This window comes from Pinus tabuliformis, chromosome 5_2, assembly GCF_031772625.1.
Source record: "Pinus tabuliformis cultivar Carrire ecotype Pingquan chromosome 5_2, CPIR1, whole genome shotgun sequence".
Lineage (NCBI taxonomy): Eukaryota > Viridiplantae > Streptophyta > Pinopsida > Pinales > Pinaceae > Pinus > Pinus tabuliformis.
Genome location: NC_142306.1, coordinates 575453259 through 575525347, shown reverse-complemented (window position 1 = coordinate 575525347; position 72089 = coordinate 575453259). Strand labels below are relative to the sequence as shown.

General features: G+C 35.3%; 2 protein-coding genes across 2 annotated transcripts; both read right to left on the bottom strand.

Moving 5' to 3' along the window:
* Positions 1 to 17994: 17994 nt before the first annotated feature.
* LOC149160284 (cytokinin dehydrogenase 9-like) lies at positions 17995 to 21240 on the bottom strand. Its single transcript, XM_089433676.1, has 5 exons — positions 20362 to 21240; positions 19567 to 19694; positions 19175 to 19447; positions 18478 to 18740; positions 17995 to 18386 (listed from the first exon to the last, which is right to left on the bottom strand). The coding sequence occupies exons 1-5, from the start codon at positions 20987 to 20989 to the stop codon at positions 18065 to 18067; spliced, it is 1614 nt and encodes a 537-aa protein (XP_089289802.1). The 5' UTR covers positions 20990 to 21240; the 3' UTR covers positions 17995 to 18064.
* Positions 21241 to 23696: 2456 nt separating this feature from the next.
* LOC149160283 (uncharacterized) lies at positions 23697 to 26090 on the bottom strand. The gene has a single exon (XM_089434570.1). The coding sequence runs from the start codon at positions 26088 to 26090 to the stop codon at positions 23697 to 23699; it is 2394 nt and encodes a 797-aa protein (XP_089290696.1).
* Positions 26091 to 72089: the final 45999 nt, after the last annotated feature.

The following is a 72089-nucleotide window of genomic DNA, read 5'->3' as shown; positions in this document are numbered from 1 at the left end:
TAATATTGTATAGATTCATATGTTGACATTGTAGAGATCTTTCTCGTGGAATTTTTAAAAATCAATTTTCCATTTAAAACAGTCCTTGTCCCCCTCCCTTCTGTCTCTGCCACGCTCCCAACTCTTTTTTCACAAGTTAGACTACGTGCGGCACTGGCTAAACACTTAAACATTTTTCTTCTAAGTTATTTTCCGGACTATGCCTAACATTCACATCATTCACCATTTTACTTTATTAATGTGCGGAATAACATTAATACACTTAAACCATGCAAGAGACACAATTGTACAAGTATGCATATAAATCTTTGTAAATGTTGTTTTATAAAATTCCCGAGAGTCAACACTCAACTGAGTTCATAAAATTTTAAAATGGAGCAGCTGTCATGCAGTTCGACCGATCTACCCAACTCGACTGCTGCACCATGCACACTTGTCCAACCCAACACACTGCCATGTGCTTCAACTCGTCGCTGTTGTTTATTCCAACGAACTCCCGTTCAGCAATGTCGCGGGCACACTACCCACCCGGGTCGCCTACTCGGCTCGTGCAACTCATCGCGAGTGCATTGGCCACCTGGGTTTCCCTGCCCAACTCACTGCTATAACAACCATAGCTTGGTCGTGTCAACCGCCTGCCTGCCTACCTTAGCCTGCCCGCTCACCTGCTAGACTTCCCGCGGTTCATCCGCCTACCTGCCTTCTGCCTATAGCTCGTCTGCCCACCCGCCTACCTGCAGCTTGTCTACCTACCCGCCGACCTGTGGTGTGACTGCCCAACTCGCCCTCGCCATTGCATTGTTCCGCTCGACCTGTGGGTGCATTCCCTGCTCCTCGCTTGGGTAGTCTGCCCCTTGACTTAGGACTCCCTTGCTTGGATGTGTGGAATGACTTGATGATTCTCCAACACTTATCCACCATGTTCTTATACACTACATCGCCCATGGGTGGGGGCTTGCTTGTCACCAAGCCGACCCATCCATTCGACACTTAGCCAATTTTTATGCATCGGCCCAAGTGTAGGGTGCCCACATACATGGTCGCATGCCCATATAAACTCGCCAACTCCACACATCCATACTTAGTCAATTTTTCATCTCGACTCATGGGAGCGCCTTTGGCTCATTCGGTTGGCCCAGCTCGTCAGTTGGGCACACCCTCCAACTCATCAGTTTTATGGGACCGACTTGTCTCACCCACCGCATGCCCATGACGACTCGTGCCCAACTCATCAGTTAAATGCACCCACCCAACGCACCTGACTGGCTAATGTGCGATGATGACCTGGGGGCCTTACATCCTCCCCCACTGGAAGTCATTATCGTCCTCGGCAATCCGGCTATCCTCTATAGCTTCCCATCGTACTTCGCAATCTTCTTCTTCCACCTCCACAGTGAGTCCTCTGTCTCCTAGCTATCCTCCTCAGATGCATCCTTCCATCTAATGAGTAATTCTTGTCGCATGGTACTCCCAAGACTAGTCGTTTGAAGATCTAGGATCTTCTCCAAAACAAGGTTTGGTCTGTCAATAATCATGGCTAGCCCTCTTGGTGGCTCCATCCTATCTGGATGGTCTGCATCAAGTCGACACTTCTTCAATTGACTGATATGGAAAACAGGATGTTTCGGATGCATGCGGTTCGGAAGCTCCAACTTATATGCAACTTATCCCACTCAATTCTTCACTCGAAATGGCCCCTCATACTTCCTTGTCAAATATCTCATAGTCCCCTTCAGTGGCTGAAATTGATCTCTGGTAATCTTAATAAAAAGCATTTCTCCCACACTAAAGTGTGCATCCCTTCTATCCTTATCTGCCAATTTCTTCATCCTCCTTGCAGCCTCGTGCAAGCACAATTGTGCCAACTCTAAGGTCTCGTCCCATGCTGTCATAAAACTCTTCGCATGAGGAATCCTCATGAAACCCCTCATCAATATGGCGTTAGGAGCAACTGGAAACTGTCCATTCACCAACTCAAATGGACTATACCCTATTGCGGAACTCCTCTACATGTTGTAGCTGAACTAAGCTACATCCAAGAGTTCAAGCCAATTCTTCTGATTAGCCATCACATAATGTCTCAAGTAGTCCTCTAGCAATGCATTGATTCATTCAGTCTACCCATCTGTCTGTGGAGGGTAACTCGAACTCATCAACAAATCTTTCCCGACTAGCTTGAACAATGTGGTCCAAAATCTGCCTGTGAATCGTGGATATTGGTCCGACACAATGCTCAATGGAATTCCCAAATACTTCATTATGTTCTTGAAGAACAACTCCATAGTATTCTTGTCTCCACAAGGTATCCTCATTGGAATGAAGACGACATACTTGGAAAAATGGTCAACTACTACCATGATCCCATTATACCCCTGCACCTGTGGTAACTGAGTAATGAAGTCCATCGAGACACTCATCCAAGGTCTCTCTGGAATCAGTAAAGGCTGTAACAAACCTCCCTACCTCTGGGTGTCCAATTTGTTCTGCTAAAAAATAATACATGTGTGCACATACTCCTCTTGATCCCGGTCCAGGTGTGAAGAAGGACCCTTCCAAGACTTTTTACTTTCATGATGCATTAAAATTGCTTTTTAAAAGAACATTAACGAATACATCTGCATGTGGAAAAGAAAAGGAACATAACAATCATCAACACATGAAAACATAAGCATTGATAACGGAATTCGTCTAGGAGGGACTACATCTCCGGGCCCCGGTGTCAAAATGGTGTAGGCCACTTCATTAAGTGCTATCAATAATGGTGATGTACACAAGAGATGATGTCTCAATCATACAAGGAAGAATTCCCTCACGCAAGAGTGGCTCTAAGAGATGTTCCACAACTAGAACTCTCAATCAAAAGACTCCTATCAGTGTGACACAAAAACATGCGTGGTGACCATCCCGCCAACATGGCACAAAAGAGATCTCACTGCAAAACACATGCATGATGACAACAAGAGCATCCTAGCAACATACAACAAGGGATCTCAAAGCATAACCTAAAGAGTTATGACAACAAGTACATCACATAAAGATTCTGCATAACATGAAGCAAGGAATCATGACAACAGATACTAAACAAGATCCTGCATCAACATCAATCAAGGATCTGTGCAACGTAATGCATAAAGAAGAAGTACATGAACACATCATATACCTCACAACCAGGGGCCATCTGAAGAAGTGGATGTCACACTGCTAAATCTGGTTGGACCATTGATCTCAAGGCATCGATCGTATGAAAATGGCTGCTCACACATGAATGTGGAGATCTGCACTGGCACTTAGAACAATGACTAGAAGAAGAAATGAGAGAATAAGAAATCTGAAGACACCATCAGATTTGTGGCATCAAGTAGTGCTGAATCGACTGTGCAAAATCCGAATTCTGAGAAGTTGAGAATTCTGGGCTCAAGGAATCTTCTAGATTCCCTCGAGATTCCTCAAAGATTCTGTTCCATGGATGGACTGGAAATCTGCAACTCAGATGGCATCTCGCCATTGCAATCCCTACAAGAAACCATGAAAAAACAAGTATAAACTTGACTATATTCTGAAATGTCAAAATTTTACCTCCTTGGGAAAATTTCATAGCTCATGGTTCTGCTTCCTGTTTTTACTGAAATCATGGTTCCACGTGCATTCTGGAAATGACTGGAAAATGCAGACCTATGATGAAGAAATGAACAACACCATTGCATTCGTGGCGATGAGAGATGTAAAAACCATATAAAATTTGTCAAGTTCTAACAAAGTGTGAATTTTGAACTCTTGTAAAATTCATGGTTCCTGCATTAAAATATTAGTTAATTCATTGCCTCAAAATCCATGCCTGCATTATTCCTTGAAATTCATGCTTGCATTCTACCTCAAAATCCGTGTGTGCAGTCTCTCTATCTCGAACTTTGTGCGTGTAGTCTCTCTCTGTCTCGAACTATGTGCAGAGGTAAAACACTGAGTTTAAATAAAAACTCAATGGCGAATTTACCAATGTAAGTAGTTGGCGCATTGGTTAAAAGAAGCTTATGGTTAAGGAGAGGTCAGGGGATCAAATCCCTCCCCTCCATAGATATATAATTTTATAACCACAAACCCCGAAAACCCTACGCTGTTGCATTATCGGCACACCCTTAACTGTTGTTGGTGCAAAAATCGGCGATCGGAATATCAAATAGGTGACCAATACGGGCACTGGCTCGTTTATCAGCATGAATTTTAGGACTTTGCCAATATATATTTTGGCTATATTACAATCAGCGATCGGCACGGCATTTGTATTGGCGCTTTTATCGGGGTTTCGCCGATATACATATTAGCGATATTATATCGGCACAATAATCAGCATATATATATAAAGGGCCAGGGTGATGGGGTGTGGGCTGGGTCCACCGCCGATATACATTATAATATGGTTATGATATATGGTTGTGATGTATATGCGAGATATGTGGAGGAGGGTTCGGCGGGGGTTATTGCTGCCGATCCCGAAACTGTATTATTAATGTGATTTGCGATTTATATTGCGATAAGGTTGTTTAAAGGGTTTGGCAGGGTTTGTTGCCGCCGATCCCAAAACCATGTGTTTGATGGTTTTATATAGTTATTTTAATAACCATATATATTAACAAATTTCGTTATATGGTTATTTAATAACCATATAAAAATGATTTTGTCTCTTATGTAGGTTTAGGAGACAAATGAGAGAATACCAAGTGTCAATGGCTGATGGGCTGCCATGTGGGTCCCACTTACTTATTGGGATACCATGTGGTACACTGTGGGCCCCACTTTTTCCCTATCATATCAAACTTTGAAGAGCTCTATCTTTCACATACAAGCTTGGTTTGACGAACCGTTCGCACCTCCACAATTAGAACGATGAGATATACGCTCTGGTCCTAGTTTGAGCATAATCCAAACACTTTGATATTTTTTGAGCCCTCTTTGTCCTGTGTGTCTTTCTGGAGCCACCTAGATCAATCCTCCCCACTGAGGAGCTTTTGGTCCTCCAAAAGCATGAAAAGTAATATGCATCTCTATTTGTACCCTGTCTGCATCACAAGCATCCTGAAAAGGTCTCGCTTCCATCTCCTTCACCTTTGTTCTTTGGAGCCTTAAGCAACGAGACAACACCTGCTACCTCTACAACCTATAGTACATTATTTTGCAAATTACATGCTTTGAATGACATGACCAACTAAAGACCCAAACATCCCATACTTGCCACGAGTTTATAATGCATACTCGGTGGTCAAGTTTACAACAAGATGGATGCAATACTCCAGCTATGGAAATAAGGCCAACCTGTCATTGTTGCTTCAAAAAGTGATGGAAAACACCTCATCACTACAACACATGATTTACATACATAAGGCCAAACATTAATGTTTTGACAAGTGATGGAAACATAACATCACTTTTAGAGTTTTAACATGCAACTCAAAATACGACTCAAAACATGACCAGACATCATTGTTGCTGACCAAGTGATGGAAAACACATCATCACTTTTACACTTTAAAATGTAACAAATGATTTACAAAAGAATGACCATGAGATGACAATAAGTCAAAAAAACCATTTTTCACTTATCAATGTGAATGGGTCACCTCCTTCAGGTGGTTTTTCTTGTTGAACAACTGCTCTTCCTGGTTCACGCACTGATGCTTTGTCTTTAAGGCACTGCTCTGGATGGAGCTTCCAGCAAGTGGCTCTTTGATGGCCATTTCTGTCGCAATGACTGCAGTAGGCTTTCTTCCTCCATATCTACTTAACCTGTTTCTTTTCATGTTGTTGAGAGGGTCTTTCATGCCTCATGAGTGCTGCCATTCTTTTCCAGCACTTGGAAAAGGTATGGTTAGGTAAACCACAAAAATTACATGTTTTACGATGCCTTCTTCTTCATTCATTATTGATAACATGATCATAATCAAAATGAACATTCAAAGATTGAAAATGGTTATACCTTCCTTTGCTGTTTCTGATGTTAGTATGGCGATGAGAGCTTGCCTCAGCTCTCTCCCTACAATGGAAACTGCCATGGGATGATGGGGATGTTTTCCCATCATTCTCTTTCCTCGATGATGTCTCGGACGAATCTGACACCTTTGAGCACTCTCCTTTAGTGTATCTCGAGCCTGAAAATTGATGTTCATGAAGAACCTCCAAAGGTTGAGTGATGTCTTGGTTATTAGCACCAAGTCCTTCTTTTTCCTCATGCCTCATCCTTGTAAGGAGCCTCATGTTTGTCCCTATAATGGGGATCTCCAAATCTCCAACAGACATCATACTATGTGAGGGTGAAATCGAAATCAACATCTTTTACCTTCTTTTTCGATTTGGAAAGAATTGATGAGGGTTTCTCATCATCTGTCATTGGTGGTTCGATAACTATCTCAGTGCATTCCCCAACTTCGTTCCTAACATACCCAAGTCCTGTTCGACACGGTAATTCCTCTACTTTGATGGGGTTGACAATACCTTGGCCATTAACACCCAAGCCTTTTCCCTCATACCCCATTTTCTTCAATAGTTTGGAGCCAATTCCCATGGTATGATTTTCGAAAATAGTGAAATCATCATCAGGAAACATACATGAAGATGGAGAACTACTTTTTACCTCACATGGGTCTCGCTGTAGCTTTTCCAAGGCCTCGTCCTTTGCTTGCAGTTGTCGCAGCAAACTTTGTTTTTCCTCTTTCTCTTCATGTAGGAGCATCTTCAATTCATCATTCTCTGTTTGAAGATTATGTTTGTTTTGCTTCAGTTCTTCCATGGCCTTTTCTATGGCTTTCAACTAAAGTTGTAACCGCTCCTTTTCCTCTGTCTCTTTCTGTAGAGTTTCATACATGATTTCCACTTTCTTGGAAATGTTAAGCATGGTATCATAAATTTCTCTTTCATTCTCTCTCATTGTTCATGCTACAATTCACATCAACGCAAAGACCACTCTGATACCACTTGATCCCAGTTCGGGTGTGAAGAAGGACCCTTCCAAGACCTTTTACTTTCATGATGTGTTAAAATTACTTTTTAAAAGAACATTAATGAATACATATGCATGTGGAAAAGAAGAGGAACATAACAATCATCAACACATGAAAACATAAGCGTTGATAACGGAGTTCATCCAGGAGGGACTACGTCTCCGAGCCCCGGTGTCAAGATGGTGTAGGCTGCTACATTAAGTGTTGTCAATAATGGTGATGTACACAAGAGATGATGTCTCGATCATACAAGGAAGAATTCCCTCATGTAGGAGTGGCTCTAAGAGATGTTCCACAACTAGAACTCTCAATCAAAAGACTCCTATCAGTATGACACAAAAACATGCATGGTGAGCATCCCACCAACATGGCACAAAAGGGATCTCAATGCAAAACACATGCATGACGACAACAAGAGTATCCCAGCAACATACAACAAGGGATCTCAAAGCATAACCTAAAGAGTTATGATAGTAAGTACATCACATAAAAGATTCTGCATAACATGAAGCAAGGAATCATGACAACAGATACTAAACAAGATCCTGCATCAACATCAATCAAGGATCTATGCAACATAATGCAAAAAGAAGAAGTACATGAACACATCATATACCTCACAACCAAGGGCCATCTGAAGAAGTGGATGTCACACTGCTGAAGCTACTCGGACCATCGATCTCAAGGCATCAATCGTATGAAAATGGCTGCTCACACATGAATGTGGACATCTGCACTGGCACTTAGAAAAGTGACTAGAAGAAGAAATGAGAGAATAAGAAATCTAAAGACACCATCAGATTTGTGGCATCGAGTAGTGCTGAATCGACTATCCAAAATCTGAATTCTGAGAAGTTGAGAATTTTGGGCTCAAGGAATCTTCTAGATTCCCCTGGGATTCCTCAAAGATTCTGTTCCATGGATGGACTGGAAATATGCAACTCATATGGCGAATTTGATCTCTCCATTGCAATCCCTGCGGGAAACCATGAAAAAACAAGTATAAACTTGACTATATTATGAAATGTCAAAATTTTACCTCCTTGGGCAAATTTCATGGCTCATGGTTTCGCTCCCTGTTTTTGCTAAAATCATGGTTCCATGTGCATTCTAGAAATGACTAGAAAATTCAGACCTCTAATGAAGAAACGAACAACATCATTGTGTTCGTGGCGATGAGAGGTGTAAAAACCATATAAAATTTGTCAAGTTCTGACAAAGTGTGAATTTTTCCCTCCTGTAAAATTCATGGTTCCTACATTAAAATATTAATTAATTCACTGCCTTGAAATTCGTGCCTGTGTTTTGCCTCAAAATCTATGCTTGTAGTCTCTCTCTGTCTCGAACTCTATGCCTACAGTCTCTCTCTGTCTCGAACTCTGTGCAAAGGTAAAATACTGAGTTTAAATAAAAACTCATCAGCGGATTTACCAATGTAAGTAGTTGGCACATTGGTTAAAAGAGGCTTATGGTTAAGTAGAGGTCGGGCAATAATTTTATAACCACAAACCCCTAAAACCCCGCATTGTTGCATTATCGGCGCACCCTTAACATTTGTTGGTGCAAAAATCGGCGATCGACATATCAAACCAACGACTAATATGGGCGCTAGCTCATTTATCGGCGCGATTTTCGAGACTTCGCCGATATATATATCAACGATATTACAACCGGCCATCGGCGTGGCATTTGTATCGGCACTTTTATTGAGGTTTCGTTGATACATATCAGCGATATTATATCGGCACAATAATCAGCATATATATATAAAGGGCCGGAGCAATGGGGTGTGGGCCGGGTCCACCGCCGGTGGCACGCCCACCCCGATATACATTATAATATGGTTATAATATATGGTTGTGATGTATATTTGGGATATGTGGAGGAGGGTTCCGCTGGGTTTATTGCCGCCGATCCCAAAACCGTATTATTAATGCGATTTGGGATTCAGATTGCGATAAGGTTGTTTACAAGGTTCAGTGGGGTTTGTTGCCACCGATCCCAAAACCATGTGTTTGATGGTTTTATATAGTTATTTTAATAACCATATATATTAACAAATTTCATTATATGGTTATTTAATAACCATATAAAAATGATTTTGTCTCTTACGAAGGTTTAGGAGACAAATGAGAGAATGCCAAGTGTCAATGGTTGATGGGCTGCCATGTGGGTCCCACTTGCTTACTAGGATGCCACGTGGCACACTGTGGGCCCCACTTTTCCCTTGTCACATCAAACTTTGAAGAGCTCTATCTTTCACATACGAGCTCGGTTTGACGAACCGTTCACACCTCAATGATCTGGATGACGAGATCTACACTCTGGTCCTAGTTCGAGCATAATCTAAACACTTTTATTTTTTTGAGCCCTCTTTGTCGTGTGTGTCTTTCTGGAGCCACCTAGATCACCTCTACATCCTCCCTCATCTTCTCCCAAAATAAACCTCTCTCTAATAATGCCAAAGAACAACAAGGTGTCTCCTTAGTCCAGATGTCTTCGGAAGATAGAGTCGGTTCCCAAAGAATAAGAGTCCATCTCGTAGAAAAATCTTATGTGTCTTCCCCTCCTTTATCTACTTCACAATGTTTTGCGCCTGAGTATCAGTCTCAATGCTCTCCTTGAGCTTATTTTGCATCTCCTCAGTCATCTGTACTTGAATCTTACTTCATGCTACTTGGTCTTCTTCCTCCTCCAATACGGCTAACTGTCCCTTCCTACTAAGGGCGTCTGCAACTGCATTGAGTCTATGCAACCTGTACTCAATAGTCATGTTGAACTCTACCAAAAAGTCTTGCCAATGAGCTTGCTTTGCTGATAGCTTTGGTTGTGATGAAAAATAACTCACTACAACGTTGTCAGTCTTGACAAAAGAAGGCTTCCCAATCAAGTAATGCCTCCATATCTACAAACAGTGGTTGATTGTAGTCATCCCATTCTCATGAACCGGATACCTTTGTTCCCTGTCTTGCAACTTCTGACTCTCATATGCCACTAGATTCCCATCCTGCATAAGAACTCCTCCTATCGAAAAATCCAAAGCATCTATGTGTACCTCAAACGGTCTGTCGAAGTCAGGAAACTTCAGTCTCGCTACTGAAACAATCCTCTTCTTCAAATCTTCAAATGACATATGACATTTCTCCGTCCAATTCCATCGCTTATACTTCTTCAAACGTTCTGTCAGTGATGAGGTCATTTTGGAGTACCCCTCTACAAACTTCCACTGGTAGTTTGTCATCCCCAAAAATACCCTCATATCATGGACATTCTTCAGTTCAGCGCAATCCTCTATCGCCTTCACCCTGCTCAGCTCCATCCGTATGTGCCCTTGGCCCACAATGTGCCCAAGGAACGGAATCTCGGTCTAGGCAAACATACACTTCGACTTCTTCAAGTACAACTGACTCTTCTTCAGTGCCTCAAACACCAAAGCCAAGTGTTTCTTATGATCCTCCATGTTATCACTGTACAACACGATGTCTTCCAAGTATACTACTACAAATGAGTCCAAGTATGTATATAGTACATCATTCATTAAAGTGAAAAATGTGGCAGGAGCATTGCACAACCCAAATGGCATAACAAGGAATTCAAAACTTCCATACCTTGTCACAATCGTGGTATTCCTCTCATCTCCTTCCGCAATCTGCACCTGATAGTACCCTTGCCTCAAATCTAGCTTGGAAAACACTCGCGATTTCGAAAGCTTATCGAAGCAATCTACAGCTAATGGCAAAGGATACCTGTTCTTTATGATTTGCTTGTTGAGAGCACAATAATCATAGCACATCCGTAGCTCGTTCATGTCTTTCTTCCGCTGGAAAAATACTAGAGCTCCATATGGGGACCTTGAAGGCCTTATGAAACTTGCATCAGTCAACTCTTTCAACTGTCATTTCAATTCTTCCAACTCCGGTCCGGACAACCGATAAGGAGCTTTTGCCAGAGGTTACTTCCCTGGCTCTAGCTCAATGCTATGGTCCACTGCACATGTTGGTGGAAGCTTCTTTGGTAGCTCATGAGGCATCAAATCTGCATAGTTGGCCAACACATCAGAAATTTCAGCTGGAACAGGCATCCCCACTCCATCATCGCTACCGACTTCTCTGATTATTATCGCATATGCCTCTACACATGACTCCCGCATAGCCTTCTCTAAACTCAGTGTAGAAAGATGGTGCACATTGACTTCCTTCCTCTTCTTATGAGTAGGAAAAGTCCGAATTTGTGATCCTCCAATCAACATAATCTCATCGCAGAAGGGAACAATAACCACCCTATTGCCCTTCAAGAAATCCTGCCCTAATATCATGTCAAAGTCGTTCATCTCCATTACTGTGAAGTCCAACCGACCCTGCCAGTCTTCAATTCTAACTAGCACTTTCTGTGCCAATCCAGCCACTTTAGCCCTTGAGTTCACTGCCTTGACCTCCACATCCGATAGGATAATCTGCTGCCCAACTTCTTTTGCCAAATGTGTAGTCATGAAGTTCTGTGTGGCATCTATGTCCACCAATGCTTGGATGGTCTTGCCATGGACCACCAAGTCCAGGAACCCCAAACTCTGAATCCAAGATTTCTTGTCCAAAACTTCAGATTGCATACATACTTGGTCTCTGTAATTTGCTCGGATACCATTTGTCATGCCCCCAACTCTTTTTTCACAAGTTAGACTATGTTCGGCACCAGCTAAACACTTAAACATTTTTTCTTCTAAGTTATTTTTTGGGCTACACTTAACATTCACATTATTCACCATTTTACTTTATTAATGTGTGGAATAACATTAATACACTTAAACCATGCAAGAGACACAATTGTACAAGTATGTATATAAATCTTTGTAAATGATTTTTTATAAAATTCCTAGGAGTCAACACTCAATTGAGTTCATACAATTTTACAATGGAGTAGCTGTTGTGCAGCTCAACCGGTCTACCTGACTCGGCCATTGCACCATGCACGCTTGTTCAATTCAAGACATCATCGTGTGCTTCAACTCGTCACTACCCGTTTGTTCCACCGAACTCTCGTTCAACAATGTTGTGGATGCACTACCAACCTGAGTCAACTACCTGGCTCGTGTAGCTTGCCATGGGCGCACCACCCACTTGGGTGACCTTGCCCAGCTCACTGCTATACCAACCACAGCTCTGTCATGTCAACCGCCCACCCGCCTGCCTTAGCTCACCCGCCCGCCAGCCAAACTTTCCGCTATTCGTCCGCCCGCCTGCCTTCCGCCTGCAGCTCGTCTGCCCGCCCATCTGCCTACGGCTCATCCGCCTACCTGCTGACCTGCGGTGCGACTACCCAACTCGCCCTCATTGTTGCACTGTTCCGCCCGACCTGCGGGCACATTCCCTGCTCCTCACTTGGGTAGTCTGCCCCTTGACTGAGGACTCCCTCGCTTGGATATGTGGAATGACTTGATGATTCTCCAACACTTATCCGCGATGTTCTTATACGCTACATCACCCATGGGTGGGGGCTTGCTTGTCACCAAGTCGACCCATCCATTCGACACTTAGCCAATTTTTATGCATTGGTCCAAGTGTAGGGCGCCCACATACATGGTCACCCACCCATATAAACCCGCCAACTCCGCCCATCCATACTTAGTCGATTTTTCATCCCGACTCGTGGGAGCACCTTTAGCTCGTTCGGTTGGCCCAGCTTGTCGGTCGGGCGCACCCTCCAACTCGTCGGTTTTGTGCGACCATCTCATCTCACCCACTGCACGCCCATGAGGGCTCGTGCCCAACTCGCCGGTTAAACACGCCCGCTAGGCGCGCCCGACTCTACGATGTGCGATTATGACCCGGGGCCTTACAGTCCCCCTCCATTTAACATAGTCTCTATTTAATTCAGTGACCGTCATTTAACACCATCATCCTCCACCCTTCATTTAACAACAACAACATTCCTTCACACCATAATAGACAAATACTAATTTATATATTCAAAAACATATTTCCAATAACGAAAAAACACTCCTTTATATATATATATATGATTATCAATTTTAAAAAAAAAAGACATAAAATAATGAGACTCCCCTTTGACCGATTTTGAAAGGAATGTTTTAATTAATATTTAAATATCCCACCCTTCACTCCGTTTTGCATTCAAACAACTCAATGACAATCGAGTTCAGCTGGGCAGAGCGCACTAATAGTTAATGCCGAGCATGCATTTCTTCTATCATACGCGTCCTTGCACCCCCCAAATCATTGAACCTGGAACTACGGGCATCGATGGATACAATTTGCTAAGAGTTTGGTTGTCATCAGTGGTAACTTACATATACAGGAACACATATACAGTTATATGGGTTTGGTTGTCATCAACCTTTACTTACATACAGCTAACATATGTGGAGCTGTTATTGCTTTGATGATTATAATATAAATGTAAGTATTTTTATACTTATTATTTATAAAGGTGATTATCTTTATATCCCGTGAGGAGGATATTAATAAGTGTTTGGGAGTTTAGTCTTTATAAAATTTTATTTATAAATTTTATTAAAAGAAGCTAAGTGTGGGAGTTAATTTTAGATCTCATATCTTATATGGTGTGATGATATTAAACAGATTGTGCATATATATATATATATATATATATATAATTGATATGAATATGGTGACTTAAATCATATATATATATAATTAATTGATATTAAGATGGTGACTTAAATCTCTAATAGGGTATCTAATGAGTGGCATCAAAGACATCCAAAGAGGGCTCAACGTCACCTCAAGAATGGTGAGTACCGAAAGGTGATGCATGGCACAAAGGTGCCATGTATATTTTTTGGTAGTAAATCTAACCTACGGTACATTCGAAATGTACTTATGGGTGGTATGTTACATGGTCTAGGGTGGTGCAAAATCTAGAATGGGAGAATAGTGGGTGAGTGGGATCTCTGGTTTGCATGGAGTAGTTGACTACATGAATATACTGAGCAAGCTATGAAAATATCAAATGGGCTATTTGGAGTTCAGTTGGCAAGTTGGAGCATGGAAGGTAGTTGTCTAGCTGAACCCAACCCAGGATCTTTGCATTTGAAGAATAAGGCCCACAAAGGTTCGTGAAATTATGGTACTGTCTAATATGTGGGGTGGCTAGATGAGGAATGGAAAATTGAAGGGAGAGAATTCGGTTCCATATGAAAATTTGGTAAGTAGCTACGACTTTCCTATGTTTCAATCTTGCAGGGTTACTGCTGTTTTTGGTAATTTCAGCCTTACTAGAGGGCTCATGCTTAAGCTTGTATTGGGCTGAAATCTTTGGTGTTGTTTCTAGGTCGTGAAGTGTTATGCAGCCCTTTTGTTGTCGAGCCCCTCAAGTCTAGGTTGGGTGTATTTTTATGTTTTACTTTGTCACTGGGTGCCATCCTTGTGTCACTTCATGCTCTGTTCATGGTGCTTTAGGGGCCACCAAATTAAGCGGATGGAGTATTCTCGTGTTGGTTGGCCCTTGTAACATATTAGGGAGTCTCGACACTATATGTGGACTAGTACAGGGTTAAGAGGCACCTATACTTTGTCTTGGAGTTTTTAATTTACTATGGGGGCTACAAGACCTCTGCATATCTTTCTTGTGGGCCGGGTGAGGAATTGTGTATATGTGTTCTTAATAACCCAATATAGTTGGGTTGGTGTAGGGAAATCCTAGTGCCTTTGCGATTTTTTGTGTTTCATGTTTCTGTGCCCTTCCTTACCATTGGGCCTTCTTCTTTTCATGGGGAGAGCCTCATGAGTTGCCAGCATGGCAAGGCTTGGCAATGTGTAGGGCCACGTGGCCAACACAACATGTGCCTTCGGGGGGATCATGATGAAGGGGAGGAATTAGGCCTGGCTCTGGCACACTCCCCTGCTTATGTGGAGCCCTCTCCCCCACTTGAGCTTGTTGACAATCAGTTGAAGCAGAGGATGACTCTTTTAGAAAGGCTTAGCAAAGATCACCACAATGACATAAACACAATGATTGAATTCATGAATGATTTATAAATAGACCAAATGAAGTTGTTAGTCTATTTGGCAGCATTGTAGAGGAGACTGAGGTGAATCTTGGCCAAGTTAGAGCGCTTTAGAGGGTGACTTGCACATATGGAGAAACATGTTCAATGTGATTACAGACGGGCATACTCACTTGCAAGTCCCCCAGAAAATCCAACTATGGTGTAATATTCTAATCGTAAAAGATAGTAGGTTGCATTTTGATTTTAGATGTGTTTTGGATTATTTGGGCTTTTTGGCTCTAGGTAATGAAATGGTACAATCTTGTTACTGTATGCTTGGGTAATCACCCTCTAGCCAATAAATCTGGTAGGAGTGAGGCTGTAAGGTTTTTGAGATACTGGAGATGACAATTATTCCTTTTTGATATAATGAAATCCTTTGACTTACAAAAAATAAAGATGGTGTGTTAAATATTATAATCTAGTGGCAAGCATTGAATTGAATGGGGCTACTACAAGTACTGTCTCGTAGCCCCTCCTTACACTAGTATCTCCCTTGAGACACATTTAAGGAGACTTTGCTCTCAAGGTGGTAGGAAAAGGCCCCTTGGAAGGCTTATACCATATGCATTTGTCCACTCCATAGTATGGACATGGTTTCAAGCTAGTAGTTTTATCTCGACACTTTCCTTTGTTACTTCCTTGCTTCTGTCCACCATGAGGCAATATTATCGCCTTAGTTTCTGGGTGCGTAGCCTCCCATATCTATCAATGAGTTCTCCCCAGTGTTGTTATATTCTTCAGAATGGGAAGGCATAGTCCCTCATTCCACGCCAGTGCAGCTTGACTCGCAAATTGTAATGGATTCCCTCTTCCATGGTCACCTCATGCAACTCCCCTCTCAGCTCAGTTGGAGTTTGTGTGATGTTCCCATTCCTCGAACAACCATGACACCCAGAGGGCTCATTATATATGTAACAATAGACGTTGTGGAACTTGAGGGGTTCCAGAGCATGCATTTGAGCAAAATTCTCGGCCCATAGCTCTTATGCTAGACATACAAGAGGAAAATTTCTTGGTGGGAGAAAAAATCAGCCATGATTGGTACGTCACTCTTGATTCGAATGTCATAGAAACCATTGGTCCTTGGGTTCTAGGTACAAGTAATTCACCTAACACAGGTTAGATGAACTCCAAAATCTTATGCTTGATGTGGAAGGCCCATTGGCTAGATTAGAGATGAATTCCCCACCAATCTCTCTAGTTCCTCAACCATGGAAGGTTGAGGAACAACTAATCGACCTAGGCAATTCTTTATTGTCATGATGCTACTCTCCTCGTAATGTTCTCTCAACTTTGGTTCCTCTAGCTAATCCTATAGGTTATAGTTATGTTTTCCTTTACGTTTATGCTCAATTTGATCTTTTTGTTAGCATAGATTCTACACTTGAATAAAACTGCCATTTTTACTTGTTGCTAGTTTTCCTTTGTAAAATAACTAATAGTTCCGGTTTCTATTTTTCATGATCTCTCCTCTAAGGTTGCAAGCCCTTGAATCTCTGCAACTATTTTGAATTCCAAAATCATAGACGAGACACTGTGATTTTCCCAAACTGATGTAGATGTTTTATATTGCAATACAAAAATAAAGATACTACACTAAATAAATTTGATGATATGCATTTATTCTTATTTTATCATTCATTTATATAGAGCAAATTCTGAAACTGATTCGTATTTAGTTTCTAATATATACTTTCTTCGCTCCAGGACAATCTTCATAAAATCACTATCGGTCGGCTGGGAATCACTAAATGGCAATGCGGTCGACATTTGACCTAAGGGATTAGAAATACTTTTAACATATATTTACAACCCTTTCAGTGGCAAATCACAAAATCGCAATGTCGCCGAAATTTGACTTGGGTGACTTGACATACCTTTTATAACAGTTTGCCACCTTTTCAAGTTAAGGGGATACGGAAAATTCCACCGAATCCAAGAAATCAATGCTTCAAGGCTGTGGACTGTAAGTTGTTGAACAATCCCAATTGTGTGAAGGCTATATGCAAGTTTTAAGCAATCATATCATAGATATTTATTTAAGATATTGGTGCTTAATCAAAACGTTGTATTTAAATGTATATTATGTTATTGTTATTAATTAAATTTATTATAAATGTTTAGAAAATTTATTCTCCTTATCTACGATCTGTACATATAATATTATATATTGAAAATATATTGGAATTAAATATTATATTTATATCGAAAATGAAATACTCAACCTATTGAAAATAGAATACTTAATTATTAAACCAAATTAATTATTATTTAAAACTCCTTTCAGTCGGGGCAGATATACATCTCAAACTGTGAAACGTGCTAAATACAAAAGAACCCTTATTTGTATCCATCTTAAACTCTCTTTAAAAATTAAAATACACATGATAACCAACCTTCATTTTATAATGTATTCTTATAAAATAGTTTACCAAAACAAATTCAATTTTACTTCAATCTCATAAAATATTTTAGAAAAATCAATTGGATTTTATTTTAATTATCAGATAAAGCTATAAACAGTTTGGAAAATAAGACAAAATATATGAACAAAGGGCATTGATGTGAAACTATGTTGGCCCATACGGGTATGAGAATTTGTGTTCCTCAAGTCATTGACATGCACAAAGCTTATCCTTTTGCCATTCCCACATGCAAATTTTGGTGTGTACAATAGTCGATGCGTGTAGGATTATGATTAATTTCGAAGTTTCCTCGGTGGAGACAGCATTTTCGTTGACAATCGATCGCTTAGATGACACCGTTGTGATTCACGGTATTCATTTATTGAATAGACAAAGCTTTCGTTTAATAAGTCACGAGTTTTGTTCTTTTCAGAGTTCTAAGTTGACCCTTCACTCTTATTTTTAAAGCAATCATATATATAAAATAATTGTGCTCCTACATCAAATCAAATGTGCACTGCATAATATATTAATACAAATGGCCCTTCGTGTCTCTTTCCAGGGGTGGGTATTAACATAATGCTTGTCTGACATTATTGTAAGCTCTGATTTTGAATTCATTGAATAGAAACAGACAAGGATTATGCCAGAGAAAAGGCTCTGCACTTGGAAAATATTCTCTGCCCGGGGGCTAGGATGGCGTTTGGGTCATATGCAGTCTTTCTTTGAACAAATATGGTCCACTTTTCCCCAAAGTGCGTTTTCCAATCTTGCTCGGTCGTGTGATGGGGGAGATATTGTTTGGCACCGAGACCTGCTCGTTGACAGAAGTTCAGTATCTTTTGGTTTTGATCTATCAAATAGTCTAAGCGCTCAGTAGTCGCTGGTATGGCAGAGCGCAGGAAAGCTACCAAATAAAATACGTCCTCATTAGGAGTCACCGCTGACATTCTGCTATCCCACCTGAAAAATGTCAAAGTATTGAGAAATATAAATGGAATGAATTGTTATCGCCAAATAAATAAGAGAACAAAATGGAGGTAGGCGTGCTTACTTATTGCGGTTCACAGGGTAGATAAGAACCGGCCCATCTTTAGGGTTTCTAAGCATATCTTTGAAAACTGCTGCGTCGAACTCTGCAATTTTACTCTTGGGAATAATTAAGTTGAGCCATGGATGGGGTACCTCCCACAGGCCGCGAGAGCGCAGTTTTAGTTCCTCTGTGTGAACTCGATCTAGGAAGTCAATATAGGGAATATCCATTGTAAACAGCGAAGAAGGAACGAAGCTGAGAACGTCCAGAAGCGAGTTTATCTCCTGCATCAAACAAAATGATTGAAAATCTTTTTGGAAAAAAAATAGACTCTTACCCAGTATCAATATTCTCATAGGCAAGAAAACGAGCTGTGAGGATCACATAGCAATAGGCTACATCGGAGATGAATATAATGGGCAAAACCATATATTAGTAAATATGGATCCAGAAAAATAATGGTAAATTGACCAAGTTTATCTGATCTATTTAAACACTTAGGGTTCACTGAGTTTGAATTTTATAATATGACATAATTGTCTATGTAACATATTTATCTACTTTGATTCTTCAGAATAGAAATTAAATGTTGTTGAAAATAACAGTCAGATATTATTAATAGAGGTAGCTAATACGAAATTAGTAGAATAAACCACATAAAAGTAATATTCTCCACTGCGAATAAATAATTTGTTTGATAAACGTTGAAGTTCCCTACCTGCCCAACGTTAACCCTTTCGTTCTGGTTGTAATTCTTTGTCAGCTCCAAGCAGTAGAGAACTTGTCCCTTTGTATTGACTGAACTTAAGTTCCCTGGATTCTGTGGTGAGAACATGGAAGCCCTCCAGTTGTTTAGTAGGTTTTCATTTCTTAAGATTACAAACCCTTCAATGTAGTCAAAAGTATGGCCATTGTCTGGCTTTGAGATGAGATATTCTTGATCTCTGGTGAATACTTCAAAATCAGAGTAGAGAACTCGGATCCATCTTACCTGCAAAGAACAAAGCCAATGTCTATCTCCATAAAATACAAAAGAAAAAAGAACTCGTGATTTAAATTTATCATGTCTACTACTCTGGATGTTACAGAGAATCCTCTATAGGTGAATACCATCTGTGGTGCTTTTTCAAGAGTGATCCTGGCTGAGGTGATGATACCGAACTGGCCTAAGCCACCCAACGCCCCATAAAATAGGTCGGAGTTTTCATCTCTTGAGCAATTTAATATTTCTCCTTTCCCTGGAGTAATTTTGGTACGTTACACACAACACAAACGATGTTAAATAAAAACTTTCATAGATTCATTTCCATCTTACTCTCAATTTATGAAATTTAGTAAGTACTAAAATTAGAATACAACCATCCCTGTCGTAATCTCCCCACCTTAAAACCAATTTGCAAAGGTGTTAAAATAGAAAGCCTAGAATTGCAAATATGATTTTTAACTATGAAAGCTAGTAAATTATGAAATGGAGATTTAGTGCGTTCACCTTTATTTTATTTCATAACAGCAAGGCCAGGAAAATTAAAGGTTTAGTTCTGGTAGAACAGAAGGTGATCGGGTGTATTGTTAACTTATTTTGTGATTGTGAAGCAAAGGTTATTAGTTTGAAACTTAGTGGGAAAATATTCAGCTATGTTAAAGGCTGGTATAGCCAGACAGGCCATACCCAGGTCTAGTTCATACCAAATAGGCAAGATGATTTTAACTGCTTAAATATCCCTACAGAAAAGTTTTTCAAACCAAATGTTAAACATGCAGTCATCTCATAACTCCCCATGGTCTCATAACTCCCATAACTGAGCCAACAAAGAAACGTAAAATTGAAAATCTCACCCTTCTGCCCTCACTGCCTCAATGCTTTGACGAGCACTGAAATTTCAAAGGACTAGTAATATCACTAACCTGTAACTATTTGGAGCTGGTGTACGTTGCTAATCTGGGGTCCATAGCGGAAGGTTTGTCCACTGATTCCAGCATTAGAAAGAGTTCCCCCTACGCTGAGATACAAATAATCAGTCCATGATCTTGGAGCAAGTCCTTCCTTGAGAGTTGCTCGCAAGACATCTATCCACAGCTCCCCTGCAGTGGCTTCTACATATGGGTTCTCTGGTTCTTTGTGGACTTGGATGCCTTTCAGAGACCCCATTTCTATTACTATTCCACTGGGAGCCTGTGCTTGACCCTGCACTGAGTGAGCGTTCCCCTTAGCAGAAACAGTTAGTGAGTCTGACAGATAAACATATTTAACAACTCTCCTAATATCTCTTACTGATGCAGGATACACAACGGCCGCTGGAAGGTAGCTGTAACGGTTACCGAAATCTTTAGCAGCATTGTGGTTGTTGTGGAAAGTAATATGGCCATCCAAATCCAGCCTTCTGAGAGATGCCCATGGGAGACTTGATACGAAACTTGGCCAGAATTTGAAGTCCTGATTGAAATTAACAGCTGAAATCAACCTCGCAAGTCCAAAAAATAAAAGGACCGCCAATCTTCTGTTTTCCACTACCCAAATAGCCACCTTCTTCATTTTTTCTGTTGTACAAACATTCAACAGAGAAAATAAGGTGAATCCACTGAATACTGGAAATTTTTCAGGGATATGTCCTAACACAAATAGGTGATCAAAATAGCCTAACCTCTCAACGCTAGCGATAAAAAGTAATTCGCTAAATTCGTTTTAACGGATGGAATCGAACACGAAGGGCTGGTTATAAATAGGGATGAATCCAGTATCTAGACAAAGACCCATGTGTTGTATGACTCAGATTCCATATATAAAAAGAAAGCAGAGGAGTAACGAAATTGGGAAATGCTATGAGTGCTTGTTTAGGAGCTGTGAGAGTTGAATAGGATTGTTGACATAATCATGTGTGTGCGCGTTTAAAGTCTTCGATGGTGGCTATACTCGTTAAAAAATTTGCAAAAGCCATAAGAATCATGAGGTGGATTCATCTTGTGACAGCACAGAGAGCGAAGAGAGGATGATGGGCGGATCATCTAGGAGTCAACCAGTAGGCCATCACGCTGCTTTTGTCTTGCTCGAAACGGCGGGCCTCAGGATATACGTATATAGGTCGGTTTGTTCCCCACTATGAAGTTGTACGTCTGCATGGACAATCACACTTCCAACTCAGTTTTGGAATCTGCTACAGTGGCCTTCGTATCTTTAAATCAGGATGACATTTCGCGGAGAAACAGTCTGGTCCGGTTCGATGAACAAATCTTGCAGCCAAAATTTCGCAGGAGAATCCGAAAATCGAAGCTCGGATTAACATTCTATTTCGATCGACGGAGTACCTCAAAATGGAAGTGTAAATAGTATATTCTAAATTAACTGGTTGCTTCAGTGGTTAATTTAAAATTCGCCACAAGCCTTTTGAATGGTTTAAAATGTTTTTTAAATGCATAAGTGCATTCTGGTTGCAGATACATTTGAATTTTACAAATAATTATGTGTCTAGTTTAATAGATGAAATCGTTTTTATGGTTGCAATATAAATTTTATAAATTTGAGTTTTATTGTGATTTTTGTTATTTAACATGTATTTAATTTGAATATAAATGGATTTATTATTTTATTTTATTTTTTTATTTTTTGGGAAGATTCACATATTACGTATTATGAGTTAAATCGACATTCGCGGATAGCAGCCAGAGATGGTTGTCCTCACTGTTGGTTTGACACCTGAGTTTGATAGGTTTTGCCACCTTCGAAAAAAAAAAGAAAGAAGAAGAAGTACAATTACATATTATATATTTTTTAAAATTTCTAATAAAATTTAGATAAATTTGATTAGAAAAATTGTTTAAAAAAACTATTTAGTTTATTAGTTAGAGTAAAAAATAGTTATACATAATAATGTCTAATTTCAAGAAATTATTGTCATAATAAAATATGAATAAAGAATTTAACAAATATTTTTTGTTTTGTTGTTTTATCTTATCCGAACCCATTATCATCGTAAGATATGAATAAACAATTTAACAAATAGTTTTTTTTGTTTGGTATTTCAGAGGAATCAGCAATGTCACTACTAGTGCAATTTTTTTTTTCCAATTAAAAATTCATGATTCTAATTTTTAACATAATTAAACAAATAGTTTTTTTTGTTTGTATTTCAGAGGAATCAGCAATGTCACTACTAGTGCAATTTTTTTTCCAATTAAAAATTCATGATTCTAATTTTTAACATATGGTATTGTTCGAATCTGAATTCAAATTCAAACTTGGGTGACTATGAATTGAACTACCCTCGGCACAATAAATAGTTATTATAAAAAACTTAATTAATTTTAAAAATTATAATTTGAAATCAATAATAATGATGTATTTAATGCATTAAGTTTTCCAGATAAATTAAATAATAATAAGTTTGATGATTTAAAACCAGAAATTAAATAATCCATTGATCCAAGAAATAATGAGAGGAAGAAATTTTAGTTAGTAAAAAACGAAAGAGGAAAAAATTATATTATAGGTTTGGGCGAAAGAAATTAAATATATTAAAATAATTAGTTTAAATAGTGAAAATGTTTATTATTAAAAATTGATTTGAAATAAAAAATTTATTAAATAATTTAATGATTAAAATAATAATGAGATGAATTTTTTCTAATAAATCGAAAGAGGGAAAGGAAAGAGGTGGAATTTTTTTAATAAGTAAAAATGGAAAAAGGAAAGCTGTTAGGGGAGTAACCAAAGATTTAAGAGGAAACCAAAAAATATAGATAAATAAAATATTTTTTTTTTTTTAACTGAAATGGTTGTCCTTTATTGAGAATTCCAGGTTGGGCAAAGCCTAATCAACCAAATTACAATTCATGGGTTTACATGGGCACCTTTCCCAGTTAAGGGATGATTGCCATTTTCAAAGCGCCTGCGTTTATGCTGATCATTCCACTTTGCTGAGTGCAGCCTGTATTTGCCAATCTGTCTGCCTCCTTGTTTAAATCTCTGAGGATATGAAATGTTTGCACCGAGGAGAAGTCCTTCAAAATTCTGTTCACTCTTGAGAGCTGTTTATTTAATAGGGGATCCTTCAACCATTCCTTACTTATTAATGCCTTTATCAGCAATTCTGAGTCCCCAAAAATGATGATTTCTCTTTGGCTTTCTTTTCTGGCTAATTGACAAACTTTTAAGAGACCAAGAGCTTCTGCCTGGTTATTGGTTTTCGTTCCTAGGCCCCAACTGAAATCTTCTTTTTCTCCATTTGGATAGTAAATTACCCCTCCTACTCCTGATTTGCCTGGATTGCCTTTTGAAGCGCCGTCAAAGAAGATAGTGCACTCGCCCTGGGATTTCCACCACTGCTGAAATTTATCCTCGGGTTCTCGGATCTGCCATCTTTCCTTGCGGGTTGGCCGAGTGATTGCTGAAGGTCTGATAATGAATGAGAAACCGTCCAGCTAGGCCTTTTCCTCTGTTCGAAGGGAATTGTCATCTTTGACTGAAGCGTAATTAGGAGTTTCTTTGCCTGTTCTGCCACTTTTTCTGTTGATATTTCATTTTGGTTGAAGATAGTTTCGTTTTGGGCAATCCAAAGCTTCCAGCATACATATTTTGGAGCAGCAATCCATATCTTGTACCATAGAGATTTGCCAGCAATGCTGTGTGGGTAACTGTCTTTCCAAGTGGTGAACATTTCTGCAATCGTACAGTGAGCTGGGGGTCTCACATTTAGTCCAATCATAAAATTAATCCAGACCTTCTTGGCATACTCACAATTAATAAACAAATGATCTGTGGTTTCCAGAGCATTTTTGCATAGAACACATCGATGGGGGCCTGCTATGTTTCTCTTGCTTAGGTTTTCTCCAGTCAAGATTTTGTTATGGAACAGAGTCCAAAAGAAAAAATTGATCTTAGGAATATTGAAACTGTCCCATACCTGCTTCCATACTTCTTTCGGATGAGGCGAGTTCTTTTTGCTTTGCATTTGTAGATATCCTTGCCTTGCTGTGTACACACCCGTCTTCCCCCATCCCCAGGTGTCTTCTTCGTCTCTATGGACTGGAGCGAAGTCTGTAATCGCCTTTTTAAGAACGTGAAGCTGAGTAGTGAGTTGCGCTGGAGCCTTGGGGAAATTCCAGCGTTGCCACTCTCCTCTGTTATCCCAGCCAGCTATGTCTTCGATCTTACGGATTCCTTTTGACTGTAGCCATAATCTTAACGCTGCGATTTCACTGTTTTCTTTGAGGGGAGGGTGTCCCATGACTCTGTCTTTCCATAACATAGTGTTTTTGTCGTTCCCAGGAATTTTGTACAGGTGAGCTTTGAAGAATTCGATACCTTTGCTGCATAACTTCCAGGCTTGCGTTCCTTTAGGGGCTTTCTCCGGAATGAAGGTTCTGATTGGCTGTTGTTTGAAATATTTGTGTTTTAATATCAGACTGACAGGGTGACTAGGCTCTTCAAGCATTTGCCACAGTAATTTGCATCCCAGTACTATGTTTGCAAGGAGAGGGTCTCGTATTTGGAGGCCTCCTTCCTCCATAGGTCTTTTCACTGTTTCCCAATTTATTAAATGAAATCTATTGTCATTTCCTCGCCCTCCATTCCACAGGAAATTTCGCATAAGACTGGAGATCTGGTCTGAGATTTGCTTTGGAGCTAACATTAAGGAGGCCTGGAACGTTGGTAGTGCTGAGAGTACAGCTCTAATGAGCGTGAGTTTGCCTCCTGTGGTGAGCCAATAACCCCCCCAACTTGCAATCTTTTTCTTAAATTTGGAGATCACCTCCTCCCACAGTTGATTCCTGTTGGATCCCATTGTTATTGGGAGACCCAGATATTTAAATTTGTCCCAATCTGCGTATCCATCGAAGCCTAGGTCGCTGGAAATTCTATTGATAGTCTGCTGATCTGTGTTCCACCCATAGACAACACTTTTCCTTTCGCTGATTAACGCTCCAGAGATGCTGCAGAACTTTTTGAGAATGTTTTTGAAGGAGTTCGCAATTCGTGATGATGCGCCCCCCAGCAACAGTGAGTCATCAGCAAACAGCGCATGGTTCATTGGATCGATTTCCTTCACAATCCTGATTCCAGGGAGGTTACCATTTTGTTTTTCCAAAGTTAATTTTCTGCTCAGAGAGTCTGCCATCAGTATGTAAAGAAATGGTGACAAAGGGCAGCCCTGCCTCAGTCCCCTGGTGGCTAAGAAGAAATCTGCTGGTCTACCGTTTATCATTGGGGCTATCCAGATCTTTTCTAGGCATGCTTTGATTAGATTTATAAACTCTTGATTGAAACCAAAGGCTGTAAGGACCCTGTACAAAAAAGAGCGATTAACTCTATCAAAAGCATTACACATGTCCAATTTTATAAGCATACCTTGTTCCCTGCGTGAGTGGCTTGAGTGCAAAGCTTCTTGGACTTGAATAACATTATCCAGAATGTGTCTTCCTTTCACAAATCCCCCCTGAGCTGGAGAAATGAGCTTTTGTAAGAGAGGCTTGATTTTGCTCGCCAGAAGTTTGGACACTATCTTGTAGGACGCATTGCATAGAGATATCGGCCTGTACCTGTCGAAAGATATTGGATTTGTCTCCTTAGGAATTAAGGCGAGAAAGGTTGAGTTAATTCCGCCCCCGATCCTTGCCTTTCTCATGAATCCGCGTATCATTCTGAGGAGGTTTGGTTTGATTAGTGCCTAGCAGATTCTATAGAAATGGATTGTAAAACCATCGGGTCCTCGCGCTTTGTCAGGCTCCATAGACCACACAATGTTGGATACTTCTTCTTCCGTTACCGAGCTCATGAGATTTTCATTATCCTCCATACTAATTATCTTTGGAATGTTAGCAAGGAACTCTTGTGTATCTTCCTCACTCCCCTCTTTTTCTACTGTAAGTAGAGTTTGGAAATGGTTTACAACAGCTTCCTTAATTTGGGCGAATCCTTTGCAAACTTGTCCATTAGATAAGGTGATTTCTGCTATGTGGTTTCGGCTGAGTCGAGCCCTGAACTGTTTATGGAAATGTGTGGTATTTCTGTCCCCAGCTTTAAGCCACAGACTACGATACTTTAGGCGCTAGTACTCTTCCTCATTTCTAAAAGAACAATATGTTTTCCTTTGTGCAATTTTTTCTTGATCTAAGTCCGTGGAATGGATGTCTTTCTCTTCCATATCAAATTGAATTTCTTCCAGCTGTGTGACAGCCTCTTTCCTCTGACTGATGGGAGTTTTCAAAGGTTTCTTTATCCACTCTTTAAGAGCCTTTTTTGTATTTTTTATTTTTTGCTCCCAGACATAGCTTGGGGAACCTGAGACTTCTGTACTCCATGCTGCTTGGACTGTTTCCATGAATCCTTCTCTTTCCGCCCAGAGAGGACTGAAGCGAAAGGGGAGGGCTCCTAAATCCTCTTCATCTTTTAGGTAGAGGAGGACAGGTTTGTGATCCGAGCTGAGCTTTGGAAGTATCTTATTAATGACTATTCTTTTTCCCATCATTATAGAGCTGCTGACAAGGAATCTATCCAACCTTGCTGCAATATGATTTTCTCCTGTTCTATTATTGGTCCATGTGTATTTTCCTTTAACCGGCTTGAAATCTACTAAATCCCTCTGTAATATTATGTTCTCCACTGTGGTAAGAAAAGGGTCTCTTGAGTAAGTCCCTCCTCTCTTCTCTTTAGGGTCAAGAATTATATTCAGGTCACCTCCTATTATTATGTTCCTGGGATTGTTGTGGTCTAGAAACTCTGATAGTGTCTTCCAGCACTCTCTCTTTTCCTCGTAATGCACAGGAACATACATATTAAACAAGGCTATGCTGAGATTGCTTGCTATATGCCGTAGTTCTGTAAATATCCAATGCTGGGTCTCGAATGATCTTTCTAGAGAGAAGGAGTTTTTTGCCCAGAATGTTCCTATTCCTCCTGCCGTGCCTCTTGCACTCACAACCTTTCCAGAGTCAAATTTCCATTTGGTGTTACAGGTGCTTAGAAGGATCTCCCCTTCTACTTTTGTTTCTTGGAGCATGAGGATGTCTGTGGGTTCCATTTTCAAAAGATCTTTTATGGCTTCTGCTTTTGTGGGATTCCCCAAACCCCTACAGTTCCAAGAGATCAACTGCATCATTTACCACTTATAGGGGTAGGCCCTCCTCCTTTGGAGGCCCTGGCCCTGGTATTTCTCCCAAATGTCATTTCTATGGTGGCTTGACTGCCGAGCGTTTTTTGTCTTTCTGACTCCTCTTCTCTAGATTCCCTGTTTGTTCTTCGTCCAGCCTTTTTTGCTGGCCTTTCAAATGTTTTTTCATCTGATGAGCCCATGTTCTCTAGGGTTTTCTTCTTTTGTTTGATAATATTTGCATAGGAAGGGGAGGAAATATTGCTTGGGGTAGGGATTGAGTTATTACCTGGATCTATGGTGTCGTTATTCTCCAGCTGAGGTGGATCTTCTTTTTCTGCCTCTGGAGGATCTGAAGGCGGCGTGAGAATTTCAAAGGGGTTTTTGTCCCCCTCATTGCTGTTTGTGTCTCTGCTTCCGGTGTTTTGATTGCTTGTACTTCCATTACCTACTTTATTCTCTCTCTCTTTGGCCTTATTTTTGTTGCTCTGTCTACTGTTTGTAGGTTTCTTTGCCTGTTTCCATTGCTCTCCCTTTTCCTTCTCTGTTGTCTCCTCATTTCTCTTTTTGCAGTATCTTGCGAAGTGCCCGTACTCATGACAGTGTCGGCACTTGAAAGGCAGCTGTTCATAGTCGAGCTCTTGGATATGTGTCTAGTCTGCCACCGATAGTTGTATTGCTTCCGGTAATCCTATTTCCAGGTCAACCTCCACGCAGATCCGAGTGCAGGAGAATTCATCCTTCCTTGGGGCCTGATCTATGTATCTCCTTAGAGCATTACCGATGGATTGAAGTGAGTTTTGGCTCCAGCAATGAAGGGGAAGATGCGGGAGGTGCACCCAGACAGGAACAGCCTTGGGCACATCTTGTGCTGGGTCGAAATCTGGGGTCCATTTGTTCAGGTAGAGGCCTTGAGGGCCCATGAAGTATGGCTCGTTTCTGAAGATCAAGCTTCTGTCCTCTGTATTTTCAAACAAGAAGACGAAGAACCCTTTGCCTACGAAGTGACTCTTTATTCCTTCGTTAACCAGTGGTAGCCAATTTCTTTTGACCCATTCTTCGACTGCTCTCGGGGATGGCCACAATCCAGTAAACTGGCCAATGAGGCCTCTTTCTGCAAGATTTAGCGCTGATCTACAGGTTTCCTCCACTGGCAAGGTCACCCTGCGGATACTGTCCAATTTTTGAACAAACTTTTGCTGCGGGCCTGAGGGATGGCGTTTCCCTGCAATAGCTACTAGAGCTTTGAAAGCTTCGAGCTCCAGAGGTAAGGGAGGAGGGGCCGCAGGGCCACCTCCAGGCTCCATGGGGGAGATCGCGAGAGGGGGAGTCGCTTCAGACGGCGCGGCTAGGGTTCAGTTTTAGGAAATGCTCTCAGTGCTACAAAAAACTAAGAAAATATTGAAGGTGTGAAAACAATAAATAAAATAATTTAAATAATGATAAAATTATTTAAAAAAAAAATTGATAAAAATAAAAAATGACAATTATACACTTGAATTTACGGTTTCAATGCTTTTATTAAATTAAAATAAAATTTATAGAAAACAAAAAAAACATTTAATAATTAAACAGCCCAATTAAAAATAATAATAAACAAAAATAACCATCTTAAATAAAATATTGGAGTGCATTGATAGATTTATAAATATTTGCGATGATGGACGTCGGGTGTAATGTATCACCCCAAAGGAAAAAAGAAAAAGAGAAAGGTTATGGGTTTAGCGTGAAGAAGAATTTTATAGCTTTTATCCAGGCTTAATTTAAACATTATTATTAAGATCCACCATTAATTATAGTAAAATACTCCTCTCATAATTTCTAATTTAAAAAAAAAAATCCATGATAATTTGAAACTCAATACTATCTTTGCAAGAATAATAGGCTTGATTGTGATTTATAAATTTGAAGAATATGAAGTCTTTACATTCTAAGACATAACAACAGAGAGGCTAAATAATGGATTCATATTAGAAAAAGGATACATAGATTCATTTTTTTACTCGGAAGTTAGTATCGACAAAATAAGTGTTTAATTCCTTGAGGAACTAGAATATCATCCAAACGACCAAAGCAAATGGTGTAATTGGTTATACATGGTTGGAATTTGATAGGAAAATTGTTTATCATGGGGTGATTTGCCCTTTAAATATAGGTTAAAAAATTACAAAATAGTGAAAAATCTATTTTAGAAATTAGAAATCCTAAAAAACCTCAAATTTAACGACCTGGTTTTTTTTTTGAAATTCCAACCCTATTGGTTAGATATGTGTAGCTACCTTTAAGACTTCATACTTCAACATGCCTGAAGAAGAGGAGAATGTGCTGGATGACCAGAAAGACTTATTAACAACAAAATCCGAAAAGAAGAGGAGAATGTGCTAGATGACCAGAAAGACTTATTAACAGCAAAATCCAAAAATACAGTGGCACATAATGAAATGTATCTTTTTTTTGTGAGGATGTCAGCGGAATTTTATACTTATACACTAATAGATAAATGTGAATGGTGTAAAGAAAAACATTGCTAATTTTGATTATTGTGATTAATTTCAAAAAAATGTTTTACTTTTATGGTTTATTATATTTTTTTAATGTATAAATAAATTATTATTACATTTTCTAATTAAATTTTTAATTTAACAAAAATTAATAATAATAAAATTATATTAACTTTTTGTTAATGGGGTTTGGTGAGATGGTGATGAGGTGTTCTTTTAAAATAGTTTTTGATATGAAATCACTAATTCAATTTCTCCCTTGTTTTTCTCATCTAAATGATATATTGAACATAATAAAGATATAGTCCTACCAAGCTTACAAATAAATATATACATAAATCTTTCAAGATTAATTATGTGATAATAAAGTATATAAATTTTTATTTCTTCTATCTCATTTGTAAATGTGTTATTTTTTATTTTATTTTTTATTAAAATATAATACATTTAATAATACTAAATTTGAATGGTGTTGTACAATGATGGAAACAAATAGATATTAACATTGTGAATTTGACCATTTGGAATATTTAGAAATTTCATTTAAATTACAAAATAAATAACATTATATACTAATATAATATTATAGATATATTTAATAAAATATTGAAATATTAATATTAATATTATTTATTTAGAAAAATGAAAAACTGTATATGTAAATATAATATTTCCTAAATCTGTAACATTGTTTTAATGATGATTGGGAAAAATGTAAATAATAATATTTTAGTAATATAATGATATAGTTTATTAATAGAAAAAATAAATTGAAATTTTGAAATTCAATGTGGCTAAAAAAAATGTAACGGTATTAAAAGATATTTATAAATGCATTAAAATTTATTTTTATTCTGAAATATAAAATCAATATTATTAAGATTTTTTAATTAAGCAATTTTAAAAAGAAGATTACATGTTATTTATCTTTTATTTTATGATGATTTTCCAAATATATATAATAAAAATATTAGTAATAATTTTATATATATATATATATATATATATATATATGAGCTTAGTTTTATATTCAATTAAAGTTGTGTATTTATGCTAAATATGATAAAAAATCTATATCATTTTCCACTAGAGTTAATGCAAAATTTGAGGGTGAGAGAAGGACCTTCAATGAATAGGGATGGAGACAGCGAAGTACCAAGGAGATCTACTTGTGAGATTCACTTAACTAAAATGTATAACGACTATGCATCGATGAGTAATTTTTTAAATGTCACAGAACCTATGAGTTTTAATGAAGCTAATGAAAATGAAGAGTGGATAAAAGAAATGAAGGAAGAATATGACTTTATAATTAAAAACAAAAGTTGGGAATTGACTCAATTTCCTAAAGATAAAGAGCCCATGGGATGTAAATGGTTGTACAAACTCAAATTTAAAGTATATCGTAGTATAAATAAATATAAAGCTAGATTGGTGGAAAAAAGGTACTCACAAAAAGAAGGTAATGACAATGGAAAAACATGCGCAGTTGTATATAAGTTGAACACTATTAGATTGTTAATTGCATTAACTACATAGTACCATTGGAATCTTCACCAATTAGATGTAAAGTTGGCTTTTCTTAATGGTGATTTATAGGAGAAGGTGTACTTGGCACAACCTGAAAGGTATGTGAAAAAGGGGTTGGAACATTTAGTTTGCAGATTAAAGAAAGCTTTGTATGGGATGAAGCAGGCACCCAAGTCATGGTATGAGAAGATAGGCTCCTTCTTTCTTCAATAGGGTTTTATGAGGAGTCAAAGTGATCCAAATTTTTATATCAAATTTGACGTAAAGGGGAATGTTGTAATGACTTTTTTGTATGTTGATTACTTAATCACTATAGAAAATTTAGTTAAATTAATTGATGGAATTAAGGTGGATATGTCACAAGGGTTTGAGATGAAATATCTTGGTGTGTTACAGTACTATTTAGGTCTCGAATTTTGGAGAAATGTTAGTTAGAATTTTGTTTTCTAAGGTAAGTATGTTAGAGAATTGCTTAAGAAGTTCAAAATGCATCAATGCAAAATTATTATTCTTCCAATGCAATAAAATGTGAAACTTCATTTTGATGATGACACAAAGGAGGTTGATGGTATAGTGTACAGAAAACTAGTGGGAAACTTGAATTATCTTACTACAACCAAACCTAATTTAGCATACTATGTTAATGTGTGAAGTCAGTTTAATGTAAGACCTCTGGAAATTCATTGGAAAGTAGTGAAAAGCATACTCAGGTATCTTAAAGGAACAATTAATTTTGATATTAAGTATACTAATTCATTTTATGTTGAGGTGATAGGTTACATAGATTCATATTGGGTTGGTAATCTAGATGATAAGAGATCTACTATAGGTTGTCATTTTAATATTGGATCTGGGATTGATTCATGGGGTAGCAAGAAGAAGCCTATTGCATCTTTTTCATCCACTGAGGCAGAGTATAAAGATTTATGTGCAACAACTTGTGAATCTTTTTGGTTTTGGAGAGTTCTTTAAGATGTTTGAGAAGAAAAAAAGAAGGGCAAAGTGATCAAATGTGATAATCAAACCTTACTCAAGTTGGAAAATAATCTAGTTTATCACGCAAAAATAAACCATATTGATGCTCAGATCCATTTTATTGGAGAGAAGATACAGTCCAAATAATTGTTTCTAGAATATTACTAAGTCTCTTCGGAAGATGAAATTTGAGTTGTTTAGGGAGATACTGGGTGTGGAAATTTATCCTTTCTCCATTAAGGAGGGAAAGTTGGACATACTAGAGAAAAAGGTTTTTAGTGGTTTAGATTTTGTTTTTATTTAGGAATTAGATCTTATTTTTTAGGGGTTTGTTTGATCTTCCTATTCCAATTTACCACTATAAGATATGTATTGATTGTTTGATTAATTAATGAATGTTTAGCAGTGCTTCTTGGTAGTCTCTAGGTGCAGCTCGTCTCACCTGTGAGTTATGTGGGTCATTCTCTAAGTTTTGTCTTCCATTTCTTAATTTTCACAGTATTGTGTTGCAGGCTTTAAAAATAGACCTTTATGTATACATGCTATTTTGGATTCTTATATTTAATCTATCTTCATGTAATATAATATGTATGTATATTTAGTGCAATATATTTTTTAGCATGTATTATTATTGATATATAATAATTATCATTATTATGTTAATTATATTAAACACTTAAATATTAGTATAAAGACTATATATTAATACTCATAACATTTGAGGTGATTAAATGTCATATTTTCTCTTAGTTTTTAGTACACTATAATGGATTATTCTAATATATACTAAATACTTCATTACATATAATCCACGGGCTTAATATTACATATCACCAATATCATGGGTTATAAATCACCATTCTTGAGATAATGACATTGAATCTTTCACTAGGTGAAGTTTAACATAACATTCCCCCTTTCCACTTACTTGGAGTTTTCCTTCACCAAATTTAGTCAAACAGGCTAAGTCAACCTTCCCTTCCAGGGAATTCTACTCCATCAAAGTCTATATCTGGGGTATTTGGGAATATATATGCTCACCCTATCACCTATGTCTATTAATTTTATAGGGTACTCACCAAATATTATAATTATATGTTCCCTTATTTACAATGAAAGAAAATTAACTCTATTTTGATAATCTCGTTATAATTTTACTTTTTAAATTTCATTGTTATTCTCCTAACACTTATACCACAATCCTTTCATCTTCACACACTCCAATATCCTATTCTAATTCTCTCCTCGCCTACTAAAATGCTTTGTTATATATAGTTCTAACTCCCACAATTGTTGTCATTCACAGAACTTAAAATTTCTTAAACATCACCATGTCTTTGTGGCATTAAAAAATATCATGCTTCTTGGTCCAAAAAACATATTAGGATTATTTATATCATTAATGTTTGTCCTTTCATGGTGCTCTACATGGTGCTCCAACCATCAATGTATGATGATGCATGTATAACATTAGATTTGGGAATTCCAGTTGTCGCTATTACTACAATAAATTGGCCTTAATGGCTTCCACATAGATCTAGAGGTGCCCCCAAGGAACACCAACCTCCAACTAAAAATACCTTACTGACTTCCATGGTAGTGAAAAATCAGCTCTTCAACTTGGTGTTTCTCTTTGAATCCTAAGGGAATATATCTCTACTCTACAACAATGTCATTAATAGCACCAATTGCCAATAAGGGTATTTCTTTACCACCAACACCACCATTCTCTTTCACTTTTCCTTCAGATTTTTTTTTTGTCCATCACTAAGAATTGAAGATTCAAGAGGAATAGCTTTGCGCTTGCTAAGTTGTATATTTTTTGATATTTGAATGGGGCTAATGTTTAGGTATGAACCCTAGTTTTCTCACACATCATGAGGAAAAAGACATTATGGATGCAAATATGTCTCTATGAATCCATACAGTCCTACATCAAATCCATTGGTATCTCTTTCTCCTCTAACACTAGAGGATCTAAGTTCACCTTCATTTTTAATGGGATCCATTATGGTTAAGCTCTTTCACTGGTTTGTCCTCAAAACTTCCACATGGTCCTATGAGGCATTAAGTTCTTTATATGCTTCAACATTTGAGAAAACCTTATCATGTATCCTCCCATAATATTTTATGAAACACAAATCACTCTTACAAGCATAAACATGGAATGCCAACAAATACCCTCATAATTATTCTTCCATCAAGATACATCTGTTAGATGTACATGTGATCTAAACATATGGAATCTCTCCATGACTCCTAACTTTGACTATCACTATCACACAATTCTATTGTTTGATATATGAGGTATACATATCTCTCTTTCACCTAGTTAAAGTTGATTTACCATGTATGGCTTTCCTTTACACTAAAAATTGTAGGAATTGATTAAAATCCCAACTAGTAACATCATCTTCAGTGAGTAGTTGGTCACGTTGATCCAAACCCAATTTAGACACACTAATAACCCTGGATCCTTAACCCATAGTGCCCAAAATTTGTCTGAAAATGTGCTTCCTTCAACCCATTGGGAGGAGCCAAAAGGGTATAACCCTTATCCAAAAATCATGCACATATATGCCTTTCCTCTCTATAATGGCTCGACTAATTTTACTTGCATACAACTCCTTCTGAAGGCTTGGCCTCTTCTAGTACTCCAACTCCTATACTCCTCTTAAGTTCCCAAATGATTCCGGTCATGCCCCCTTCTATCCACCATAGAACCTTGCCTTATAACCTTCACATCTCGTGATCGTCGATCATGAACAAGTCCTTAAAAGCCTGAGTATGGCCTTTTCCATATTATGTGATTCTCAATGTGTCTGAGCTACAACCTCCAACATTAGCCTTTGGTTGGCCCACTTAGCTTTGGGATCTGTTAATGCCATCCCATAATAATCTTTATACTATAGCATAATAAAAAGGGGAATTACAAAAGTCATTGGGGTAAACCCTCTAGGCAAGACCCATCTAGATTTTCCACTTAGTATCTCTATCCCACTTTCAAAATCTTATCACAATGCACAGATAAGTTCACAAGCCTCCAGATTATGAAACTTTTGAGCGAGTCCACTTTGCCTTGTGAGCTTGTTCTCTAAAGCCCCCCTATTTCATAAGTTCTCCCCTCTTATTCTTCGAGGATAATAACTCTTGCCTAGTGGGGTAAAGAGCTCGTGCTCTTTACTTATGAAATAAAGTCTTTGGTCCAAATTTTCACATTTTGTCTCCCGATGCTATCAATTATGTCTGATGTCATTGTCAATTGAAGGATGTCTTAAAAGAGAGAAAATGAATAAGTGTCTTTCCTTTACTGCGTACTACTCTATACTCCTTCGACTATGAAATGATGATATGTAATATTTATTCTACCTATTAGAGTCTTTTAATAGCATCATGAAAGTATTCCTCCTTTGCTAAATTCAACCTTTGTGCTCCTCTTGCTTTTACAAATATTTGATCATCCACTTAAGTGCAGGACTTGGTCTAGTATGCTATCAATCTTATTTCCTTTCGACCTCTTTATTTTGCATTCTCAAATGATCCTCCTACAATCGATCTCATATATATACATGTTATATATTAAATTTTCCTCTTGGACCTATCCACACAACTATGAAACTGTTATTTTAAATTGTGCATGTGTTACAACGTATATATTCTAGACATAAAGATAGCAGAAGGATTGGTTATTAAAAAAACTGTAACAACCCTAGGTTGAAATTTCATGTAATAAAAGTTAATATTCCAAGCTAAATGTTTGAAAAATATCCTAGTGGGCATCACTTGATGTGTTTTATGGCTAAGGGAAATTGCCAAAGGCAATGGATAAGGATTTGGAAAGGAAAATAGGTATTTTTGGCACATTATTTATGAAAATAATGGAAATTAGGAGAAAAGGAAGGTGAAAGGTCACAAGTTTCATGTGAGGAGGAAAATGAAGGAAGATAATGGAAATTGAAGAAAATAAAGGCCTCATTAATAAAAAGGCTTCTCGGGATCAATTTGTAACCTTTTGTCAGTTCAATTTTAGAATATTCTTCTGAGAGGAGAATAGCACCAAGAGGAGAAAGAAAGTAAGTAAGAAAGGAAAGGAAAGGAAAAGAAAAGAAGGACAAGGAAAGAAAATGAAGGCAAGGATTAAGTAGCTTCAATGAGAATACTTGCAGGTAACATATTGCATGTGCCATTTCCTAGTTGGTTTTGACATGCGTGGTATGAGCATGTTGGCAGATGGTTCTTTTGCTATCATTGGCTTGGATTTTTCTAATATTCAACAATGAATTTTACCCTAGCCTTGCAATTTTTGGATAGTTATCATATGATGGGATTGTTCTCAATTTGAGCTTTGGATTGTCAAATGGTGTTGGAATCTAAGGTGGGGTGGTCTCAGGAAAAAATTGAAAGGCCTAGGAATCCCTTGACCAGTAATGGCAGGATACATAGTAAAGCTTGAGGGTGGAGACATGATAATTCCTCAAGGATGGTGAACAAGTTTTGAGGCATCCATGATTAGTTCAATTTTGTGATCTCGACACCGGTTTAGGTGGGATCATGGTATGGAGAGGGCATAAGTGGTTTAACCTATGTATTCCCTTGGTTGTCTTTGGATTGGTTTATCCCATGAGATCCCATATTCATGCTTGGAATATGGCATGGGGGTGATTGGTTAAAAGAAATATATGGTTCAACCAATCTATGGTCAAGTGGAACGTGGAAGTCCTAAACCCAGTTGGTAATTTCCTATTCTTAATAAAATCTAAGTTCTCTTTCTTTTGGTAAGGAAATGTAATAGTTATTATGTGGATTTAATGGTTATTATATTATGGTCATTTACCTGGTTATATGCTTGTTATAATCATGGTTATATGATAGTTCTCATTCGTGGCTCTATTCATGTTTTTCCTTGTAACTAAATGAATAATGAATGTAAGACCTAATTGATGATATGATAGCTAATGTGAGAAGGTATATTCCCTTCTTGTTAAACCTCATTTAATTTTTGAGTCCCTTAAGTTCAGACTTGCATTCATGACCTATAGGTTGCATATCTATCAAGTGTTTGACAAAATTTCAGTCTTGGTTGGGGATGTTCAGGTCAGCTCTTGGTTCAAGTTTTGGTTTGTAAGCATTGTCTTCATGTCTTTTATGAGTTCTAAAAGTTTCATGGATTTATTGGAAGAGGCTTAGCCCTAACCCTAGAAAGTAGCCTTGATTTTTGCAGTCACTGGCACAACAATGCCACAAAAAGGCCATATTCGAATGGTGTAAGTTTATGGGAGTGAATTGGAACCCATAGTCACATGGATGCCTTCATAAGGGAGAGATTGCGGCTCAAGGTTAGGGAAAAAGTGAGTTGTCTGAGGGGTTACACACCTAGAGGTGTTTGTTTACTCGTGGAGGTCCTATGGCACCTGAGGAAATTCAGTAAGGTCTTCAGTTGTCGAATCCACTTCCTTAATATCATTTAAGAGGTTGAGTCATATCATAGTGACCCTAAGCTCATGTTTACCCCGGGCAAGCCGGTGAAAGTTGGTGAATATGGGTGGAGGCTTTATAGAAACTTTCACTTCCCCCTCACATGCAGATCCACTCAAGACACTTAGGTATAACACTTCCTTCCTTGATTAAAAGAACAAAATATATTTATAATAGGCCCTTTTGGCTGGATTTACAATACATGGCCCTTTTGGAATTGAAGCCATATTTTGGCTTCCACAAGCCTCTTGATTCTCTTCTCTCTCACTAGAAATAATCCAATTTTAGCTACATAATTTTTACATCAATATTATGAACTATATTGTGGTTCAGATACACAAAATACTCACCTAAAACCCTATTCTAGGATTCCTAGATCCATAAATGTTTCAACAATCTAACTTTCCTAATTTCTCTCTAACACTCAAAAATATTCTCGACATCTATCCATAGAAATAGATCTAATTAAAATTTCATTCCTAAATACATGTTTCTCCAAATTTCCTTATAAACATAGGAAAATACAAATAATTAAATAATTACATTCAGTTAGGGAAACAATTCCCTTGGTAAATGAAAACCTCTACGCCTAGTCAAAATACAATTTTGACTTGGAAGTTTAATGCTCCCACATCACCCATATTCCTAGGGTGGTGATCCATTAATATGGTGGTTTCATAGGGTTTTGGTCATTATTCCGAACCCTCCCCCCTCCCCTCCCCCACCCATCATCATATAAGTCAAGGGAATTAATCCTAGGACAAGGCCCACAATAGTATACAACAATGGCTTTGATACCGAATGTAGGAATAAAAGTGTGAGAGAAAATAATTATAACAATAACATAAGGACATGTGCATGTAAATCATATGTGATTTAACCAAGAAAACCCAAATCAAGAAAAACCCACGAAAAGAACTATCATTCCCTTAACCAAACCTTGTTAAGTTGATAAAGTGATCCTTCATTGCTCACCTCTAGGGACATTACGATGGAGTATCCTTAAGCCTTTGAAAGGATTTACTACATGTAATATATGGCTTCAATACCATGGGCCATCAATTACATGTGCTTGAAACCACCATTTTTGACCTAACAACTTTGAATCATTCACCAAGTTATGTTTTGCATAACTTCCCCCATTAAAAGTTGGGGTTTCCTTTGACCAAATTTGGTCAAACTTGCGAAGTGATCCCTTTGTCCCTATCTGAATGTCCTACCCTTTTGAATTATTTAACTAGAATATTTGAGAATCTCAAATTTTCCCTATATCACATACACATACCTCCACGCTTTATTATAATTTATCAAGGGTATACATGCTTAACAAGTTCTTATGATCATATGCCTCTTTACAAGAATTTAAAAAAATCAGCTTCATATTCATATATATATATATATTGTTTGCTTGGCTCTTATGCCACCATCCTCTTTCATTCACACACTTGAAGCTTGTGCATTGTAATGGTATCCTCATCTATTCAAACCCTTGTTCAAAAACAAATAGAACCATTGCATCTTCTATAAATTGCAGAAGATAATCTACTTTCAACATGAATGTGTATTTATGGCTTTTAATAGTGTTATGAACACTAATTAAAATCCATTTTTTGGATTCACCATATCCTTGATGTTGGTCCCAATATGATGCCCTACATAACATTCCAACCACCTATGGATGCTAACCCCTTTGTAGTATTGACTTTGGAAATTCTAGCTATCTCTTCGATTACAAAAATTTGGATTTATGTCCTCCATAGGGATCCTAGGGTGACTGCAGAGAACACAAAATTATATCGAAAACACCTTCCTACTTTCCACGGCCTTTATCAACCTCCTTATGCCCTAGATATTGCTCTTGGCATGCTGTAGGAATATATATACATGTTGGAGTAGAGGCTTTAATGGTGGAAAGTGCTAGTAAGGGCATTTATCTATCATCAATGCCACAATGTGCTCTAACTTCTCCTGTAGAAACAATTGTTTCTCCATTGTCAAGTGCCAAGTATTCAACAAAAGGAGCTTTGTTCTTATCAAGCTAGAGAAATTTTCATTACTTAATGGCCACAAATTTTAACACAAGAACCCTAGCATCTTCTGCAGACCAAGAGAAGAAGAAAATTTCTTGACCTGGATCTTCCCTTGTGGATCCATATAGTCCTAGAAATTAATTCATGTGCATCTCCTTCTCCAAGCCATCAAGGATCTATCTTAACCTTCATTTTTATTCGGGATCACTATGATTCCATTCTTACATATGGCACCTTGAGCCATCAAGTTTTCTATATTCTTCAAGCTCTAGGATGGACTTGCCGATGTATCTTCCGAGAAGCTTCAATGCAACAAATCTAAATTGGGCCCTAGTCACACAAACATAAACATTTAAAGCCACCAATTTCCCACATTATTCTTCTTCCATCAAGCTATATATGCAAGTTTTGCATGTGGTCTCAACATATGCAATTGCTCCATGATTCCTAGTTCTGCTATCATAGACCACTACCATAGAGTTGAAGTGTGGTTGGATTCGGTATACCAAGCTAACCTAGCTCTAATACCACATATATGTTTGTTGTTACACTAAAACTTTTACTCATCAGTAAACTCCCAAACTAGTAATGTCATATTGTTTTACATTTAGTCATGTTCCTAGAATGGTAGTTGATGAGATCCATTTGTAGAGGGTGTGGCAGTTAGTCCAACATCCCCTCTTTGAGGTAACTCAGAAGAATCAAACTTGGGCAAGGGCAGAATAGCAATCTATGAAAACCCAAAATACGACAAACCAACTAATAAATATATTATTCACTTGACAAAATTTAGCTAAGCATGCCAAGTGATACTTCGCTATTAAACGCGATGCACATTACAATGCAATATCCTCACATTTATAAAATGATTTGTGTAATCCATGGGCTTAATAAGGTAAGTCACTAATAATTTTTTTGACCCAAAGCACTGTTATGTAACTAACAACATAACAACTTTAAATTTTTCGCATAAGCAAGTATAACCTAACACTTCCCTCATATATTTGCTTTAGATTTTCCTTCACCCGATATAAAGAAGCTAGCCTAGTCCCTCAAAATGTATATAGAAGGTATTCAAGAATGTGAGATATGCCCCTTACCATCTCTGAGTGGTAGTTATTCCGAACCATAGAACTCACAAGCTACTAAATGTGGAATAAAAATGAAAATAAATTGATTAGTCTACAATAATATAACACACGCACACAAATTTATCCAAAAACAAATCTATAATTTATATTGGAAATAAATTTATCAATTTTTTTGACAAACGAGACCAAGCCTACGAAGTGGGTCAACTATTTACTTTAATTCATGTAATCAAATATTGCCAATACCATGTACTGTTTATAAACAAATTGTAACACTATAAAAAGTGTATATGATACACTCAACCGACAACAAAATATTTATAAAGGAATTTCCTTCAAGCGTAGATCTTCCTTCGCAGACCTCTGGCACTGCTCTTTCACTTCTGTTCCTCCAACATGTGTCTTGAACTTACGTGGAAGAACCCATATTTTTTATTGTCCATCTTCTTATAGCTTCCACTGGATTTGGAAACACCCAGCTGTATTGCTGAAGTTGTTTGATGTAGACATTAAAATAAAACACTATATTCTCTGATAACGTTTTCAAGATATATTCGATCGACACATCAACTCCATTTACAAAATAATAATGTCCCCAAAGAAACTAAGCGAAAAATCAACACCTCCATCTACAATAAATCTTTTATTAAGCTAGGAATGGCAATAATACCATGGCATGTAAGTCTTCGACAACACACCATGACATAAATCTTTAACAACAGCAAACAGCCCTGAAAAACCAATGAAAATGCATTTTAACGAAAAGGGTTCTATGACTATCATTATGATTCGGATCTCCTTCTTATCTGGTCTGTCCCTGAGCAGATCGTAACTAACATATCTGTGATCCAATCAGAAAATATTGAAAATTTTCAGAAACATAATATATGCCCACTGCTAAAAACCGTGCTGAGAATAATTATAACAGAAATAGATAAATTTATTACATCTCACAAATCAGAGGGCATATTGTGCACAGCATCTCATTAAAAACAATTATTTCACACTTATGATGTCACTGCCAGGTCTTGTAGTTGTATCTCCAACACCAATTTGTATATTCTAATTGCTTTTAGCCTATCCAATAGTCCAACATCCACGCTACTAGACATGCACCGCATTTTATTGTCGTTTAAATTATTGTTCAGAGAAGCTTCATTCAGTGTCCAATCCTATCTTGTGTACGAACAAGTGAACTACTACAAGCTCTTTATGGACAAAATAACAGTTCTAAAATAATTTCCGAAAAGTTTTCTGACATGTATCCAACATAAAGCTTTGAATTATTTGTACGTCTATTTTAAAATCATTGCATCTAGTGACGTTAACGTACCGTCACCATTCTGAAGACATTGTATCTATATATTGTATAGAATTGCTCATTAATAAACTATTGATATTTTATGAAATCGTATTCTATCAAGTGAAACAAATCGCACTAATATTCTTTTGTCATAACGTCAGTTGCAATGAATCTATAATGTATCTGTATATAGATACAGAGTTGTTCATTTCATAAATTATTGATAGACTATTAAACTGTGTTGTAAGAACAGTGAGTAAATTGCAGAAAGGATCTTTTGCCCATACAGAAAGACATATAGATTCGGTGGCCAAATTTCCATTTTATTTTTCTAACTAAAGCCTGGAGTGTTTTTCTCAGACATTATTTTCCAAAAATTTGCATTTTGAGAAATGGAGTACATTAAGCGGGTCTGAGAGGAGGTCTTCGGAATTCTTCTTTACCATTCCAAAATGTTTATATTTTTAAAATGTTTTCATATTAGAAAAATAAATGTCGGTTTCTGTACATTAAAAACACTATTCCATGAATTGAGATGGTGCGATAGATAATGTCATTTATTAAGATTTGCTCGTTCTGATAACTGAATCGACTCCTCTTGAGGCCCTTTTTTTCATAAACATTTTAATAAATAAAAAAAAATTAATACTTTGCAAATAAAAAGTTAGATTTAATTAAGTTACAGATTTCCAAAATATTTCAAAATCATTTACATAATGATTAAAATAATTTTTTAATTAAAAAAATAAAATAATAGACTAATATGAAAATCAACCACGTTTAATAATTGTTAAATATATTTTTTTAGGGTTTATAATATTTATCTTAAGTTTATATACACTAGGTTTATAATATTAATTCCCTTGGATTTATAATATCAATCTTTTGGGTTTATTAATCTAACTGTTCATACTCTTAGGGTTTAATATTACTCCTTTGGGTTTATTAATGTAAGGGTTCATATTCCTAGGGTTTAATATTATTCCTTCACATTTATTATCTCTTGGGTTTTCAGTATTAATCCGTTGGGTTTATTAGTCCCTTAAGTTTATAATGTCAAACATAGTCAACCTTGGTCCAACCTGGTATTGTGACAAAGATTGTTTCAATATGAAAATCTATCATGGTCAACCATGGTCCTACTCCGCATTGTGAGAAAAATTATTTCGATATAAATATCAATCATGGTCAACCAAATTCCGACATTGCATTGTGGCATAGATTATCTCAATATGACAATCAACCATGGTCAACCATGTTTATTTTAGGGTTTATAATATTTATCTTAAATTTATATACCTTAATATTGTGGCATAGATTATCTCAATATGACAATCAACCATGGTCAACCATGTTTATTTTAGGGTTTATAATATTTATCTTAAATTTATATACCTTAATAGTGTGATAAAGATCGTATCAATATGAAAATAACCACGGTCAACCATATTTATTTTAGGGTTAACAATATTTATCTTAGACTTTAATACCTTGGGTTTATATTATTCCCTAGAGTTTAATATCATTCTATTTAGTTTATAATCCCTTGAGTTTTAGTATTAATCCTTTGTCTTATTATTCCAATAAACTAGAAATTACATCCATCATATTCTTCCACTATTAATATATTAATTAATACTATTAAATTTAATTAACAATACAAGATAATAATAATAATATCAATTAATAATAATAATCATAATAATCAATCACATTTATTAATGCATCCTTGTATATGATTGATATAAGTCTTTAGACTATACGAATGGCATTTCTATTATTTAACTTAAATGTTATCGTTAAAATTCTGAAATATTTCTCAAATTTAAATTATTTTAAAATTAATTATCCACCTGTCAGAGACAAGGATGATCGATCCAATTAAGCCCACACCGCAGACATTCGAACCTGCCCTTAGCTTGGTGATTTATTTCTCATGCGGAAATTTTGTATTAATAAAAGCGCTTTTCCACCAATTAAGCTACAACTAAGTGCTGAGGCTACAACTCAACCATACATGATTTGCAAATGAATACCTCATACAGAAAGGACGAGCCACCAAACGGACGTCCTAAGTGTTTTAAATGTTATTTCAATGAGCCATGGAAAGCACCAAAGGGCGCATATGGTAGTGGAAATTCCTATTTCCACTACAGAATTTTAATTAATGCCCCTTGACATATGCGGGGATAAGGAAATATAACGCGCCCCGTCATGTCTGAAGGAGAAAAAAAAACGGCTAGCGTTATATTTCCCTATCCCCGCACATGTCAGGGAGCATTAATTAAAATTCTGTGGTGGAAATAGGAATCGCCCATATGGTAATGTGTATGAATGAACAAGGACAGCAACATTTACGTGAGTGTAACTATCCTCGATATGTTCCCTGTGGGCCCTCTATACTCAACTCCATGAAACTAAACATATCGATCACCGTTTTCTTTATATTGTTTCTGCACTTTTCTCCCCGATGCTAAATGCTAGTGGCTTTCTATCACTGTTAGTTTTGTTCTCAACTTCTTTTCATTCACTTTCATATACAATATAAATATCACAGCCAGCATCAAGATCCACTGAGCAGTTGAACGTCATTTCGATTCCCGGCAGGATATATTTACTAATCAATAAGTGAAAGCATTTCAGTGGAAAATGGCTAATTCGCACCACTGGGAAAACATATGTCGACATACAAATCCCATCTTGTTACTGTCATTAAAAAATTAAAATAACCTACGAAATTTAGCAGTTCATTCTCTCACAAAGATACTTGAGGTTCATGCTGGATTACATCTCACTTTATATTAATTTACTTTCTGCATTGAACTTTACCTTCTCTGTGACTTTTTCTCATATTTTGCCTCGTATTCTTAACCGGAGATCGCACGAGGCAGTTAGTGTTTCCTCCTTGATGTTTCGCTTTAAACAACTTTCCAATTTACATGGAGATAGAATGTCATAATGTTTCTACCATAATAACCTAGTTCGGAGATATGTGTAATTTAGTACGAGGTAGATATACACTAATTTTGTATAAGTATAAATTATATCTTCATTATGTTTAATATATATATTTTTTTATAATTAAAAGAATTAAAAAAATGCCTTAACAAAGCACTCGTCATATCTATCCAAAATGTATGTATAAATTTTTTTTGGTTAAACATTAAATATAACTTTAAAAAAAAGAATGTGTTACCATTTCATAAAATCTAAATTTTAATAACCTCAAAAATTAATTTGTGGGCTTTCCCATAGATTGTGCTATCAATTCCTAAAATCTAAATTTTAATAACCTCAAAAATTAATTTGTGGGCCTTCCCATAGCTTCTCAGGATATAGTGGTAAAATATTGACATCGAATCCCATATCCAACATCACATCTCATAGCCTCCCAGGATTTAGTGGGCAAAAAATTGACATCGGATCCCAAATCCAACATCACATCTCTGATCTCATATCCATCAACTCAAAAATTAATCTGTTGAATCATCGGCCAAAAGTATACTAATTCTGATTGATGATATTTCTGCTATTTCTGAATGAAGATATTTCTTGAATTATGAGGCTAGGATGCGTTTAAAGAATCCAATTGTATTTTTTAACAATCCGACCTACATCGAAAAAGACGAAAATGATTAGGTTGATTCGTATACAGATAGATGCCGACTTATATATATATATATATATGTTTATTAAGAAACATAGCAATTATTAGTTTTATATAAATTACTGAGATCCAAGTGTATTTATAACCTGATATCGAGCACTAAAAGGGGGATACAGCAAGGTTGGATTTTATATATTAAGTACTGAGTTCAATCCCTTGGGCGCAGATTCCTTTGTGAAGGAAAAGAAAATTGATTATATCAATATTTTTATATATAAATATTATTTATTTAGTATTAAGTGGAAAGATTTTATTCATACAAGCACTTCATAGATTTCGGATAGCGATGGATTTATGATATAATCGCATTTAAGCCAAAAGGATAGTTGATATGATAACACATTGAATGATGCAGCTACTGCTTCAGGTGCATGACAGTACACAAATCAAATCACAAAATTCGTTACTGTGAACCAATAAATAATCAATGCATTAATCAGAACTCAGCCGGACTCCAAATTATAGAGCGAATCTAAAGGTTGAAACGAAGCCTAGAATTCGACGTTTCACTTAAGGTTTTTGGTTTTTTCCAACGTATTTTACCGTTAATAAAAAACCCTAAACCGTCACCACGATGGCTAAACAAAAGTTTAAATAATAAATTTTACAGGCAGATAGCTTTCGAGATAAGGATCTGCGATGCATTCCGTAGAAGGATCCATATGTATGCTTGGGATGCATTCGATATAAGGATCATCTAATCCCCAAAAATTACATTAAGCCATACTACAGATTCAAATATATATTCTAAAATGCAAAAATCGGTGACAAAACCACCCATAAACAATCCTTTAAACGGTCCACAAATAGTCCATATACATATCAATATAGATAAATGCAGTAAAATAAACTGTCATATATGTTCAGATAGAGTTATTTTGTTTTATGCTTCAGTTTTCTGAATTGTTTTGTCCAAATTTTACATGCAGATAATCGTTGGTGGTTGTAAATGGGTAAATTCTATCAAATAAACTACTAAACCAAAACAAAAAATCATTAGTCCCCACTCTTATTAGATGCCCACTTCACAATAATATTCCTAGGTCACAACTTCACACTAATATTTTTATAACTTAATGGATTACCTGTCCCATCCTTACATTAATAGCTGTGCTATGTATGAGAAGGACTGCATCGATCTCTGAAAGAGCGAGTTACATTAATAGATGTGCCATGTATGAGGACTGCATCGATCTCTGAAAGCGTGAGTGATGAAAAGGAAGATATGATAGTGTTCTAAAAATCAGGCCAATAATATTTTATAATATTTTGTAATTTGGAAATCTTAAAAATTAGAAACCTGCGACGAATTAGTAAGAAAAATAAACCTTTGTCATTTAACCACATGGAGGCTATCCTAAATATTAATAAATGGAACTAATAAAAATATAAATAAAACATAAAGTAATAAGAGCTATTGGGTAGTATGTCAGTATGTCACTCCTTATGTGTACATATGATTCATATGTAGACAATTTTTAGTTCAATTAGTTATGATGTGGACAATTTTTAGGTCAATGAGTTATGATGTGATATGTGAAGAAGAAAATGAATCTATAACTTAAGATCATATATACAAAGAAAGTTTAAGATCATATATACATAGAAAGTTTAGGTCTAATTTTTTTCTTTAAAAAAGAAAACCAAATTATTTTGGAACTAATACCAAATTATTTTATTTTAGTTTTTAATTTCAAAGTATTGAATCTAAATTTCTAAGTGTAATTTTATAAATTATTTTTACTTGAAGAAAAAAATTGTGTTTTGGTGATATCATTTTTTTGTGAGCTGATTCTATTTTTATTGGTATTTATTTACATTTAATGAGAAAACATGATTTTTTTAAATAAATACTTTTACCTATGTTTTTGCAAAAAGGACATTTTTGTTGTTGTTTTTTGGTTTAATTGTGTATTGATACTACAATTATTAGTTTGGTAGATAACCCATTTGTTAAAACAAATAAGTAAACAGCGAGAGCAAATTAACATTTGCTTCAATTTGCATGAAATCAACAAACAAGACCACATAGTACAAATGGGTATTTGATGGTTATTAGTTTTTAGAAGTTTTATTGTTGATGTCATAGTCTTACCAAAGGTTTATGTGCTGCACTATAAAAAGAATGTACATATGTTGTAATTTTTGGAATAACAAAACAAAGAGATGACTTAGTCTGAGGACATGGATTGGAGAACTAGGAATAAAGAATTCCTGTTAGTAACGATACAGTTTATTGTGCAATGAAGAAACCTGAACTTGACAATAAGATTTAAATTCTTAGTGTTGCATGAAGCAAAAGGGATGGTTGATGCAATTAAATGACATTAGAAAATATTCAGGTCTATGTTTTTTTGAAATAATACACGAAGAAAAAGGAAACAAAATTTATTGGCTAATTGCAAGAACAAGGATGCATTAATAAGGGAGGGACAAAAAACTTGCTCCAAAAAGAAAAAGAGGCATTTGGAAGAGATTATGTGAATAAAGTGCTAGTTTTAGTTTTACTGCAGACAAAAAACATAAATGATGTATGATTACAATTTCTGATTAATGGGTTATGTTGTATTGCCATTGTAATGGATATGGATAAATAGCAAGGGGACTATGTATTATTTTGAATATATCTATTATGCAACTGTGAACCGATATTTTTCTAATTTGTATATTGATTGTAGTTACGATGCATTAGCACATGTGTCCTATGGTTCTACAAAAAATATATAAGTTAATATAGTAAACAATAGTAATTACAAACTCCAATATCCATTTTTAATTTTCCTGCCCTTGTAACTCCCTTCTTTCATTTTCTGCAAACTACCAAATTCTTGTAATCTTCAACCTTGGAGTGATTCTCGCTCTCTGGCTCCCTGATGCACATGACCACTGGTTTTGCGATGGCGTATTTGAAGATCGGTGTGGAGATTGAGTTTGTTTCCTTTGGTTTGAAAGGAATGAAACAATGTTGGATTTTTTGAGAGATATTGTGGTTGGTGTGGCGAGTTTCAACACCTTACCTCGACACAACGGTTTCAAGTGTTAGTATGCAGTCTCTTATATCTGAACTATTTTTAAAACATTGTGAATGTTATTGTATTGCGTTATTATAGATTCTTACCTAGTGTATGGGTTAATGGATGTTACGCATAGTTAATACCTCTCTAACGCCCAAACTCAACAAACGTTGTCTCTGTCCTCCAAATCTTGTGTATTAAATCTCGTTTGAGGAGTTACCTCCTGGCCTGACAAATTCTAAAATTTTGTATGTTCAATTGAAATTTGGCAGGAAAGAGATGATTTTCTCCTCATCTTCAGAGTCTTCATAATTGATACTAAGTAGTAGTTCAGGTGCATGTACTTCGGCATAAGCTTCCCATTGTGAATATACATTTTGTAGTATAGAGAAATAAATGGGAGGAAACTGATTGATGTTGATCTAAGAGTTGGAAATTAATCTTTATGCCTCTTTCTTCTTCCTCTGATATTTAACCTCAAACTTCGTAATAAGCCTAATTTTTTCAAATGGCAATTGTAGAATTTTTTAGAAACTTTGCTGTGTCCAAATTGTAATGTTTTTTATTTTTACCTAGTTCTTAGCAAAAAGATCTTCTATAGGCAGTTCTAATTCTCCTCGAACTTCTTCCTTTAAGAATTTTCTACTTGATAGGTCAAATTCTTCTATAAAGTGTATTCCATTTTCCAAAATTGATAAACATTTCTCATATTCCATTTGTATACATGCTCTTATTTATGTTTTCTCTCTCTCCCTGCAACTTAGCAAAGCAGGCATCAATCTTTTGTCTCTCTTAGAAACTCTTGGAATTTTAGTAGACTGAAATTTGTTTTCCCAGTCAAATATAAAGAGAAACTTCTTTTTAATTGATTTGTCTTCTTTTATTGATGAATAAATTATTTCATTTAAATCTCTAATTTCTTGATAAGCCATTGATATTTTATCCATTTTTTTTATAGAACTTTTCTTGATTATTCCTTAAAATTAGACAAATTTTAAAGCTTGATCTTTGATAATATTGAGACTCCATGTTCCCTGTTGATTCTCATTCACTTGCTATTTAAGAGACTCAATTTCCTATTGCAATTTTGTGACAATAATGGTGGAACTTCTTTATGTTTCTTCTTTCGAGATGTAGATTTGATCTTCATGTAATTTTCTCAATTGTTGAATCTCTTGTTCATGTTTTGCATTTTATTGTTCCAATATTTCCGATAAATTATTATATAGGTTTTATTTTTCTACAGTAAATCCTTGAATATAATTAGCAGAATGCCGATACCAGTTTTCTTCACTGAACAATTTATTTTTCTTCAATCTTTCTTCCAATTTTTTTTTTTTTTTTGTGTAAACTGTCATCAGATGATGCTGCAAGCTCATTCAAATAATAATAATTGTAATTGAAAAAATATCCTAAAGCTTGGGAATGTTCCTCAGGTTTTTCTTTTACCTCTCCTTGAGCGTAGCAGCTTAATTTGGAGACATTTTTCAGATTATCATGTTTCTTTTCTTTGTTTTTCATACAAATGATTTTGTCTAACTATGAAAATAATAATATGTCAAGGATGGAATAGTATCTAAAATTCTCTCTAATTCAAAAACCAATCTATACAAGAATGATTCCCAATGAATCTTAGTAGAAATTAGTGTTATCGATTCCCAAGGAGACAAAGTATATATAGTATCCACTCTGCTATATGATTCCATTTTTTGTGCATTTTTCTTGGCACTGGTTTCAGTATATACCTGTTTTTCCTTGTCCTTAGGTACATCCATTTCTTTGACTTCTACACTTTCAGGTGTCTCTTGCTCTATTTCTTTAGGAGAATTAATGACAATAATCTCTTGTTCAATTGTTTCTTATTTTTCTGAAGTGTTTTCTCTTCTTGTAGTTTCCTATTCCTCTTTCAGATTTTTTACTCATGTGGATTCAACTTCTTCACCTGTGATAATAAAGAATTCTAATTTTTCAATTTCTATTGATTTTCCCTTATGAGAAATAATAGAAGCCTTTGAATTGAGTTCACTGAAATTAAATTGAAATAATTCTGTAGGCTTTAACTCTTCGAATTAAATGTTGAGATAGAGCCTTTTCCTTTAGAAACTTTGTGTACAGTTCCTCTCTAAAATCTTGCAATTGTCGTATTGAATCACTATGTAGTAGTCTTCCTCTTTGGAAAACTTGCTGAAAATCATCAATGAATATGAATAGCACATTGAAAGGTGGTTCCTGATGAATACAATTTCTAACATAACTGGCTGATATATAATGATTGGAAATGCAATATTTAGGATCATAGTCATAACGGGGCAAGGTAAATAAAAACATTTCCTCAAGACCTTCATCTTATTTGATTCTGTTCCCTTTTTTCTTGGATATTAATGTCACCAAAATTTATCAGGAAATTAGGGCAGATTTTCTTTTGCATCTTACTCAACTTTTTACCTTTCTTATATAAATCAACTTGATTAGCCACTTCTCTAAAATCAAGTCTTTCTGGAATATATTGGGGCAGAAGATGGGGACCAACTTCACTGCAAAAAAATCTGATGTAGGAAAATAATTCTGCAACAAACCAATGACCCATTGATTCTAGGCCTTCTTTTAGATTAGCCTCCCATAGAATAGGGGCATAATTTTGAATCAGTAAAGCTTGTTCAGATGGGTAATTCCATTGCATGAAGAGAAATGGGACCAAGGAAATAAAAACATCTAATAAATAGAAAAACATACAGAAAAAGCAATTGAACCCGGTCGGAGATGACACTCACAACTTCACTGAATCTGTGATATTTTGTGAGAACAGGTTAGCCCAGTTTAGGCATTTCCCCTCATTCAAAACTTTATGGATTATTGCAATCCATTTAATTTTACAATGCTAAGGATCTTGTTCCCCATATAATTTGCAAAGAGTTTTAATAAGAAATCTAAGAGTTTTCTTAAAAATAGCTATTGGATAGTCCTTTTTTCCTTTGATCTTGAAACCTTCTGCTTCCTCTAATCCCCAAAAATTACATTAAGCCATACTACAGATTCAAATATATATTCTAAAATGCAAAAATCGGTGATAAAAACACCCATAAACAATCCTTTAAACGGTCCACAAATAGTCAATATACATATCAATATAGATAAATGCAGTAAAATAAACTGTCATATATGTTCAGATAGAGTTATTTTGTTTTATGCTTCAGTTTTCTGAATTGTTTTGTCCAAATTTTACATGCAGATAATCGTTGGTGGTTGTAAATGGGTAAATTCTATCAAATAAACTACTAAACCAAAACAAAAAATCATTAGTCCCCACTCTTATTAGATGCCCACTTCACAATAATATTCCTAGGTCACAACTTCACACTAATATTTTTATAACTTAATGGATTACCTGTCCCATCCTTACATTAATAGCTGTGCTATGTATGAGAAGGATTGCATCGATCTCTGAAAGAGCAAGTTACATTAATAGATGTGCCATGTATGAGGACTGCATCGATCTCTGAAAGCGTGAGTGATGAAAAGGAAGATACGATAGTGTTCTAAAAATCAGGCCAATAATATTTTATAATATTTTGTAATTTGGAAATCTTAAAAATTAGAAACCTGCGACAAATTAGTAAGAAAAATAAACCTTTGTCATTTAACCACATGGAGGCTATCCTAAATATTAATAAATGAAACTAATAAAAATAAAAATAAAACATAAAGTAATAAGAGCTATTGGGTAGTATGTCAGTATGTCACATAATACTCCTTATGTGTACATATGATTCATATGTAGACAATTTTTAGTTCAATTAGTTAGGATGTGGACAATTTTTAGTTCAATGAGTTATGATGTGATATGTGAAGAAGAAAATGAACCTATAACTTAAGATTATATATACAAAGAAAGTTTAAGATCATATATACAAAGAAAGTTTAGGTATAATTTTTTTCTTTAAAAAAGAAAACCAAACTATTTTGGAACTAATACCAAATTATTTTATTTTAGTTTTTAATTTCAAAGTTTTGAATCTAAATTTCCAAGTGTAATTTTATAAATTATTTTTACTTGAAGAAAAAAACTGTGTTTTGGTGATATCATTTTTTGTGAGCTGATTCTATTTTTATTGGTATTTATTTACATTTAATGAGAAAACATGATTTTTTTAAATAAATACTTTTACCTGTGTTTTTGCAAAAAGGAAATTTTTGTTGTTGTTTTTTGGTTTAATTGTGTATTGATACTACAATTATTAGTTTGGTAGATAACCCATTTGTTAAAACAAATAAGTAAACAGCGAGAGCAAATTAACATTTGCTTCACTTTGCATGAAATCAACAAACAAGACCACATAGTACAAATGGGTATTTGATGGTTATTAGTTTTTAGAAGTTTTATTGTTGATGTCATAGTCTTACCAAAGGTTTATGTGCTGCACTATAAAAAGAATGTACATATGTTGTAATTTTTGGAATAACAAAACAAAGAGATGACTTAGTCTGAGGACATGGATTGGAGAACTAGGAATAAAGAATTCCTGTTAGTAACGATACAGTTTATTGTGCAATGAAGAAACCTGAACTTGACAATAAGATTTAAATTCTTAGTGTTGCATGAAGCAAAAGGGATGGTTGATGCAATTAAATGACATTAAAAAATATTCAGGTCTATGTTTTTTTGAAATAATACACGGAAAAAAAGGAAACAAAATTTATTGGCTAATTGCAAGAACAAGGATGCAGTAATAAGGGAGGGACAAAAAACTTGCTCCAAAAAGAAAAAGAGGCATTTGGAAGAGATTATGTGAATAAAGTGCTAGTTTTAGTTTTACTGCAGACGAAAAACATAAATGATGTATGATTACAATTTCTGATTAATGGGTTATGTTGTATTGCCATTGTAATGGATATGGATAAATAGCAAGGGGACTATGTATTATTTTGAATATATCTGTTATGCAACTGTGAACCGATATTTTTCTAATTTGTATATTGATTGTAGTTACGATGCATTAGCACATGTGTCCTATGGTTCTACAAAAAATATATAAGTTAATATAGTAAACAATAGTAATTACAAAGTGTCTTAAGTTCAGACTGAAGAAGAGTCCCATAACAATTTTACCTAGATGCTTAGTGATATCATAACAAATTCAGTAAGAGGAATTAAGGATCTCAATGATTTATTTAAATTGAAAAACAAGATCGATTAGAACAATTAAGTTCTAAGAGAGTTTGTGTTAATGTATAAATCTATATCATAGATGCTCTACTTAGACAAAGACATTCAATGTGTACATTAAGATATTTGTTTACAAAATCTTGTTCTAAAAGGAAAACAATATGCGAAACATGAAACAAATGTACTCATGTTGATTATCTCTTGTTCTAGTGACTTTACAGGATTTACCCTTTATTGCGCACAAGCTTCCATTCCTGCCACATGGAGCAGTGTTGAGGAGCTACTCAGAGAGCTCTTGAGCATTCTAGAATAATTGGTATGTGGCAGGTGAGGTGGAAGGTAGATGTAAGATGGCCCCAAGCTTCTTCCAGATAATAATTGTAGGAGTGCCTGTGCCACCATGTGAGGAATTCTCTATCCAAAGGAAAATAAACACCACAGGATAGAAATTCCTTAATATAACTATCACCCAATCTGAGAAAGGGTAACATTGTAGAACATTTTTGTATGACTTCAGAAAAGTGGCAAGATGCTCACTTATATCTACAGGCAAAATGAATTCCTAATTGCAACCCACAATTGAGAGGATTAGCTGGAAGTAGTTGACGCAATAGTACAACTAGTCTATTAAGACCATACATAAATGTCGGCTAAACAATATGTGTGGTGCAGAGCCAAAAGGCCATGGCACAACCATTCTTGAAAAATAAGAAAGGATGTTCAATGTCGAGCAAAGGGAAAAAATGCTCAATTTATAGAGATAATTGGATAAGGATTATCCTGTTGCAATTAGGACCGTGGGCAGGAAAACTTGTGACTGGGGCAACATGATTTTAAGATTGTACGATTTGACATCTACATCGATTATCTATAGGGTTCAAGTGATGTGGTGGGTAATAGAGACTTGGAAAAATAGGGTAACAATTGCATATCAACATAAGAAAAGTAGTGCCAAAAGCCATTTACTTCAAGCTTAGGAGGTATGCCTGTTTTTGTCTATAGTCACTTTGAGGTGGTAGTCACTTGGTTGGGAGGTTGGGTAGTAGGGAGGATACAATATTTTGTCAAACATTTTCTAGATTTGATGTTCGATATAATATTGGGCCGGTTGTAAAGTTGGGAGTTGGGAGAGTCGAGCATTTTTTGTTTTATTGCAATTTTTCTATCGTCAACCGACTATACTATAGTTAGGAAGTTTCATTGGGTCATAAAATTATAAGGTTACAAAGTCTCATAGTTCGATATTCAGGAATACTTTGGTCTAGAGGTTGGGTAGTTTCAAAGTAAAAAAAACTAAGGTCAGGAGTTCCTTTGGATTATTTATAAAAACCGTACTCACTCGGTATTATAAGTCGGGTGGATGGGAGATCAGGTTGTTTGATAGTCGAGTGGTTTCATTAGTTTGGTAGTTTCACAGTCATGAATTGCTGGAGTCGGGAGGTTGGTAGTTTGACAGTCATCAATGTTGAAGTCGGAGGTCAGGCTGATTATTTATTTAAAAAATTCGTAGCTTCTTTGCATTGGTAGGTGGGTAGTTGGAGATTTGTAAGGTGATACTTATTCTTTAAAATATTTTTATGGATCTGAATTGTGACTTATATTTACAAAAAAAATATACAACTCTTGTTTTTAATGCATTTTGTGACAAAAAATAGGAAAAATTGTAGAACAAACAAATAAAGGAGACTAGAATATTAGTAATTGGCTTTGAAAGCATGAAAAGTACAAGAAAATTGTTGTGATTGTCACGTTTTTTTTTTGCAAGTCAAATGTACAATCGCGAAGGCACACAGTCTGGCATTTTTTATTTATTTTATGATTCATTTATTCTATTCTAACTTGGAGTAGACAATAGTCGAGTGAACTCATTAGGTCCCATAGTTTAACAATATGGAAATGTGAAGGTCTCTAAGTCATCCAAAAGTCTGACAATGCCGAGGTGCGCAGGTTTCCTGATTATTTATAAAAAAAATTATTGTTAGTTCAAGTTCCTAGTCATGTGGTCGAAAGGTGAAGTACTCAGGAGTTTTTATTTTTTCTACAAACTTTCGTGAATGCGACATGTGACTTAATTTTTGAGGGAAAAGATATTCAATACTTTTGTTTATATGGATTTTGTGACACGCAAAGGGAAAAAAAACTTGTTGAAAACATGACAACGAGAATGAAAATTATTTTATGAATATTTAGATTATAAGTTTCATACCAAATAATATGCAAAAAAAATAAATATAGAAAACTAGATTTTCCTCTAACCAACAGACTATAAAAAGAGTTTACTGTGTGCACATTGAAAATTATTTTCTTGACTCTCAACTTAGTTATTGATATCATTAGTCTATATGGTATATGGCAGAATCAAGTCTTTTTAGAATTTTAGTAACTAGTTTTTAAAGGCTATATTCCCTGTCTATTTATGTTTACATTTATATTTAGTTACAATTGTATTCAAAGTAAAATGCTTCACACAATCGAATACAAGAACATAGTATAACAAGGAAATACAGATGCTAAATCTATTTTAGATCTCTATATATCATGCAATAACATATTTAGGGTCTTATATGAAAAAATAGAATGCTCCATTACAATTTCGTTTAAACAAATTTGGAAAAAAAATCGTATGTCTTGTCGAGACAACAAAGCTAAAGCTATTCGCAATCCTAGAAACATATTTGTTAAATATACAACAAATGTCAAGTGGACAAGCAATGCACATTGTTTTGTGTTTGTCTTTGTATTCAGCTTATAGAAGAAGAACAAACCTACTTTGTTAGAAAAGTAGTTATCAAAAGACCTACTTTGTTAGAATAACAATCTGATAACTCTAGGTTCTATAGTTGCAGTTGTATTTAGCGCTAAATAATTTACACAAAAGAATAAAATAACATAGTAATTGACAGAGAAGTTTTTGACAAAATGTGCAAGTATTTTGTCGATTCCTTTTGATACTTTTGTGTATAATAATTATTTTGGTGTGACTCTGGGCATACTCAGTGTGTTATCAAAGTTCAACATGGAATTCACTATCATGTTGTTCTTCATACTATAGGCATACCCATTTCCATGTACATATTGAGACAGATACATAACAAGAAACAACAATGCAACAAGAACTAGTGGAATTTATCTTCTAGAGGAAACCTGTATAACTCGGCTCAAAAGAATGGTAAGTTTAATGTGCCATATATACTGACAAAAATATTAACAATAAATACATGAGTCTTCTATATTATTAGCATTATGAATGTGAAAAGGAATCAAGACAAAATTATGATGAGAACAATTAATATGCTTGCATTAAATTTATAAAAGAAATTGTTCACACATGGAAGGAATCCTCTTGGAACAAGTCAAGATGTGCTCGATCAAAGTTCCATTTTTTTTCATATCGTATGGTTGGATAAAACTTGTAACAAGCTCCCACTCTTTATCTAAAACTAAAATTTAACTAAGTTCTACATTTCAATCCAGCCATTAATGACTATGAATATAATATTTTGCAAGATAAACAAAATGCTATATGTTAAAAAATTTTGCCACTTATTTTACATAACACAGTAGATATACTAGCTTCAATAACTAAAGCAACTAGGGCATGAAAATGTGCATATGTGTTCTCACTTTTATACTTTGACATATTGTTAGTTGAGAAAATATTACATGAACAAGGTTTGTATCTCTATGGAAAAAATATCAATGACTGTGGTGACTATTTAATTGAGTCTATTTGCACATCTGCACTATGTTTCGATATGTCTAATATGAAAAAAATAGTTGCACAAGTTTCTTATGATTTCTTCATTTGCAGTAAGAATACTGCTACCAATTGCTTAAAACAAGACCTGGATACTAGAAACATTGAACAAGAGAAATGTATCAATGATTCATAGGCTTATACTATAAAATAATCACTACCAGATATATATCGACATATAGAGGAAAAAGGTTTTGCAATTCAAAGAATTTCTGAACTATTTGATGTTAACATATATATCTGTGAAACAAAAGATATTTTTTTGAAATTATGTTCATCAAACACTTGCTCCAAAGTCGTGTACATTATGTATGTGCTAATATAAACTACAATTCTCATCTAACAAATGGCTTAACAAACCTTAATACCAATAATCAAAGAATTAAAATGAGCATAACAATATGAATAATATCATGAAACATAAATTCCTAAGTGGAATTGAATTCACAAGGTTGAATAGATAAGTTTTGTGTGAACATTTAAATAAAAGATCCAAAAATATTTATGGATTTTGATACTCTCCAACGAGTTTTTTTCATATTTTACCGAATATCTACAGATGCATAATCTAAAGTAAATTAAGAACAATCTTTATGTCATAGAGGAGACAAACTTTGCCTATATTTTAGTACTGTACTCCAATGATAAAGTAGGAATAATTCAATGTACAATTTTCTAATTTCTGATTATAAAAAGATGTAAATTGAAAAATTTTCATAAGGAATCTTAAACAGAATCATTAAACACTCATTGGGAATCAAACAACACTAGTCATAAAATAAAATAAAAAACATTTATTAAGTAATTAAAACCATTGACTGACATAAATGCCACAACTCATGACACATGAGCATTTAAAAATGACATTGAAAAAAACGGCATTCCAAAATTGATTAAAAACATTCAAGTCTGCAGTCTTCATTAATTTTGGACCCTTTGCACCAATGCATAAAGGTCTATAAATACTAAAATAAGATAAAATAATATAGGTTTTGGAACATGAAATTCAACATGTTTTCCAAAACTAAAGATTGAATTCTGTTGACACCTAATCATAGGGATTTGGTGAACAAATTGTAAATAATGTAAATAATTAATAAGAGAAAATGAAGAGTCATCAGGAGATGAAACTCAACAGTGACTCCCTCATGTATATAAATATGAATAGCCCAAATGAATAAAAACAATCTCATTTGAGGAGTTACCTCCTGGCCTAACATGGTATTAGAGCCAGCTCCATTTTTAGTTTTCCTGCCCTTGTAACTCCCTTCTTTCATTTTCTGCAATCTACCAAATTCTTGTCATCTTCAACCTTGGAGTGATTCTCGCTCTCTGGCTCCCTGATGCACATGACCACTAGTTTTGCGATGGCGTATTTGAAGATCGGTGTGGAGATTGAGTTTGTTTCCTTTGGTCTGAAAGGAATGAAACAATGTTGGATTTTTTGAGAGATATTGTGGTTGGTGTGGCGAGTTTCAACACCCTACCTCGACACAACGGTTTCAAGTGTTAGTATGCAGTCTCTTATATCTGAACTATTTTTAAAACATTTTGAATGTTATTGTATTGCGTTATTATAGATTCTTACCTGGTGTATGGGTTAATGGATGTTACACATAGTTAATACCTCTCTAACGCCCAAACTCAACAAACGTTGTCTCTGTCCTCCAAATCTTGTGTATTAAATCTCGTTTGAGGAGTTACCTCCTGGCCTGAAAAATTCTAAAATTTTGTATGTTCAATTGAAATTTGGCAGGAAAGAGATGATTTTCTCCTCATCTTCAGAGTCTTCATAATTGATACTAAGTAGTAGTTCAGGTGCATGTACTTCGGCATAAGCTTCCCATTGTGAATATACATTTTGTAGTATAGAGAAATAAATGGGAGGAAACTGATTGATGTTGATCTAAGAGTTGGAAATTAATCTTTATGCCTCTTTCTTCTTCCTCTAATATTTAACCTCAAACTTCGTAATAAGCCTATTTTTTTCAAATGGCAATTGTAGAATTTTTTGGAAACTTTGTTGTGTCCAAACTGTAATGTTTTTTATTTTTACCTGGTTCTTAGCAAAAAGATCTTCTATAGGCAGTTCTAATTCTTCTCGAACTTCTTCCTTTAAGAATTTTCTACTTGATAGGTCAAATTCTTCTATAAAGTGTATTCCCTTTTCCAAAATTGATAAACATTTCTCATATTCCATTTGTATACATGCTCTTATTTATGTTTTCTCTCTCTCCCTGCAACTTAGCAAAGCAGGCATCAATCTTTTGTCTCTCTTAGAAACTCTTGGAATTTTAGTAGAGTGAAATTTGTTTTCCTAGTCAAATATAAAGAGAAACTTCTTTTTAATTGATTTGTCTTCTTTTATTGATGAATAAATTATTTCATTTAAATCTCTAATTTCTTGATAAGCCATTGATATTTTATCCATTTTTTTTATAGAACTTTTCTTGATTATTCCTTAAAATTAGACAAATTTTAAAGCTTGATCTTTGATAATATTGAGACTCCGTGTTCCCTGTTGATTCTCATTCACTTGCTATTTAAGAGACTCAATTTCCTATTTCAATTTTGTGACAATAATGGTGGAACTTCTTTCTGTTTCTTCTTTCGAGATGTAGATTTGATCTTCATGTAATTTTCTCAATTGTTGAATCTCTTGTTCATGTTTTGCATTTTATTGTTCCAATATTTCCGATAAATTATTATATAGGTTTTATTTTTCTACAGTAAATCCTTGAATATAATTAGCAGAATGCCGATACCAGTTTTCTTCACTGAACAATTTATTTTTCTTCAATCTTTCTTCCAATTTTTTTATTTTTTTTTGTAAACTGTCGTCAGATGAAGCTACAAGCTCATTCAAATAATAATAATTGTAATTGAAAAAATATCCTAAAGCTTGGGAATGTTCCTCAGGTTTTTCTTTTACCTCTCCTTGAGCGTAGCAGCTTAATTTAGAGACGTTTTTCAGATTATCATGTTTCTTTTCTTTGTTTTTCATACAAATGATTTTGTCTGACTATGAAAATAATAATATGTCAAGGATGGAATAGTATCTAAAATTCTCTCTAATTCAAAAACCAATCTATACAAGAATGATTCCCAATGAATCTTAGTAGAAATTAGTGTTATCGATTCCCAAGGAGACAAAGTATATATAGTATCCACTCTGCTATATGATTCCATTTTTTGTGCATTTTTCTTGGCACTGGTTTCATAAAATACCTGTTTTTCCTTGTCCTTAGGTACATCCATTTCTTTGACTTCTACACTTTCAAGTGTCTCTTGCTCTATTTCTTTAGGAGAATTAATGACAATAATATCTTGTTCAATTGTTTCTTATTTTTCTGAAGTGTTTTCTCTTCTTGTAGTTTCCTATTCCTCTTTCAGATTTTTTACTGATGTGGATTCAACTTCCTCACCTGTGATAATAAAGAATTCTAATTTTTCAATTTCTATTGATTTTCCCTTATGAGAAATAATAGAAGCCTTTGAATTGAGTTCATTGAAATTAAATTGAAATAATTCTGTAGGCTTTAACTCTTCGAATTAAATGTTGAGATAGAGCCTTTTCCTTTAGAAACTTTGTGTACAATTCCTCTCTAAAATCTTGCAATTGTCATATTGAATCACTATGTAGTAGTTTTCCTCTTTGGAAAACTTGCTGAAAATCATCAATGAATATGAATAGCACATTGAAAGGTGGTTCCTGATGAATACAATTTCTAACATAACTGGCTGATATATAATGATTGGAAATGCAATATTTAGGATCATAGTCATAACGGGGCAAGGTAAATAAACAAATTTCCTCAAGACCTTCATCTTATTTGATTATGTTCCCTTTTTTCTTGGATATTAATGTCACCAAAATTTATCAGGAAATTAGGGCAGATTTTCTTTTGCATCTTACTCAACTTTTTACCTTTCTTGTATAAATCAACTTGATTAGCCACTTCCCTAAAATCAAGTCTTTCTGGAATATATTGGGGCAGAAGATGGGGACCAACTTCACTACAAAAAAATCTGATGTAGGAAAATAATTCTGCAACAAACCAATGACCCATTGATTCTAGGCCTTCTTTTAGATTAGCCTCCCATAGAATAGGGGCATAATTTTGAATCAGTAAAGCTTGGTCAGATGGGTAATTCCATTGCATGAAGAGAAATGGGACCAAGGAAATAAAAACATCTAATAAATAGAAAAACATACAGAAAAAGCAATTGAACCCGGTGGGAGATGACACTCACAACTTCACTGAATATGTGATATTTTGTGAGAACAGGTTAGCCCAGTTTAGGCATTTCCCCTCATTCAAAATGTTATGGATTATTGCAATCCATTTAATTTTACAATGCTTAGGATCTTGTTCCCCATATAATTTGCATAGAGTTTTAATAAGAAATCTAGGAGTTTTCTTAAAAATAGCTATTAGATAGTCCTTTTTTGCTTTGAGCTTGAAACCTTCTTCTTCCTCTATCAACGATTCTTCAATTACTATATCATAATTCTCATGAGCTTCCTTCAACGCAGTACTTTGAAATTTATGAAGAAATTCGTAATTAAGTGAGTTTTCTGGAACACTGAGATCATATATGGCTGATAAGACTTCATATTTCCAGGAGGCTATCACTAGTTCTTTATGGTGAGATATTATTCGGGCTTTAATATCAACATGAGAGATAATCCATGAAATTGTGCCATAATAGGGAAAAAAATTTGGTCCTTGTTTTTATTTTATGTAACTCTGTTACTATGATTCTTTCAAACAATTTGTTTTTTATTTCAATAGCTCTTGGACTTTTTAATCATTCCCTTTGCTCAAAGTATTCAAATATTTCCTACCAAGTCATTTTACCTACGTTTTGCTTCTTGTAGGTTGTATCTGACATGAGTAATGCACCGAAGTTCACTTGTTCTATTGGTCCAACATCCATGCTCCTTATTTTTTCTTTAACCTTGTAACAACCCCCAAGGGGATTTTTTTTTTTAATCCACTTAAATTACTCAATATTATTGCATTTAACCATAGATAAATATGGTCATAACCCTTATCATTTATTTTCTTGCTGATATTCTATCAATAGTAAGCCTTAATATGAATACATATCATTTTAATTGGTCACCAATAAATCACGCAAATTAAAATATAATTGACTTGGTTGATTGCTATGATGTATACATAAATACTTACCTTTAATTACTTGTGATTTAATATGGTAGGACGATTACATTTTCATTTGAAATTACTTCTTGGCATAGTGAAATTATACATGCACCCTTAGGAATTCTCTCGAACATTGACCACCATGAATTCCTTGGGTTGATGATCCATTGACGCCTGAAGTATGGCTTACATCCAACCATTGTTGCCTTAGGGTATTGATCGAATGGGTCTGGTTAAACTAGGAAATTTAGGTGAAACTACCCCATGCCCCCTGCAAGTTCACACTTCCCACTTGCGATCTTCCTGATTGCCTTATAAGCACTACAATGATGGATCAAGCCTTAGCTAGTTTTCTCACGGATTTGCTTAAGGTATTATACAAAATTTCCTCAAGTAACCTATTTTATCATTCCATTATTTGTCTTAATGTACCGTTAAAGGAAACAAAATAGCTAGTTCCTCACTACCGGTGGGAACCCATTATGGTGCACTCTCACTCAAAAATTGATGGCTTCATCTGATTACATTAGGCGCTCTCAAGTAAAGAAAAAAAATGTTTGTCTTTTAGTGATTTATCCTTCCTGTTTACATTGAATTTATTTGTGAGTTAAGATAAATTTACATTCATTCACAACACTGCACCAAGGACCTCCTCTTGACTTTATGGGAGTCCAAGTGGTTGAGGTTCTATAAACTATTAAACTCATTTTTTTTTACATTTTACCCTTACATATGACAATACTGGTTGGTTCTTTTTTCTAACTAAATTCATAGATAAATGAATGATATTTTACACTTACTTTCAAAACTTTACAATCCCTAAATGAATACGACAAGGTTTTTCCATTGTTGATTTTTCCTCTTATTCCCCAATTGCAGGGTTTTAGTTTTTCCTTGGCCACCAGTTCTCTTGGCAATGGAGAACTTCATTCACCCTGTTGATAATAACTAAAATGTTTTTCATAATCTACTATGAATTCTTCCATTTGGTTTTGGGAGAAGAAGGGGTGAGGCCACTTCCTCATTTTGTTCCTTTCTATGCTTGATTTCACTTCTTCATGCAAGGGCTTACCTATTCAATTTTCACCTTGTCACCCCTTGTAGGGCAAGGGTCAGGTCATGTCTTCCTTTATGGTTTCAATACATCTTTAATCAAATGTTTGTGGATTAAATTAAACACTCCCAGTGTTCTTAGGTAACAGAAACATCAAAATTTTATTTTTCTTCTTTCCACCGGTAAGTAATCCTTTGTCCTTCATGGATTTCTTATGGGATTGTTCCTTTCTATTTTTTTTTTAACAATAGAGTGAGGATTGTCTCATGGTACTGGGAGACTTCATGTAGGCAAGCTTCTATGGTTTATTTGTGTGCCATCTTATATATTTTCCTTGTCTTTGTCAATTTTAATTGATCCTTTTGTTTGTCACTGTTCCTACAGGTGAGGTTCTGGAAGTGAGGGTTTTTCTTCTAGTATCCACCTATAACTTTGTTAATGCTTCAAGAATGAGGTGATCCTAAACCTATGATGTTCCTTCTATAGTGTCTCCTAAAATTGCACGGACATCTTGCTTAATTCTCTACATCTACTCACAACCTGTCAAACTTACCCGTTTTATTCATTCTTGTAGATGCCATTGTACACACAACTCTTTAGGAGTTTTGATAATGACACTCCTCTATCTATAATTTAATTTAAGTCCCTCTAGCGTAGAGGTTGACTTAGTTTTCAGTCAGAATTATAGCACAAGTTTCTTTTCTTATAACCTATATGTGTAACACGATGGTTTTAATTTAAGCTACCCGACTGGATTGCCTTGCGTTCGTTTATATTGTCTATTCTACTTCAAAAATTGAAATTGTTGCCTAGGTTTTTAGTTACAACATTTATTTCTATTTTGGAATGGTAGTTCTTATTTTCTTCCATATTTATCTTGATGAAGGAGTTGTATACTTTCATTTCCAGTCACATTTACCATAGGGGTTATACCTTTGTAGGTACATTTAAATAAAATGACTATATAAGGACAACTCCTTTATACTATTTATAGTTTTCATGTCTTCTCTTGATAATTTAGTTGTGTTTTAACTATTGTTTTGCCATTTCCACAACACTATTAATATGTTGATATGTCGTTGCTATTGTGTTTCCCTATTGAATGTTATAATAGTTTCTTATTCAATAGTACAACTAATCTATCTTAGGATAACCCAACAATTTCCAGTTTACCCTACCTAACAATTATGGCTAGTAACTTATTACCTGTACTCTCACAAGAAAGTGGAACTCAATCCTTTGGGACATGCCATCTTCTATTCCAGAGTATTTAATAAATTCAAGTACATCCAAAAACAAGACTGTTCTAGAGGCAGACTCGTGCATGCTTTACTAGAATCAATTTGTTTAAGTTCTTAACTATTCATGCTACTTATAAAATCAACTTTTTCAAAGTACATACATTAGTGCATTATTTCCATCTTCAACACATTCAACCATTTAATCCAAAAAATTGATTCTTAGACAAAAATAATTTTGGTTCTTCCATAACAAGTTCTTACTATGTGTTATAGAATTTTCACAAGAAATTAATTACAATAACTTGTTTTATTCTAGAGGAAGTACTCATTCCTAGATACTTATCTATTTATACTTAGGATTCTAGGGAAAATTACAGAGGATAAAGTTCACTCCTCTCGACCAATGAGAATGATAGTATTTACCCATTCTCCCCTAGTGTCAAATTCATTGCCAGATTATTTGTTGACAATGAAACAAATAGGTCTTCCCCAAGGCATATAGACTACACCTGTCTAGCCTAGGGGATCAGAGACTTTCACAGACTCAAATAGTCTGACTCAAGATTCCACAAGATCCAACTAGATCAAATTTTTTTGACTGGAAGCGTCTTGGCTTCCCTCTATAACATATTGTTCAGGGGATTATCTTCCTTTTTCTCTCCTTACTTAGTTTCCTTAGGCTCCTCTCATCCTCTCTTCTCTTCTTTTGTTTTACCAACTGAGATGATTTATCTATAGGGGTGTGAGAAACTGTCCCCTAACTATTTGGTAAATGAAACTTTAACTTAGTGACTTTTCTCGTAAATTCCCTGGCTAGGCATAACCAATTTTTAAGTAAAATCAAAATAATTTAAATATTAAATTCTCCATCAGCCTTCCACACAGCCCAAAGTTTACTGACTTACTGCAGTAAGAGTAAAATAATTATTTTCTTTTTATTGAGGGGTGTTACATCTCCCCTCGAAGTGAAACACCATCATCGATGTTTGCTTCTACATCTTCAACACAAGTTGAGATCTGCTTCCCACCTGAAATTCCATTTGCTCAGGTTCCCTTTGTTGGATAAAGTGCCTTATCTTCACTTTATCTTTGTGATATCTTGCTTCATAGCATTCTTTTTTCTTATGTTGTTTTTTCTTTCTGATTACAGGTATAGAGGCTCAATTAGGAATCTTTTGGTCGGTCTGAAGTACATTCACAATTACTAAGGCTATTATTAGTCTTCTAAAGTCATTATGTAAGAAATATGCATATTCATGTAATTATCTCAATCCTATTGAAAGAACCATGAATCATTATTGGTGTACTCATCAAGGTTCGTTAGCAGACTGTACAACCTCATAAAATTCAACAACCTGCATTTCAAGGTTAATAGCATTATATAGTTATAAAACCTTTCCAAAACCATTCATTATTTTTATTTTGTGGTAAATTGCATTTAGAGAATTGTCATGCTGGGTAGCATTTTACGTTTTTTAGGTTAATTCAACTCATCACATATGCATTAACCATATATAAGTAGATGTTAATATTACTTTCCTTTCATGTCATTTTTAATGGAGATATATTTTTCCCTACCTTGTCTAAGTAATGTAGCGATGCCCAACATGGTTGTTTTGCTATTTCCTCTTTAAGGTGAACCAACGATCCAATTATAGTGTTGCTCCAACTTTTAGTATTTTTCTATCCTATACCATAAGGTGTAGATGCAACTTTATTTACATGTGTGGTCACAAGGTTTTTATTCCTTATATATATATATATATATATATATATATATATATATATATATATATATCATATACTACTCACTTCATTCGTCAACGAGTTATTAATTTTTTTATATTTGACCTATGACTATTTGTGGAATGTTTAATAAACCATAATTTTACTTCAATGAAAGAATTATCTGATTTCAGTATTCACTTGTTATCATTAATTTTTTCTATTAAAATCCCCATTAACTTGTACTAACTCAGTTACTAATGTGTTATGATTATTAGTCATGACCTTTGCATTGATTCTTGTGTTAAGAGAGTTAACTCGGTGAGGTGTTGACTGTATACACTGAAGTATGACCAAACTAACCTTCACAGTTTGACCCCAAGTAAGCACCTCTTTTTCTATAATTGCATCTATAAAATAGTTCTTTGTTGCCTAACTACTGCAACATGACACTATCCAATTCCACTAAAACTTGAAAGAGATAATCACACAGTTTTACCATTGTAAATATAAAAATTAGAGTAGCCTAGTCTACTTACCTTCCAAAATCCTTAGGGTATGATTCACCTATGGCATCCAAGGCTACACCATTGAAATTTGTGACAAAAATCTCCTTTGTGGTGAAAACCTTAAAGTTTCTCCACCCTGTATGGAAATTTCTGGATATCATTACTGGCAGACTATAATTTCAAGTTAATAGTTGGATCCACTTTCTGACTAAAGGGAGATCCATAATTTTTTTCTTTTTTTTTGTATTATTATTATATTAGAATTCACCCAACTGCGTTGGATCCAAAAGTAGATCAGTTGGTATTCGAGCTTAAAATATTTTAGTATGAGAGAGATACCAACTTTATTGAGCACTCCTACCACTACTATATGCCCAAAATGTAGAGCCCTGTGTAGACTACTCCATCTTGATTCCCTGTTCCTCATGTTTCAATCAGTACCAACAATAACAAATTGGTTTACTATTGGCACCTTATTTGTCATGCTGCAATGTGAAGGGAAATTAATCCAAAAGTGTTATTTGTGTCAATATTCCACCCTTTTATATAATGTGACTGATACAACATTTATGCCATGGATTGGTCCTTCCTAGTAGCATAGAAGGTGCACTGATAATCAACGGGTTGTGGTTTTCTTCAAACTCCCTCCTAGTTGTGAATGTCATCTCTTCACACAATATTAAAATGTCAATACATACAATCTATTGAATAAACTCCATGTTTAACATATTTCGAGAGGTACTCTATTGTGGAATATCCCCATGTATAAGATTAAATATTAGGAGTTACAAATCATGGCACTCCATGCAATTAAATTTCATTCAAGCATTATGTCATACACTTGGTGTGCATTTCCAAACATCCATAACTAGAATACATGGTAAGAAACCTCACAATACTCCCTATGGCATCGAATTCAGAATTTGAATTGTTAGGCCTATCATAGTTCTACATGCTAAGTTATTTATGCAAACTAGAGAGCCTAAGATGAAAATTGTTTTTGTCCTAAAACCATTTGGTTGTACTACTTGTGATTCGTGAACAAGTGCTAGATAGTCCCCAAATTAAATCAAATGAGGTAACTTGATGTATGAATTCAAATGAAGTTATAGATGTTTTTAATAGGGAAATATGATGCTCTAAGAGAAGGATGTTCCATAATCGCAACCTCCACAAATTCAAACACATGTTGATATGTTAAGCATTATTATAATAAATACAATCAATGATTCATTGACTTTTGAGTGAAGTGACTCAATCATTTAGTTCACATTTGTGGTTTTTATTTAAAACATTTTCCAAGTAGTATTAAACTGGAAAGGACAAGTTTAAGGAAATTTAGGGTTGTATCATATGGCCATGATATAATGATATATATACACACAATTTTTTTTTAATTAGGTGATTCTGCTAGTTGGTCCATAGTATCTAGATGGCAGAAAATCTTGCAAATGATATTTTTTTTTTCAACTGATCAGGTTTCTCTAGTACTTGACCTTTTCAATCATGAGGTGGTTATCATATAGATCAGTTAGTGAATCGTTCCATGTTTTTATATCATAAGTGTGGAACTTACACCATTGTGAGCCCTTCATGTCCATCGGGCTTAAGGAATTCAAGAACTATCTAGATTCCTTTTCTAATATTTTTATCATAACTTTGGCATTGGCTTTAGCCTTTCTCATTTATGCTCTTTAAATTTGACGTAAAACTGATATTTTCTTAGGAATTAGCAAGATTGTTCACCAAACTTCTTCCATCTTTATTCGGCATCTTATTTTGTTACCGTCAACTCAAAATCCTCAACTATGTTGCTGACTCCATTATTTATGAGGCTATCTTTTCCTTCAAAACTATTATGAATGTTTATGACAATTTTCCTCCATGTCACTAATTCTTAATTCAAATTTTGCTGGAAAATATCATGATAGTCCTCAATTACTTGATTCTTCTTTTGTAATATATTTGTTTTGGTTTTTGATCATTTAAGAAAAAGAGAATCAATGGATTATATTCCGTGCTTCTAGGCTCATGTGTAATGTATTGTAGAAGATTCGCTTTTTTCCTTACCTAAAGAATCCTTCCCAAAGGAAACTTATCACACCTTCCTCTAAACATATCGATGGCATAGTGAGTGTCACTTTACCTTCTTACTCTTGTAGAAATCATTTGTCTCATCTGTGTTTGTGCTTCCTTAGCACTGCAGCTCATGAAATTCTCTCAACAATGAAAAAATATAATTTCTTAGTTATTAAACGAGTCTTTCAAGTGGCTATTTGTTCCCCTAGGAAACCAATCAATGCTTTGTATGCAAGGATGGCCTTATCAATAAGTTAATTGCTATTTTGATAGCTTAAAAGATGTAATGAAATTACTTAAATGTACTCTTGACAAAATTCTTCACTTCTTTTTCCCTTAAACAAGCCACTGTGTTGAACCCTTAAGCTCTGATACCACTTGTAACAACCCTAAGGTGAAAACATTTTTTTAATCCTTTTACATTACTCAACGTAATTGCATTTAACCATAGATAAATATGGTCATAACCCTTATCATTTATTTTCTTGCTGATATTATATCAATATTAAACCTTAATATGAATATTTATCACTTTGATTGGTCACCAATAAATCATGCAATCTATAAGATCATTGGCTTGGTTCATTGCTACGATCTATAAATAAATAGTTACCTTTAATTACTTGTGATTTCATACAATAGGGTGATTACATTTTCATTTGAAATTACTTCTTGGAATAGTGCAATGATATCGTATGCACCCTTAGGAATCAAACACTTAATACCATGAATTCTTTGGGTTTGATGACCCATTGACTCCTACAACATGCTTTGCATCCAACTGTTGTTGCCTTAGGCTATTGATCGAACAGTTCTGGTTAGACCAAGAAGTTAAGTTGAAACTACCCCATGCCCTCTGCGAGTTCACACTTCTCATTTGTGACATTCTTGATTGAATTACAAGCTCTACAATGATGGATCAAGCCCTAGCTGGTTTGGTCACAAATTTTCTCCAGGTATTATACAAAATTCCCTCAAGTAACCTATTTCCTCATTTCCATTATTTGTCTTAATATAACGTCAAAGGGAACACAATAGTTGGTTCTTGGATACCAGTTGGGAACCCATTATGGTGGGATCTCACTCAACAACTAATGGCTTCATCTCAATACCTTTGATGCTCTCAAGTGAAGATAAAAATGTTTGTCTTTTAATAATTTATCTTTCCTATTTTTGTTGCATTTATTTGCGAGTTAAGATTAATTTGCAGTCACTCACAACACTGCACCGAGGACCTCCTCTTGAATATGCGGGACTCCAAGTGGATGAAGTTCTGTTAACTATTAAACTCACTTTTTTTACATTTTACCCTTATATATGGCAATACTAGTTAGTTCTTTTGTTTGAATCCATTCATAGATAAATGAATGATAATTTACACTCCTTGTTACTTTTAAAACTTTGAAATTCCTCAATGAATATGGAAATGTTTTTCCATTGTTTATTTTTCCTCTTATTCCCCAATTGCAAGGTTTTGGTTTCTCTTTGGCAACATTTTCTATAGGAAATGGAGAAGTTCATTCACCCTTTTGGTAATAACTAAAGTTTTTTTCACAGTCTACTATGAATTCTTCCCTTTGTTTTTGGGAGTAGAAGGGGTGAGGCTACTTCCTCATTTAGTTCCTTTCTATCGTTGGTGTCGCTTCTTCATGCAAGGGCTTACCATTTTAATTTTCACTTGGTCACCCTTACATGATGAGGCTTGGTTCTAGTCCTCCTCTATGGTTTCAATACATCTTCACTCAAATGTTGATGGAATCAATAAACACTCCCATTGTTCTCAATTAATAGAAACATCTAAATTTTATTTATTCTTATTTCCATTTGTAAGGAATCCCTTGTCCTTCATGGATTTCTTATGCAATTATTCCTTTTTTCTTTTTTTTTAAAATACATTGAGGAATTCCTCATGGCAATGTGAGAAATCAAGTAGGCAAGACTATATGGTTAATTTGTTTTCAATCTTATATATTTTCCTTGTATGTGTTCATTTTAATTGATCCCTTTGTTTGTCAATGTTCCTACAGGTGAGGTTCTAGTGGTGAGGGTTTTGCTTCTAGCATCCACCTATAACTTTATTAATGCTTCAAGACTTAGGTGCTCATAATCCCCCATTGTTCTTTCTATCAGGCCTACTATAATTTCAAGGACAAATTGCTTAAATATCTACCTCTATTCACAACCTGTCAACCTTACCCTTCTTATTCATTCTTGTATCTTTCATTGTACATACAGTTCTTCAGGAGTTTTTTCAATGACACTCC

Bases quoted from the DNA above. Each gene is read 5' to 3' on its own strand.
- LOC149160284 (XM_089433676.1), bottom strand. From the start codon at position 20,989: ATGAAGAAGGTGGCTATTTGGGTAGTGGAAAACAGAAGATTGGCGGTC. The intron at 19,695-20,361 runs GTTAGTGATATT...AAATTACTCCAG, and splicing joins CCAGCTCCAAATAGTTACAG to GGAAAGGAGAAATATTAAAT. The intron at 18,741-19,174 runs GTAGGGAACTTC...TGTTTGATGCAG, and splicing joins AAAGGGTTAACGTTGGGCAG to GAGATAAACTCGCTTCTGGA.
- LOC149160283 (XM_089434570.1), bottom strand. From the start codon at position 26,090: ATGATACGCGGATTCATGAGAAAGGCAAGGATCGGGGGCGGAATTAAC.